This window comes from Gossypium arboreum, chromosome 10, assembly GCF_025698485.1.
Source record: "Gossypium arboreum isolate Shixiya-1 chromosome 10, ASM2569848v2, whole genome shotgun sequence".
Taxonomy (NCBI): domain Eukaryota; kingdom Viridiplantae; phylum Streptophyta; class Magnoliopsida; order Malvales; family Malvaceae; genus Gossypium; species Gossypium arboreum.
In genome coordinates, this window is record NC_069079.1 from 122,721,159 (window position 1) to 122,793,247 (window position 72,089).

General features: G+C 31.7%; 2 protein-coding genes across 2 annotated transcripts; both read left to right on the forward strand.

The window, feature by feature from the left end:
- The first annotated feature begins 2,029 nt into the window (after positions 1–2,029).
- Positions 2,030–4,238, forward strand: LOC108489390 (probable aquaporin PIP2-5). The gene is made up of 4 exons (XM_017793922.2): positions 2,030–2,468; positions 2,571–2,866; positions 3,378–3,518; positions 3,828–4,238. Exons 1-4 carry the CDS (start codon positions 2,177–2,179, stop codon positions 3,945–3,947), a joined length of 849 nt encoding a protein of 282 aa, XP_017649411.1. The 5' UTR covers positions 2,030–2,176; the 3' UTR covers positions 3,948–4,238.
- Positions 4,239–22,605: 18,367 nt separating this feature from the next.
- On the forward strand, positions 22,606–29,027 carry LOC108488299 (putative receptor-like protein kinase At3g47110). Its single transcript, XM_017792585.1, has 3 exons — positions 22,606–23,482; positions 26,234–28,090; positions 28,636–29,027. The coding sequence occupies exons 1-3, from the start codon at positions 22,606–22,608 to the stop codon at positions 29,025–29,027; spliced, it is 3,126 nt and encodes a 1,041-aa protein (XP_017648074.1).
- The last annotated feature ends 43,062 nt before the right edge of the window (positions 29,028–72,089 follow it).

The window sequence follows — 72,089 nt, forward strand, 5'->3', positions numbered from 1 at the left end:
ATTTTTTTGTCAAAGTTAGTCCTTGAAAATCTTAGATTTCAAGCCGCAATGTAGAAATAATTGCCAGTTTAGGGATTAATTTGGACAAAAATTGTTCAAGCCCCAGTATAAAAATAATTGTCTAGTTAGTCCTCAATATGAAAATAAATGTCAAGTTCAAGGCTTAACTCGAAAAAAAATACTAAATTCAAACCCCAAATAATACTTTAACCCAAAATCAAACCCTTAAATTTGGAATGATTTCTTTTATATAGATTAATAATTCTATTCTATAAATTACATGGTTGTTCCAAAAAGGAAACCATAATCATGCATATCCCATTGGTTTAAGATTGGTTTTATTGGTTTAAGATTGGTTTTCTTTTCAATTATATGTACATATATCAAAAATGATTATATAAAATAGAGATATTATCTTTTTTAATCATTTAATATTACATTAATAAATTTATATTAAATTTCAAGATTTTATTTAAATTTATTTTTTAAAAAGTATTAATATCACATTAAACTATTAAAAAATAAATAATATAACCTTTTCCATTTATATATAACCTTTTGGTAATGATAAAAGCAAAGGAATGAATTTTGGTAATAATTAAAGCAAAGGAATCAATCTCTCTCTCTCTCTCAAGAAAAAAAAAAAAGCAAATATTACTAAAGATTATGAAATTTTGTCTTTTGCCTGAAAAAGAAGTGAAGTGATATGAAAATCAAACCTTACATCTGTCTTTACAAAATGCTTACATCCTACATGCATTTCCAAGTGCCTCAATATCTACCTCTTACATTCTGACTTCACTCATCTGCTGCCAATTACTTCCCCAACCCTTATCTTCTCCAACTCTATTTATTCTTTTTTTCTTTCACTTTTTTTCTTTTATTTTATATATTTAAACAACTGTTTCCATCAATATTAGTTTTGTTATTACATACACCGATTGGTATGAAAATAGATTTAAAATTAAATATAAGTATATTTATATGTATATAATTGAAATATATTTATATATCTAAAACTTGTATTAAATTGTATCACATTTGAATGAAAAAGTTCTGCAATAAATATATAAAATTTAGATATTGATCATGTCTAAAGCTCAAATCTTATTAAGTGTATGTATTTTTTTATTTTAAATAAAATATATAAAAAATATTCTTAAAATAATATTTACCACTTTATAAAATAATGAAATGTTGATAATTTCACAACGAATTAAAATTTAATTCACAACTTAATTAAGCATTTAAAAGTATAATATAATATAAATTAAATTATAAATTTATATGAAAAGTATTTTAAAAATATCGATAAATTTGAAGTACACATTTTACTCATTTTTGTACATTTCAATATCAAAAAAAAAAAATCATTGGTACGGTACAAATAATTTTTTTTTTGAGTTAGTGGGTAAGTAGGGGTTGTTGCCCTTAAAATGAAAAACTTTAACTTTAGTCCCTTAGAAAGTTGTAATTTTACGCGTTACTATATAATAAAATTACATTTTAAACTTTAAAATAATAAAATTTTAATTTAATTCTTTAAAAATTAAAAATTATAAATTAATATAATGATTAAAAATATTTTAATTCGAAAATTTAACAATATTAAATATTTGAAAACATTATGAAAATACACGAACCATTTTATGTTGGAAATTAAAAGATTAAAATTTAAATGTAAACAGGACTAGAATTAAAATTTAATCATCATGAAGAAAAACATCAACATTCATCCACCTGTCAACACATGAAGGCCCTTCCTATTTATATAGATGTATATATAAACTAAATGTTAAGGGCTTAAGTTTAAAGTTAATAATTTATTGGGATAGGAATTAAAAAGTAAAATAGTGATAAAAGGGAAAAGGTTTAGATAGATAAAGCAATAATAACAAAATATTTTTATTATTTTATTTCAGAAGCTTAAGCCATTAGGCATGGAATTTATAAATAAAAAATAAAAAAATACTTTCCTTTAAAAAAATGATTTTCATATAAAAAAATTGAAAATAATTAAAAAATAGGGCTCATGTGTAGCAAGCACCATATATACACCCTCACTTCCTCCTCATCCTCTGCTCATTTTTTCTCAAAAAAAGCAGACTCTGTATCTTCTCTTCCTCTCTACCATTTCCTTCTTTAAGCTAATTTATTAGTTTCTTGCTAGCTAAGCATGGCAAAAGAAGGAGAGAACAGCACTTTCCATGCCAGGGATTATGTTGACCCTCCACCAGCACCATTGATTGATGCTTCAGAGCTTAAGAAATGGTCATTTTACAGAGCATTGATAGCTGAGTTCATTGCAACTATGCTCTTCCTTTACATCACAGTCTTGACTGTGATTGGTCACAAGAGCCAAGTTGCTACCTCCCCTGACGCATGTTCTGGTGTTGGCCTTCTTGGTATTGCTTGGGCCTTTGGTGGCATGATCTTCATCCTTGTTTACTGCACTGCTGGTATTTCTGGTATGTTATTCCATTCATTTTCTTGGATTTTCGAGTTCATAACATAGTATGATAACATTTCAACGGTTAATTGATTTAGTTTCTCTTGGCATGGTACGACAGGGGGTCATATTAACCCAGCAGTGACATTTGGGCTGTTTTTGGCTCGTAAGGTCTCATTGATCCGAGCCATTGCATACATGGTGGCTCAGTCATTGGGAGCCATATGTGGGGTTGGGATGGTTAAGGCATTCCAATCAGCATACTACAACAGGTATGGAGGTGGAGCCAACACTCTAGCAGATGGTTACAGCACAGGCACTGGTTTGGGTGCAGAAATTATTGGAACCTTTGTGTTGGTTTACACTGTTTTCTCTGCTACTGATCCTAAGAGGAAGGCTAGAGACTCCCATGTCCCTGTAAGTACCTTAACATTTACTCTTCTTAAAGATGGCAATTCATTTGTCGTTTCAACATAAAATCATTACTATATTTGCACTTTTATTTGACATCCAAATTAATGATATGATAAGTTTTAATTATAGCAAAAATATTGGTATTTAGATCCAAAGATAATGAAGATGTGAATCTGATTTTTCTACCCTATTAACACAAGTAGTTAAAAGAAATAGTGGGATGAGGTGGCCTATCATGGCTGTGATTACTATTAAACCAAAATTTTTACTGTGTATTTTTTTTCCATGACAAAAAGGCAATGCTTTATGTCATAAAAATCTTGGTCGTTTTCAGACCAACGTGAAAACCTTGTTAAAAAGCAAAAGTAAAAAACGTCATTCCTGTGCCTTCTTGTTCATCAACAACGTCTCTTTTTAACTAATTTCCTTATTTAGTAAATTTGAGAGATTTTTAATTGAACATAATATGCATGGGAAAATAATTAAATTAGTTTGTTAATTATGTTAAAAAAAGGTATTGGCTCCCCTCCCCATTGGATTTGCTGTATTCATGGTTCATTTGGCTACCATCCCAATCACCGGCACTGGCATCAACCCTGCTAGAAGTATTGGAGCTGCTGTTGTCTTCAACAACAAGAAAGCTTGGGATGATCATGTTAGTATACTTCTCAACAACTCCTAAATCTCTTTTAAACTGGATTGGATTGATGGTCAAATTGGTTAAATCTTTATATTTAATTATACATCCCTATATTCTTTCGTATTTTGGTGTTTGAACTTGGTAATGTAAAAATTTGATGACTTTGCAGTCATCTCATTAAATTTTGATGGACTAGTTACCAAGTTTAGGTGTCAAACTAGACTTAATTTCCTTGGTCGAGGAATAAAAGTTTTATTAACCATTTTATAATTATTCATTATCTTAATTTACCCTTGACATGCTTTATTTTGATTCTTTTTTCAGTGGATTTTCTGGGTTGGTCCCATGATTGGAGCAGCCATAGCAGCATTCTACCACCAATTCATCTTGAGGGCAGGAGCTGCTAAGGCTCTTGGTTCATTCAGAAGCCAAACCCATGTTTGATTCATTTGCCTTTCCTTGACACTTTTCTAGAAGAACCCTCCAAAAAAACACATATATATAAATTGTGAAAATAATGTGGGAATTTGCTTGTTATGATTTGTGTATGTTTTAACTGTCCCTTCAGAGCCCTCCCTTTTTTCTTCAAAATTTCCCTTCGAGGAAGTTGGAAAATTTTATAGAAATTGAAGGGTTTCATGAAAATGTAGATAAACTACTCTTTGAGAAGTGGTGGGGGTAGAAGGGGCTTTTCAAGCACTTTAATTTAGCTTCTTATTTTGTACTAGTTTCAAATCATCGCCCATTTGTTTTACTTTATCATGTCACAATTGGCACTTATTATTCAAGCACTTCTATTTAGCTCTTATTTCTCATTGACAGATTCTTTTACTATTTTTAATAATAATAAAAAATTAGTATTTATTAGTATAAAATTTTGGTGAAAAAATCTTGAACACACGGACAGTAATTTGAATAGAAAACAAAAAATAAGACTAGGTTCTAATACGTATATTAAATTATTATTTTTAAGGTTTTATTCACCTAATGTGCAAATGAATTTCAAGAAAATGAACCTCGATGAAAGTAATCAACTAAGTACTAAGTAATGTATAATAAAAAATTTAATTTATATAAAATAATTTTTAAAATTTGTTGGGTATGATTTTGAATAAAATCTCATCCCTATTTATAAGAATTTTCATATTTTTTCATAGAGACATAGTTTAATAGATAGTTTAATAAATGTCTTTTTCGAATAATAATATCTTTAAAAGGCATAATTATTTATTTAATATATCTTTGATTAAATATAAATAGTCAAATAATTGAATAGTTATAATTTTTGACAATTACACTCTTTCATTTATAGTTATTAAAATATTATAAATATCATTAAAAATGTAATAGTATTATAATTATATTTTTCTTTCTATAAATGTTATTTTAGGCCGTGCTACTAATTAAAGATGTTCATGAGTCAGGCCTGTACAACTAAAATTTTAGGCCTGTTTGTTCGGCCCAAAAAATGGGTCTAAAATTTTATTAAAGCTCGATCCGGATAAAAATGTTAAAACTCTAGCTCGATCCAATCATCACATTAATAAAATTAATATTATTATTTTTAAAAATATAATACATTAAAATTTTAAAAATAACAAAATAAATGTTTCTCAATAAATTGAAAATAAATTTAAAAAAAGTATACTTAGATAACATAAGTTAGGTACAACTTAACAAGTAAATAATTCTAAAATAATAACAAAATAACAATAAAATAAGAGCTATACAATATCTAAACAATAACAACAAAATAGTAGCAATATAATAATGAAATAATAGCAAAATGATAGAAAAAGCAATAAGAAAATAGCAACAAAACAATAAAAAAAGTAAGAAAATAGTAAAAAAGGAAATATTATTATTTTTTTTGCATATTCAAGCCGGGCCAAGCTCAGCCCCGACAAAAAAAGCCTTATTAGAGACTTGACCCGTTTTCTAATTGGGCATTACTTTTTTTGTCCAAACTCATTTTTCGAGTTTATATTTTTACCCAAATCCTCCGACTTCTTTCAAGTCACACCATCCATAAACACTTCTACTATTAACAAGGCATTAATATTTCCTAACAAAATTTCTGAGTTTTGTTTTCTCAAATAAAATTAAGAAACAAAAAAGCAGCGTGAGAATCCTCCATTCCTCATTGAAAGTATACTTCCCAAATCTGAAAATGCAGGAAAAGGTGTTGGGATTATGTATTGAAGATATAATGAATACAACAATTTGAAATCAATTCAGGATTAATCTTATTATTTATATAATAAAAACCTTATTTAGTTTAATCAAGGGATAATTTCATATCTTTAAAATGCTCAGTTTGATATTAGTACTTTGAAAATGTCTTAAATGTTTAATATGATATCTAAATTATCAATTTATGTCTTATTTGGTATTTGATACTTTGTCTTTTATAAAAGTTCAATGTAGTACTTATACTTTGAAAATGTCAAATGTGGTATATGAACTATCAATTTGTATATTATTTAGTACATGTACTTTCGTAAAATGTTCAATGTGATATTTAAACTATCAACTTGTGTATTATTTATGTTATCTAGAGTTAACACCAATGATAAATATTAAACCAACCAATAAAAAATTGACATGTGAATTTTCTAAATTATTAATTCTACATGAACAATATAATATTACGTAAAAGATAAATAAAAAAAGAGAAATAGAAAAAAGACCATGATAACCGAAATCAAGTTATTCAACCTACTATTTATGGTCAATAAATCAAGCAAGAGACAAATTTCGGAAAATGTTAGCTTGTATACATTTTGGAAATTTTAGGGGTTTTTAAAAATTGAACAACTTTTGAGTTAAAATTTGATTTTTTAAAGTTAAACTTGTTTAGATTTAGTTATTTGTTTTGTTTTATTTATCTTTTAACTTGATTTGGAAAAAAAAATCACGTGTCAGAATTTTATTGATTAGTTTAACATTTATTAAGGGTGTTAACTCCAAGTCCAAATACCATAATAATACATAAATTGACAATTCATGTACCACGTCAAATATTCAAAGTACAAGTACCATAACAAGTATTTTATGAAAGCACTAGTACAAAATAATACATAAATTAATAGTTCAAGTATCGCTTTGGACATTTTTAAAGTACAAGTCTCAGTATTAGACATTTTATGAAAGTACAAGTACCAAATAATACACAAATTAATAGTTTAGATACCACATTAAATATTTTTAAAATATAAATACCACATCAAACATTTTATAAAAATACAAGTGCGAAATATTACCCTTAATTTAATGATTTAGACTCGATTTTACTTGATGGAAAAATGATTTTCATTTTAAAGTAGAAAATAAAATCTTAAAATGGGATGAGTTCAATACATTTATCTCATTAAAAAAATTAAATTATACTACTTTTTCGGTTTAGGTATTTAATTTTTTAATAAAAATGATATTTAAACTATAATTTTGATAATTTTTATCCAATCATTTGTTGGATTAAAAAAAAATCTAAATCAATTATATTGCAACATACTACACAGAAAGAAAAAATTAAAATAAATTAAATTAAAAATAAAACCCAAAATAGAGTTAATAAAACCCAAAATAGATTAAATATATATTTTTAAAATTTCTATTTTGTTTTGTTTTTTAAAACAATCAAAACGTCACAAGCTTTGAACTTCAATGTCATCGAATAAACATAATGTGTGGCAATATGAGAAGAGGTGAAGACGATGAAGATGGAGAAAATATTTTCGATGAGAAAACGAGACTATTCTATTTATGTCATTTTCTCGCTTAAAGCTTCATCTTTTCCAATTTAACCATTACATAAACATAATGTGTGGCAATTAAGTTTTTTTTTTTTAATTTTAATCTTATCCTGAAATTTATTTCGTTTTCAATTTGGTACCCTATGCGAACGACGCCATTTCAAGGGGTCGGGATATTTTCTATTTTAGACCCTCCTAGTTTTTTGCGTGTTCAAATCAGTCCCCTTTTCTTTTATTTATTTTAAATTCGCCTCAAAAATTCCATTTTCAATCCAATTTCGTCCCTTTTTCACTTTTTTTCTCATTATTCTATTTTAATTTTGATATTATTCATAATATTATATTTTATTATTGTTATTATGCTTGTACTTTTTATTTATTAGCATTCTATCATTATCATTCTTATTTATATATGTATTATTATTAGTTTTTAGTATTATCGTTCTTATTAATGTATTCACATGTCGCATATGTATTCTTTTAATATATATACATTATACTCCATATTACGCATATATATTAATATTATATTACGTACATTTGTTCTTCTTAAACATTATATATATATTTCTTCATGTATATTATGTCTATATTTTAATATATTATGTACATTTTGTATATATTGTGTATATATTACGTATATACTTTTAATATTATCATATATTTATTTTAATATATATGTATATATTTATATAATATTTATCAATAGTTGTTTTTTATTAATATATATATATATATACTATGTGAATATTTTAACATTATATTATATATACGTTCTTATATATATATCTTTTAATATTGTATTTTTATTGTTATGCATATACCTTAATACTATATCATTTATATATTTTATTTCTCATATTATCTCACGTTTATATTTTTAAACTATATCATGAATATACTACTACTATATCTATTTATGTAGTTATTAATAGTTGTTTTTAATATTATGATTATTGCTAATATATATGTATTATGTATTTACCTCTAATACTATATATTGTATATTCTTACTATTATCATTATTATCACCACTATTATTCTTATTATCATATTATTGTCATCTTTTACCGTATTATTCTTATTTATCCTTTATATATTTTTATTGTTATTAACATACATTATTATTATCAATTTACTATTAATATCACTTTTATTATTATTACTATATCATCATTGTTATTATTATTTTCCCATTATTATTAATACTAATATTAATTTTCTTATTATTATTGTTATTAGTATCATAATGTATTATATTATTATTATTATTATTATTATTATTATTATTATTATCGCCTTTTATGTTATCCTTTTATCATTATTTTTATTATCAATATTATTAATATTATCGTTCTCGTTCTCGTTATCATTGTCATTTTTATTTTGTCATGTTTTATATTTATTCATTTATTTATTTAGATATTTGCTTATTTCATTTTCCCTACGCATTTGCTTTATATTTTACTAGCCTTGTTTTTTATTTTATCCTTTTTGCTCATACTGTTGTATTTAACATTATTGCACCTATCATTATGTTATTATACGTGTTAATACCATAATTTGCTTTTGTATTTTACTATAAATCGCATTATATTTTTTGCTTGATACGTCAAAATAATCCTTTCATAAAAGTAATATTTCGTATTTGGTAATTCGAGACAATCGTGCCCTAACTTACTGGGTTTCGATTTTTCTCATTCAACCTAAATAACAGAATATTCTTTCAAAAATCGCGATACGAGTCTTAAAAATGCTTATTCTCGGAAGTACGAGGTGTTGTGCCCTAACTTACCGGGTATGGCATTTTGTCACCTCGAAATAAGAATTTGGTTTAAAATAAAGGCAACATTCGGCATTTGAGAATTCGAGAAAACGTGCCCTAACTTACTGGGTTTCGATTTCTCTCGTTTACTCTAAATAGTCGAATACCCTTTTAAAAAGGTCAAAATACATGAATTTCAAATAAATGCAACATTCGGTATTTGAGAATTCGAGAAAACGTACCCTAACTTACTGGGTTTCGATTTCTCTCGTTTACTCTAAATAATTGAATACCCTTTTAAAAAGGTCAAAATATATGAATTTCAAATAAAGGCAAGCTCATTCTCAAAGTTCGAAATGTCGTATCCTAACTTACTGGGCGTGACATTTTATCACTTCGAGATGAGGGAGTCCTTAACATCCATTTGGACTCATTCGGTCATTTTTTAGCATTAATTCAAAAAGGAATTGTATTTCAAAGTCTTTCAAATTTTCAATCTTCGACACTAAGACACTAATTAATCAACTAGGTACCAATTTTTGGGCGTATCAAGGGTGCTAATCTTTCCTCATGCGTAACCGACTCTCAAACTCATTTTTTTGATTTTCGTAGACTAAAAATTATCGTTTTAGTAAATCTTAACTTTTATTTAAAATGATTAATTTGAGGTGACCCAATCACACCTCATCAAAAAGATTGGTGGCGACTCCCATTCTTTCGTTTTCAAATCTAAGTCGATTTCCCTTTTTTTAAAAAAAAAATGGTTACGACATACCCATTTGTTATTATTAATTAATCAAGTTCATCTAGACATATATTACAATCTATTACTTGGTTTCTTAATGTTCATAATTTCCTTTTTACCAAATTTACTCCTTTAGGCATCATTTGACATTTATCAACTTAAGGTCCTTTGTAGACATAACTATTTTAACCTTTCATCTTCCTCTATTAGCGATGTTAAACAAGTTGCTAATTATTGATCACTTGTTACACTTCATGTTCTAACACAGTCTTACTTAACTTCCCTTATTTAATATATGATTCATATTAGAAATTCAAGTTAAAGCCCCCATTAATAAGTGATACTTATTGTCTCTTATCCAGCTATTTACAAGTTTAACTGTTTTTTTCATTTATCAATTCAATTGTACAAAATCAATATCATATGTTCTGTACACTTCATACTTCATTATCAATATCATATGTTTACCTTCTTTAACGAGCAAGCACTTATTCATCAGCTTATTCTAGCTAAATTAATTACCAATTACACATATCGTTGAATACATTTTTACACCATGTTACAATTCCATTTAAGGCCTTAATTTGTTACGGTTTTTGTTTGTACCCCTCAGTAAACTACTAAGGAATATCGAGATAGATATACGGGATAACACATCCATCCAATCTAAAGATTGTTGGAAATTCCAAGTTGCACCCACTTAGAGGTGGGACTTGTATACGCACCCATGCGAAATAGATTTGGTGGGAATTTCAAGTCGCGAAGGTGGGATCTGTGTACGCACCCATCCAAAACAAATTTGGAGTGGGTTGGTTAGGAATTAATCACTTAATCAAACACAATACTATTAATTCCTACTGGCATGCCTAACTATCTTTGTTAATGGATTTTTTTTTGTTGTAATTCACACATTTTTAAGTAAGAGTAAATTATTGTCACACATATATTATAATCTGAACCTATAAGGTGTAATTCACACCCATCTTTGTTAATGTCGAATTGTCTCCGAGATTCTTATTTTAAAAATAGTTAGAGTTTGAGTTTAACCTACGATGTGAGTAGGGGATGAATTATAGGGGTAAGAACTTAAATTTATTGGTTTATATAAATTTTCTATGAAAAAGGGGGGTAAGAAATGTCCACGGTTTGTCTGTCCTTCATCAGCAATAGAAGAATTTGGTGATAAAAATAAAATAAAATTTTATTGGTGAAAAGTTTGAGGATTAAATAGATAGAATTTATAAATATAAAGGGTTAAATTTATTAAATTATTTAAGATTAGGACCATATTGATATATAATGCAAGTATTGAAGATTAAATATGTTATTATATCAATTAAAAATGTCACATCATTATTTTCATTAACAATTTAACGGAAGGTAATCAAATCGAATCAAATGATAACATTAGTGACTAAATTAAAAGTTATCATAGTTGGATGACTAAAATAAAAAATACACTAATAATTCAGTGACTAATTATAAAATTTACCCATATAAATATGAGATATTTAATAAAATACTATAGACATATTTAAATATGAGATTTATGTAACATATGTTTTATTATCAAGCCTTTCTAAAGGAAAGGGACAAGAGTAATTGTTTATGTTAAGAAGAAGCTATTTTTCTTTTGAAACAAAGTTCAACATAATTTGAATAAATAATTAAAGGAAAATGTATTTTATTACTAAAGTTTTTGCCTTGTAATTAAATGATATGTAGAACTGTTGAAGGGTCTTATTAATGTAGTTTAACTGACCCAAATTATGGTTTAATGATAAGCAATGGTTTGTTTTATTTTAATAATAATAATATTAACATTAACATAATTTTTTTATTTTATAATTTATTGTTTTCTTTAGATGTTGAAATCGCTACCAATTACGTAACTTAAATTAAGCGTGTTTAATCAGTTAACCAATCCGAACTACCATTAATCAAATTAACCGACCCTTTTAAACCCTTAACATTAATCAAACTAAATTTTTTTCAAAAAATATTTAATCGAACCGAACTTTTTCAATTAATTCGGTCATAAACGAATTAATCAAAATTTTATGTTTTTGTTTTTGGTTAAAACAAGTATAAAAATAAAAAAATTAACCGAATTAAATATATATAAAATGTATATAAAAATATAAATTTTCGGTTAATTAACTTATTTCGAACCGAATTAACTACTTACTGAAATTCTAAAATATTATTAATCGACCCTGACCAAATTAGTTTAGCTAACCGTCCAATTAACCAAATTAATTCGATTTTGCCCGAAATTTACGCATCCCTAACTTTAACCCAAATGAAATTTGAGTTTTCATTAAAAAAATTAAAAAAATAGAACCCAAAAACGACTACCATAAGCCTACCAACTTTCAACTTCAAATAAAAATTAAATATTCCGTTTGGGAATAACTTATATTAAGAGTTATTCTCAATTTTATTATATTATATTCATGCGATTTTATTAAAAAATTAAAATATGATAAAAATTATATCTTTCCTTGAAATTTCTTCAAAGTTATTTTATTATACAAATCATGTTGAATAGACGAATCTATATGTTTCATCATTTTCACTTATAACAATAACATCTATAGTTAAGAAGTACGTTATTTATTAAATTAGTTCACTAAAATAATATATAGTCAGTCACATTCCAAAAATCGAGTTAGAAGAAATTGGGTTTGTGATACTAAAATTGGTCACGCCCTGATTTTTGAGTTGAAATTGTGAAAATTTTATCAAGTGAATTAATCTGGTTTAGTGGTTGAGAGATGTGAGTAGTGTGTGCGAGGTTCCGGGTTCTCCTTGAATTTTTGCCCAAACCCCTATCTTTGAACTTGTAGCTTATATATTATTTTTGCTCAAGTAATGTTAAGAATAAGCCGGCTAGTTCAGTGGTAATGCTTTAACTTACTTAAAAGTCTCAAGTTCAAATCTTGTTGCGCACAAGTAGATTGTTTTAGCATTTACTTATTCAGTGTATAGTTTTGCATGACCTTTTAAGGTGCTGGAATTGCGTTTGTTAAGTCAGCATCGAAAAATGACCAAGTGTGTAATAAAAACCCGAAAAAACAGCAAACAAAAAAAGCTAAAAATTGGGACCATCGGGGTCACACAGCTGTGTGCCACGGTCTTGGCCAATTGGGCCGTGTGGGCCCAAAAACTAAAAATTTTTCTTAGAGCCGTATTCGATGTATGAGTCGAATGTGGGCTTCTTGTAGGGTCCGTATGATAAAAATTAGGCCATAAATCACGATTTTTGATATTCCGTTAGCATAAAATATAAATTATGTATGCATGTTAACAAGATATATGTTAAGTATGATACTGTAAGTAGTGTGGGTTTTTAACAAGTAAAAACTGTGCATTAATTATTTATGTTTAAATTTTCAGTAGTTATGATTAATATATGTTTTGAATCGTGATTAAATGACAATTGAGAAGTACTAATATGCTTACCAATTTTGAAACTAAGGTAAGTGCTCTGACTTGTATTCTATGATTGTTTGATCGGTTGTGTGATAATGGAATATGTTATATTCTAACTGTAACACCCCTTGCCCGTATTCGTCGCCAGAATAGGGTAGGAGGCATTACCGGAGTTTACCGAATTAATTTTCCATTAATACGAGTTAAATACTATTCATTTACTAAAACATGTCATGGCGTCCTTTAAATGGGCCTCCAGAGCCCAAAACATACTTCGAGACCAAACCAGAATTAAATCGAAACCATAGGGAATTTTTCGCAAAATCCCAAACTTTTTTTTTTCTGCTCAATATAACCCCTTTATAAATATCTAACCTTCCCTGCAAATTTTAAAACCGAGACCAATCCAACCAACCAATTCATTTCAATCAATTTGATACCAAATTATACTACTATTATAATTATACTATTTAACATATTCATCATTCTTTACTTTAATTTATATTTCTTAAACAAGTCTTAGTATTTATATAATCATCAAACCTTATACATGCCATATAAATCAAAAAGAAATTTACAAAAGCTACCGGAGATAATCTGGATAGTGTGATCCTCTGTGTTGATCCGATCCTCCGTATACTTCCACGTCAATCTACAAGAGACATTGATTACACTCATGCAAACTTATAGAAGCTTAGTAAGTTTATAGGCATAAAACATAAATCTTACCAAATATTTATACACTTATACAATATACACAATTATTAAGTTCACCTGTCAACCACAGCTATTGGTGAATTCCCTTGTATAAACTTACTACCACTTATCCATTTCCTTTAATTCTTTTGGGCCCATTTGTCACATATCATTCTTTAACCAAATTAGGGAATGGTTACGGAAAATTGAGTACTTCACTTTCACTTTGCCATAGTATAACTATGGTCTTGCGTATGATCACTTATCACCTTTTGAAGTCATAGTCCTGCCACGGTCTTACACTGATCATATTTATCACTTGTCACTGATCAGATAAGTGTAGCTAAAACTACCACTTATCACTTATCACTTGTAACTAATCAGATAAGTGTAGCTAAAGCTACCACTTATCACTTGTTGCTTGTCGCTTGTCACTTATCACTGATCAGATAAGTGTAGCTGAGACTACCTGTAATACCCCTACCCGTATTCATTGCCGGAATAGGGTACGAGGCATTACCGGAGTTTACGAATTAATTTTTTTTTATATTCAATATAGCCCATTTATAAATATCTAACCTTCCCTGCAATATTAAATCGAGACCAATCCACATCAACCAAATCAATTCAACATATTTTCAAGATTAATTCATGCATATTTATAAGATAACGTCATCACATATCTAAAACCAGGTTTGTTAACCATACTAATGGCTAACTTTACATTCATTTCACGTTAACATTTACTTTGTTAGCTTATACATGCCATTGATTTCCAAAATAAAGTTTCTTTATATACCGAAATCCTGTGGTTGACAGTGTGATGTGTCTCCGACCAAATCTGACCTCCGAGCTCTTAACACTACAAAACAGGGAAAAAGGAAACGGGGTAAACACTTTGTGCTTAGTAAGCTCATGTAACAAGAATTATACTGACCTAATATTTTCAATACAATATAATAAACATTCATATATCCGTTCAATGCATTATTACCCTAACATGCACAAACTTAACATTCAAGTTAGTACAATAATTTCCATGTATCAATAATATATATACCATGATTGATGAGCTCGTCAATACCATGATTTCCATTTCTTATTATTTTTCCATATTTATCCCTTTGAATTTATCGGAATTTTGATGGATTTTCAGAGGTACACATTTATTGTACAATTCCGGGTCCGTCAATTCATATTCATGTGCGCACATATCCATTTCAGAGAGCACACTCCCGCGAACCTCAACCTTACAGGGGGATTACCAGTCCAGGCTAAATCCCCTGCAATATAAACTCATAGAGTATTGTCGAATTACCACCCGAGTTAAATCCTCAGAACGACAATTACTCTAATGAGCTTGGATCTCAATTACCACCCAAGCTAAATTGAGACCCTAATTCGGATTACCCGTCCAAGCTAAATCCATTTTACACATATTCTTCGGAGGGCTATATCAGATAGGATCACCCGTCAGGGCTAGATCCTTTTACCGTCAATTCCTTTTCGAGATCCATCGAATTTTCCTTTCATTCAAACGGATTTCTTCGCATTTTATCAAATATATCAATGTTTCATAAATTTCCATATAATGAACATTCAAATCATATTCATATAAAAAACATGCATTTCAAGCATTTAAGAATATAATTCAAGTTACACGAACTTACCTTGATACTTGTTTGTAAACAATAAAAATCTACTAATCCCGAACTTTTTCCTTTCCTCGATCTAGCTTCGTATTTGAATCTTCCGGATTTGGTGCAAAAATTATGAAATATCAGCTTAGAGAACCCTCCCATGGCGTTTTTAGCTGCTGGAATTGAAGAGAAATGAAGAGAAATCTAGATATTTCCTATTTAGTCCTAGCTTTATTTAGTTAATTTTGCAATATTCCAATTTTACCCTTAATTTATCAATTTTTCTGCTGATTTCATACCCTTGCCGTCCAGCCCAAATAACTTTTGGGTCTAATTGCCTTTTAAATCCTTTCTCATTAGACTCTTAAGCTATTTAATCATTCTAGCAACTTTTACACCTATTACAATTTAGTCCTTTTCATTTAATTGACTACCCAAACATTAAAATTTCCTAACGAAATTTTACTACCACATTAATAACATTTCATAAATATTTATAAAATTATTTTTGACTCGGTTTTACGAGATAGAGGTCTCGATACCTTATTTTTACCCAATTTCTTCGATAATTATTTTTGACTCGGTTTTACGAGATAGAGGTCTCGATACCTTATTTTTTTTTCTAGCTAACCACTAAATTGGTAAAATTTTTCTATCAATATTTTCATACGATTTTCCTATCATATCAATTTTCATGCAAAAATATTGAAATAAATTTCTCTTTAAATCGGATTTGTGGTTACGAAACCACTGTTCTGATAACCTTGAATTTAGGCCATTACACTACCACTTATCACTTGTCACTGATCAGAAGTACTCAAATCCGACATTCCGCTCAATTTAATCATTTATTCGATTTTCGTGTTGTTATTTTATTCTCTATTTATCAATAAATATATTTCATCATACATTTTACATTATATAATTCATCAAATTAACATATAATCATTAAACTCAACCATATGAACTTACCTGGGTCGATTTGCAAAATTTGTGAAAGTTCAGGGACTAATCAGCTACTTTTTCTTTTCCTCGACTTGCTTCGGGTTCTCAATCTATCAGTGTAAAATCATTCACTTATCAGTATTGACTTCATCTTCAACCCGCTTATAAGTAATATTATCTATAATTTCATTATTTACTTATGTATATTCCAATGCTATCCATCAGTGCCATAGTCACTAAATTATTTTTATCTTTAGCTACAGAACTCCAAATTAGGATCCGCTAATTTTCCCTGAAACTAGACTCATATATCTTCTTATCATAAAATTTTTAGAATTTTTGGTTTAACCAAAAAGTACATTTTATTCTTTAAAGTCACCCCTGTTCTGCAATCTGACAATTCCGACCCTTTTTCACTAAAAATTAATTATCTCTTTGTAAAGAATTCGGATGATGTCTATGTTTGTTTCTATTGAAAATAGACTCATTAATTATTTTAAAAATATAAATTTAAGCCCCTAATAATTTTTCTCCAATTTTTGATGATTTTCCAAAGTCAGAACAGGGGAACCCGAAATCATTCTGACATTGTCTCACAAAATCTATTATATATCATGATCTATAATTCTGTTGCTTATACCGTTTCTTCTATGAGAAACTAGACTCAATAAGCTTTAATTTCATATTTTTTTCATATTCTAATTCGATTTCTAAAATTTATGGTGATTTTTAAAAGTTAGACTACTGCTGCTGTCCAAAACTGTTTTAGTGCAAATGTTGATTTCGATTTTTGCCCCAAATTTCACAATTCATACAATTCAGTCCTTGCTCAATTAATCCCTCAATGAAACTAATTTTTCAAAATTAATGCTTTACCTAGACATTATAAGTTATTTCACAATTATTTAAATTCATAATTTCCACATAAAACCCTAACTTCAAACTCTTTCACCATTAGGTCCCAAACATTCACTTTCTATTCAATTCTTTCAATAAAATCAGCATATAAACAATTTAAAACTCTAATTCCATGCTAAATCATCATATACCTCCAACACATATTCATAACAACTTCCAATTTCTTTCATAGAATCAAAAACTAATGAATTTAACAAGTGGACCTAGTTGTAAAAGTCATAAAAACACAAAAATTTCAAGAAAAACAAGAATTGAACTTACTTGCAGTAAAAATATGAAAAACCAGCTTAAGAAAACCCTTCTATGGTGTTTTTTCTGATGAGAATGCAGAAAAATAATGAGAATTCTAGATAATTCCACTTTAGTCCTAGTTTATTAAGTAAATTTTGTAATATTCCAATTTTGCCCTTAATTCATCAATTTTCCTGCTGATTTCATGCACCTTGCCGTCCAGCCCAAATAGACCTTGGGTCTATTTGCCTTTTAAACCCTCTTTCTTTTATCATTTAAGCTATTTAATCATTTCCCATAATTTTACATTTGTTACAATTTAATCCTTTTTATTCAATTAACTATCGAAACTTTAAAATTTCTTATCGAAACTTTAATACTAACTTATTAACACTCCATAAATATTTATAAAAATATTTATGGCTCGTTTTAAAATTTTCAAACTCTCAATATCTCATTTCTGATTCTAATTTTTAAATTTTTATTTCTAGTACACTATTTGCTATTTCAAAAATTTTCCTAACTTCACACTTAACTTTTATTAACTAAATTATTAATATTTTCTACTTATTTGTCAGATTTATTGATCTCGAATCACTATTCCGACACCACTGAAAATTTAGGCTATTACACTAACACTCATGTTTTGTGATATTATGACATGATTTTGTTTCTGTTAATTTGATCTCTTAATACGAAATAAATTTTTGAAATCGCCATATTTGATTGCATGTTAAGCATGCCATTGTTCTTATTCTATTCTGTGTGTCATATCACATGCATGGGGTTGGGATGATATTATAAGGAGGAAGTTTTGGTAGTTTAATGATCTGCCTCATCTGGTGGTTTATCCACAGTTCTGTTCTGGAAACTTGGCTGCAATATAGTGGCTCGACCATATATATTCTGATATGACAATTTTAAGTACAACTCTGGTGGCAATGTCCACAATTATTTGTTGGTTTGATTTGGTTGGACGAGTTCTGGGGAACTCTATTTGATATGTAGCAGAGATGGGTAGGAAGTTTTCTGAAAAAAGAAATATGCATTCTGGTTTTTTAAAACTTCCGCATTAGCATAATCATGCATTCTCAATTCTGTTTGCTTGTGCGTCACGAAATTCCCTGTGAAACTTTGATTTATATATTGTGTTATGTATGATCTCTGTTTAGGTTTAGTTATATACTGAGCTTTATAGCTCACCCCCTTTGTTTTATTTCTGACGTTTCAAGTAATCGGTAAATTAGAATCGAACAACGTACGGGAGCTCGGATGGTTTAATTAGTTAAATTAAAGAAATGGTGATTTTCATAATTATTTATTTTGGTCTTTTGGGAACTGCAATTTGTTTTGGACTTTGTTTTGGTTTTCATTTAATTTGTTGATGTTGATATTTGCGAACGTGATACTGTAAAACCTCACAAGTTAAATTTAAAATTCGGTTTTCAAAATTAAAACTCTGAAAGTTTTTCATTGCAAATTAAGTAACCCTTAAAGAGTTTTTCTGTAAATAAACAAACGGCTTCAACGAGTATTTTCCTTAAAACTAGAAATGATTTATCAAAATACTTATTTTCAAACACGATTTTGAACTCGGATTAAGTGTTTTCTGAAATTAAGTATTTCGAGATGTTTGTGAAAGTTTCTGCCAAATTTTATATTTTCGAAACGCGTTTTTAGTTTGATTGAAGCAAAAGCTTTCAAACAAGTTAACATAATTCCTTAATATCTGATCATGACTTCTAGGCCGGATTTGGGGTGTTACATAGTCTAAATTTTTAAGTAAAATTATAACTATTTCATATAAGCAATTAAGTTATGAAGTACGTTCTTTATTGAATTAGTTTACTATAACAACATATGGTCTAAATTTTAAGTAAAACTATAACTATTTCATATAAGCATATTTTATTAAATATCATGTATTAAATGAAAATGATCTTAATTAAAATATTATTTCAACAAAATGATTAAAATTTCATATGAAGAGATCTATTAGTCATATTTTATTAAATGAAAATAATCTTCAATGAGTAGAATTAAAGATACCAATTCAATAAATTATTAAGATCCCTAATTAAATATTCTACTATGATTTGGAACATCATAAACTTATAAATTGATCACTTGACTTTAGCAACTCATGATGAATTAGTTAATTTAATTTGATAACTTATTGATTAATTGGACTTGTTAGATTTATGAACTTTATAATTAATCATGTGAAAGAATGTAAAATAAAAGCAAATAATGCATGCACTTGTTATGTCTTTTAATTTTATTGATTTTATTCTCACTTTCTTTAGTTGATAGAAATTCACAATGTAAATTCTATAGTAAGCTTACAACGATTATCTCTCTATAATAGTATGCTCTTATAAGTGTATAATAACCACCTCTCCATAACAAGCAAAATCTAGGCAGACAAACAACGTTGTTATAAAGAGGGTTGACTTATTTTTAGAAGAACGGAATGTTTTAAGGTTAAATTTTAAAATTAGTCTCTATACTATGTATAAGTTATTGATTCAGTCATTATACTTTAATTTGGTCATTTTTAGTCTTTGTATTTTTTGAATTTTAAAATTTTAATCCTAACAAAATAGAAGCTATTAAAATTATTAAATCAAGTTTTGTTATTTTCAAAATTTTATGCGACGAATATATTATCAGAAATATAATGTCATGTCAACTTGCTATTTTCACATATTTATTTACAAAAGGTTAGTTAATGGATTTAATGATTGCGGTTTGCATCAAAGTTGAAGTTTCAAAACTTGACAAGTATAAGGACTAGAAACGATAAAGTTGAAAAACATAAACCAAATCTATAATTTTACGCATAATATATGACTAATAGTAGAATTTAACTAAATGGATTTAACTACAATCATTTTATTCATGATTGAAATTTTAACATTTGAAAAGGACATGAACTAAAATTGACTAGCTCAAAAATATAAAATTAAAATTCATCATATTAAAATATAAAAGCTAAATTTACAACTTATATTACAAAAACTAGTAGTAAAATTTGACCAAAATTATATTGAGTTTTTTAGAATAAATTCTCATGATTTTATAAATCTGGCTATCGATAACATACATAAATTGAAAATACATAAATACTCTTAAAATGTTAATAATAATATTAAACTTCTACTTTATTTACTTTTATTATAATTTTTAACTAAACTAATATTTATTAATATAGAAATATAGATTTAGTACATATTCCAGTTTTGAGGTTTTTTAATTTAAATAATGAAAAATTACTTATATATATATATATATATATGAGATAGTTAATTGTTGGAATAGGTTAATTTTTGTTGGGAGGAATATCTCAATACTCATGGATATTGTGTCATTATCTACTTATAAATGAATATGATTACTATTTAATACATATTCAATTTCCGTAGATAAATATAGTTGTATTTATTACAAATGCTTATTGTTCGTGTAACACAATTATTAATGTTCTACCTATTAGGTTTTGTGCTTACGAGTATGGTTAATTTCGCCATTGTTTACTTGTAATGTTTAAAAAATAAATTACATGATTATTTAATGTTTTTTATATTTGTCTTCAATAATTTTTGTTTGAAAAATAATGTGTACAAGTAAATAGTGACTCATTTATTATTTAGTATTTCACCCACATCGTACTATAATATAGTAATAATAGTAACAACTATAATAACTAAATCATGGCACACCCATCATATGAGTTAAAAAATTTATGTAATGAACCCTCGGGCCCCTCTGGAAGGAGACCTTCTTCACCTTCCACCTAAACTGTGCAGGAAAAGCTTAAAGCCAATCCAAGGGAATGGTGAAGCTTCATAGCGTCTTTCTGTCCAAGTGCGGGTAGTCCGCATCTTCACAGACATGTCTATTTCACTGAGCCTCTTTCCGAGACGGTGCACAGATTGTTATGCCTTTCGTGCGGGTTGGAACTTACCCGACAAGGAATTTTGCTCACTTAGGACCATTATAGTTACAGCCGCCATTTATCGGGGCTTTAGTCGCCGGCTCTCCTGTCATCAGGTCACCAACTTCCTTGACCTTCCGGCACTGGCAGGCGTTAGCCCCCATACATAGTCTTACGACTTTGCAAAGACCTGTGTTTTTGGTAAATAGTCGCCCGAGCCTAGTCACTGCGACCCCCTTTGTGAGGAGGCACCCCTTCTCCCGAAGTTATGGGGCTTGTGTTGGCTTGATGGTCAAGGTGTTCACCGCTCTGGGTAAAACCTAAATTCGAGTTGTGCTAGTTGAATTATTGTTAAGATTTTACCCTCTTTTTGTAATTCAAAAAAAAAAAAAGAGTTATGTAACAGACCTTTTTCAATTAATGAAAGCTTTGATGTTTTGAAATAAAATCTCATAGTTCATAAAAATAATTTTAGTTTTTATATAAAATAGGTTAAAATATGTCACATGTCCTTGAATTTTTAAAAATTTAGAATTTAGTTCATCTACTTTTACTTTTAAATATTTAGTCTCTCTACTTTTTATATTTTAAAATTAAAATTTAAGTCTAACTCATAACACATACTAATTTTTTATTAAATTTATTGGTGTGACATTTTAAAATAATAAAATTTCTCATTTGGTAACTATATAATTAAAAATGATTGTAATAAATTTAAATTTAGCAAAAAAAAATTAATAGTATAAACAATTACATCTAAAATTTTAAAATCTAAAAATGGGAGTGTAACAACCTAAACTCCACTTAAATATTATGGCCGCGTCTGATCAACTCGTTAAAAAACATATTTGTGCAAGGACTTTTTTATTTTCGATTAATGAGTAAACGGCTGGACTGTTTAATTTCTTTTGTTGCTCATATCAGTTCTCCCTTCCCATCATTGCCAAAAGTTTTACTCCTCACCCATAGTTATATCTTTCTCCCAGAATCTTATTCATTTGAAAAAAAAAAAAGAGAAAAAAAATTGCATTAGTTATGGAGAAATTTCTCTTGAAAAACCAATGTATTATTAATCAGATTAAGTTCGTGGTTTCCATTGCTGTACTCACAGTCACCTTCCTATCAACGTCCATCAGACTTGCTTCCGCCATTGAAGGGAATGAAACCGACAGGTTAGCTTTGCTTGCTTTGAAACAACATCTTGTTGGTGCCAATTCTCCTGGTCCTCTGCTTTCATGGAACGCTTCACTCCATTTTTGCTACTGGTATGGTATACGATGTGATCGGAATCGCCAGAGGGTCATCGGATTGCAACTCGTCAGACTCAAAGTAGCCGCTGCCGGCACCATATCTCCCTCAATCGGAAACCTAAGTGCCCTTAGATTGGTCAACTTATCCGATAACAGTTTGCAAGGAACTATCCCCAGGGAATTTGGGTATTTAAAGCAGCTTCGTTTGCTTGATCTAAGTAACAATGATCTACATGGAAACATCCCTATAGAGCTCAACAACTGCTCAAGCATTCAGAATATAAACTTAATCCTCAATAGAATTACAGGGAAAATTCCTTTCGGCAGTGGAGATTATCATATGAAGAATCTCACCATTCTCACCCTTGCTGCTAATTATTTAAGCGGGGGAATTCCGTCATCTTTGGCGAATCTTTCATCGTTGGATTTTCTGGGCCTCTCACGTAATCAATTGGAGGGAAATATACCCAATGATTTGAGCAGATTATCCAACTTGAAAGTGCTTGTTTTCAGTAGGAATAACCTGTCTGGAACTATTCCTTCTTCGATTTACAATCTTTCATCTTTGACCTATATTGACATGGGTTCAAATCAATTATCAGGGGAGATTGCACCTGAGATAGGCTTTTTGTTTCCAAAACTTGGGATACTTTATATTGGAGGTAATCAATGTATGGCCCAAATTTTGCCCGGGCCCAATAAACCAAACAAATAAATACTAAACCTAAACTTAATACCTAACCCTAGCCCAATTAGCCCAATACCCAAAACAAAAAACAAAAAAAAAAGAAAAGAAAAAGAAACCCTAAATCACCTAATCCCACTACTTTAGTTGCAGATAAGTGCAAATAGCACTTCTCCACCACTCCATACCTGCAAAAGAAGACAAAAAAAGGGCAACAAAGAAAAACAATAGAAAATGAAATTCTTTTATTTTTTTTCTTTGGATTTTGGGCTATAAGAGAGCCCTATGTTCATTGTAACAAGAGAGAGAGGAGATTGGAGAGAGGAATCTATTGTATTTTGAAGAAAAGAGATTTTTTTTTTGAGATTCAAGAAGAGATTTTTTTTTTTTGAGATTCAAGAGGGGATTTTTCTTTTTTTTGAGATTCAAGAACAAAAAATCAGTATATCAATAGCAATCAAAAAGGTTCAAAGGGTTTCATTATATTCACTCCAATCGTAGTAAGAAATAATGGATAGAATCAAAGCTGCGCGTTTTGGGTCAAAGGGCTATTGTCCGTTTTAGTCCTTTCCGGTTATTTACGTGCGAATTAATCCCCTCTTCTTTTATTTATTACGGATTTGCCCCAAAATATTACTCTCAGATTCGATTATGTCCTTCTCATTATTTTTTTATTGTTTCTGTTTACCTTATTTACATTATTATGTTTGCATTTATCTCTTATTTCATTCTAATGCTAGTATTATTAGCACTTCTATTGTTTTTACTATTAATTAATGTATGTTTATTATATATGTACGTATGTACATTTCTATATATAAGTATTATTTTTATTACGTCATTTTAATATTACTATTATATCATATTTACTTTCTCGCATTTTAATATTATTATTATTATTATTATTATATATTAGTGTATATTTTATGTACATATATGTATGTATATACTTTTATATATAATATTGTTTTTTAAATTTAATATTTTTATTTGCTCTTTGTATTTCTATATTATTATTATTATTATTATTATTATTATTATAATAATATGGTAGTGTGTATTTGCATTATATGTATATATATATTGATATATAGTATTATTTTTGTTTACTTTACTTTAATATTATTATTACCTTCATTCCATTATTATTATTACTATTATTATATTTTACTATAATTATTTTTCATACGTATATATGCTACTGTTTATATTATTATTACTATAACTACTATATTTTTTTTACTACTCTATTATGTATTACTAATATATTATTACTATTATTGTTACTTATTATCATCACTTGTTATTCTCATCACTATTATTATAATTTATCATTGTTACTTATTATTTTACTATTATTATCTAATATATCATCATTATCATTATTTTCATTATAACTTAATAGATTATTATTATTATTATTATTATTATTATTATTATTAGCACTACTTTTATTACTATTATTTAATATATTATTTTTACTATTATCGTCATATTGTTACTATTACTATTATATTATTAGGTTATTATATCTTTTACTATTATTATTGTTGTATTTTTCTATTATTGTTATTATATTTTCCTTTATTTTGTATTTACTTATACGTTATTATTTTATATTAACTAATTTGATAACTGTATATTTTTTAGCATATTTATTTTATTTATATATCATTACTTTTATTATTATTTCATCATCTATTCTATTTATAGTTTTTTTTAAAATAATTTCAAACATTTAGCTTATTCATTATTTCTCTTTCTTATTATTTATTCGACCCATTTATCTTACCTTCGTATTTATCGTTAGTATTCATATTTGTGTTTATGTTTATCCTGTTATAGTTATCAATTTTAATTTGTTATGCATTCTTTATTATCTCGTTTCATTACTTAATTTAAGTTTTATCCAACCCGATAGTGATTCTTTCATCAAGTAAATATTTCAGATTTGGTAATCCGAGACAATCGTGCCCTAACTTATCGGATTTCGATTTTTTTCTCTCACGCTTAACCTAAATAACGGCATATTCTTTTAAATCATAATACGAGTGTTAAATAAAATACTTACTCTCTGATATTTGAGGTGTTGTGTCCTAACTCACTAGATATGACATCTTATTACCTCAAGATAAGATTTTTTTTTGCAAATGAGGCGATGCTTGATGTTTGGAAATTTCGAGAAAGTAGTGCCCTAACTTATTGGGTTGCCACTTTTCTCGTTGAATTCGAATAATTAAGCACCCTTTTAAGTTTTTTAAAGGTTTTCTAAATGCAAGTCAGTATCTTGGAATTTCAAAGCAATATGTCCTAACTTATTGGATATAACGTTTTGCTGTTTCGAGATAGGAATTTCAAAAAAGGGTTAACTTAATGTCAATATTTTGACGCGAGTGAATCCCAATTTTCAGAGTTAAAATATTTTAAAGGAGACTACATCTTAAATTTTTTTTTCTTTTTTAAATTTTCGTCATTAAAGACATTGGATAATCAATTAGGTACCAATTTTTTGGGCGTTACGAGGGTGCTAATCCTTCCTCATACGTAACCGACTCCCGAACCCGTTCTTTTATTTCGTGGACCAAAACTAATTATTTTAGAATAAAATGTTTTAAAGGTGATTTAATCACACCTAAACAGATTGGTGGCGACTCCCGTTTTCGTTTTTTAAAAACAGTTCCCATTTTTCAAAACTCGATTTGAAAATGGTTTGACAATCAATTCACAGGGAAAATTCCAAGATCGTTGGCTAATATCTCGATCTTGGATCAGCTTGATATAAACTCAAATGGTTTCTGTGGACCGGTTCCTGAGAATCTGGGAAAGCTTCAGAATCTTACACTCTTAGCCATTGATTATAATCATCTTGGAAGTGGGAAAGATGGGGATTTGGATTTCGTTTCTTCTTTAACCAACTGCAGTGGACTGAAGGTTTTGGACTGCAGTGGACTGAAGGTTTTGGCAATCCATAATAATAGATTCGGTGGGGTTTTACCAGATTCTATAACGAATTTATCGACCCAGATTGAAGTGCTTTTTATGGGAGAGAATCAGATTTCTGGAAACATTCAAGGAAGTGGGAATCTTGTTAAACTCACTCAGATTGATTTAGGGGGCAACTTATTAACCGGAAAGATTCCTAGTTCCATTGGAAGGCTTCAAAACCTTGTAACATTTAACCTCTCTATGAATCACTTATCTGGCCCAATTCCATCTTCCATTGGCAATCTTTCTCAACTGTCTCTTCTTGATTTGAATGGTAACAATTTTGAAGGAAGGGTTCCATTGACACTCAAGAATTGCAAAGATATGTCTAAGCTTTATATTTCAGGAAATGAACTCCATGGTGATCTATCAAATCAGCTGATTGGTTCTTTTGAAAAGTTGATTACTTTGAATTTGTCCCACAACTCTTTCACTGGTGTATTTCCATCTGATATCGTCAACTCCAAGGATCTTGTGGAATTATACGTTAATAACAACAATTTCATTGGTGGAATTCCAAGCCAAATTGGTGAGATTTCTGGATTGAGATTTCTACATATGCAGGGAAACCACTTTAATGGTAGCATCCCTCTATCTTTTGGCTTGTTGAGAGCAACTGAAAGCTTGGATCTCTCTGCAAACAATTTGTCAAACACAATACCAAGTGAACTGCAAAAGCTTCCATTTTTGGTGAGTTTAAACCTTTCTTTCAGCCGACTAGAGGGTGAAGTTCCACAGGAAGGGGTTTTCAAAAATACCAGTCAGTTCTCAATTATTGGGAACCAAAATCTTTGTGGGGGAATCCCTGAAATACAGCTTCCAAGATGCTCTGAAAATCAAGAAGCAAAGAACAAAGGAAGTGCTTTGTCAACCCAAGCCCTTCTTATTATGATTCTTAGCATCTTGATTGTCTCGATTTTGGTTGCAGTTATCGTTGTCTTTGGCTGGAGAAAACGCTCAAGAAGGGAACTAATCAATCGCCCTGCGACGCCATTGTTGTCTGTTGGCTGCTCGCGAGTCTCTTATCAGGAACTTCTTGAAGCCACCAATGGCTTCTCAGCGCCCAACTTACTCGGTGAAGGCGCTTTTGGCACTGTTTATAAAGGAATCCTCTATCAACACAAAAACCCCATTGTTGTCAAAGTATTGAACCTTCAAAACGTTGAGGCCAGCAAGAGTTTCGAAGTGGAATGCGAAGCTTTGAGGAAAATCCGACATCGGAATCTTGTCAAGGTGATAACTTCTTGCTCAAGCGTTGACTTCAAAGGCAATCATTTCAAGGCTATAGTTTTGGAATTCATGGCCAACGGAAGCTTAGATAAGTGGCTGAAATGTGACTCTCCACGTCATTTGAACTTTGGCCAGATGTTGGACGTTGCTATAGATGTGGGGAATGCGTTGGATCACCTTCATCACCATTGTGAATCAATGATCATTCATCGTGATTTAAAACCGGCTAATATTCTGCTCAATAATGACATGGTTGCACATGTTAGTGATTTCGGAATAGCAAAGATTCTTTCCGATGCCACAGGCAAACTGGGTTTCGTGCAAGCAACTTCCTCACTCGTACAGGGAACAATTGGTTATGTCGCTCCAGGTAACATTTCATATCTTCATATAGTATTTTGATTGAGGGAAGTCACCTCTTTCAAGAGAAATTTTTCAAGTGTCATTCGTCAGGTAGTCAACTAAATCAAAGAGCTTAGCTCACAGAACTGAGATTACCTTCATTGGTTAATCTACAAGATTTATTGGAGAAACGTTAATATAGGATGTATAATAATTATAAATTTATTGGAGAAGCGTTAGTATAGAGTGTATAACAATTATAGAGCTCACCTGGATATGCTGAGACTCGAACTACCAACCTGAGACATTCATGCCACTTACTTGCAACCATGGTACATAACTCTAGTGGTACCATGGTTGCGGGTAAGTAACCTATATATCTTAATTATGGTAGTTTGAGTCCCTACATATCCAAATGAGCTCCATAATTATTGCATAATTATTGCATGCCGTATACTAACACTACTCCCTTGAATCTTGTAGATTTACCAATCGAAACACTCCCAAGGAGTTGACCCCTTAACAAATTTATTAATCATATACGTTCTTTCTTAATGTACTTAAATGTTGCAGAATATGGCATGGGCGGTCCAACATCTCGCGAAGGCGATATTTACAGCTATGGAATTCTTCTGTTGGAGATGATTACCGGAAAGACGCCAACGGATGACTTATTTAACAATGGCTCAGGTCTCCATAATTTCTGTAAGATGGCATTAATGTCATTACAACAGTTGAAGGAAATTGTAGATTTTCGATTGCTCAAACAAATTAATAATCCCAACAAGAGTCAGAACATGAAGGTTGATGGCGATGACATTATATGGAAATGTTTCGTTGCTTTCATTAACGTTGGTGTTGCATGCTCGGTTGAAGTTCCGTTTGAGCGAATGAAGATTGAAGATGCCATTAAAGAACTGCATGCAATTAAGAGAGTGTACCAATATCACCGTATAGTTAAATAGAGTTCACAGCTAGAACAAATGATGGACTTTTCAAGAAAAAAATATTGCTCGTAAATTGTAATGGATACTTATAAGTTTGTACATCTTTCAATTTGCGCGAAGACATTAGGAGCCATATTTAGTAAAAGTTACTTGCAAACCAAACATAAGAGACGTTGGTGATTTCTTATACTAGTATTAGCTCACCTGCTGCATGTGGGTCGTATATAATTTAATTATTTTAAAAGAATTAGAAAATATAATAATTTTTTTTTATATTTCTCTTGAACAAACATAAGTACATTAGAAAAAATGATAAAATATATCATCCAAAAGGTTATTAAAATATAGAAATACGCATAGAATTGAAACTTATTATTTTTCTACTTCGATCTTTCTTTTTTTTTTTTTTTGATAAGCTTCTTAAAGGTAGATCAACATCATCTTCTATATCTTCTTTTTGTTTTGACATTATTTGATACATACTCATCGTCTTCTATGAGAATAATTGTTTCATTGTTTGTCTCCTTTTGTCCATCTTTTATGAGAAAAGCTTTTTCATCATTTGACTCCTGTTATTCATTTTTCATCTTTATGGTAGATGTTGGATTATCTTCTTTAAATATTTTTGTTTGTTATGTTACTGAACGCTTTTGAGTTAGCTTAAAATCTTGTTTCAAGTCTAGATGGAAGAAGAATACATATTTTTCTTGTCCACGCATGAAATCATGTTTTTGTTGTAGTCTAGTTCTCCGTCTTTTTATTTTCCTTTCTTCCTTGAGAAAAAAGACAAAAAAAATAACACTAAGAGCTGCAACCACGAGAAACACTAATAAATAAAGGAATAATTCAAACAAACTCAAAAATAAATACAAAACAAGTAAAGGGTCTTAAGGATAAACCTAGCTTTCACCAATTATCTTCTTAGGAAAGCATGTGACAATCACACACATCAACTCATCACACACACACATTTCCTCAGTAATGGTGCCAACAACTTGGCCATGCCACGGCGTACCAATGCTGACCAAAGATTTAGCATAAAATATCAAAATTAAAGTGACTTGTCTGTAAGTGTGACATGCCAGTTGTAATATTTGTAAGTGTTGTGTTAAAATGGAACACTTAAAGAGCATTCCAAGGATCGAACCCAAGAGAGATTAGGCGATAAGGTGACTAACTCTAATAACACATGCAATTAAGAAATCCAACTAGCTAATCACTGAACATTATATTATGAAAAATCGTTATCAAATGTTAATTACACTGAACTAAACCTAGGTGGACTAAATTGAATAACAGAAAAAAGTGTACAAATATCAATTCACTAAGCTAAAGTAGTCAATTGATATCCATGTTTCTAGTTCATTCTTGGATTAGGGGTATAAATTGCCCAAACTGCTAATTAGTCAAAATTTATCTTTCGGTCAATATTTTACCCAGTTAGACGATTTAGTCCTGATTATATCTCGACCTCACTAAGCTAAATTGGGATAATTAAATTGGTTCGCTATAGGTTCTCCTCTCGGTCTCACCTCTCTAAATGTTCACTTAGAGGTGTCAATTCTAGATTTTGAAGTCTATTCGATTTAATCCAATTTTTACGATTTAGTTCCTAACCCAAAAACTAACCATGCAACATTTCAATCAACCAACCACCATAAGATTTAGTGCATATTTATCATCAACATACAAACATCAGCCAAGTTCATGCTTAGATGATTCATCAAAGAAAACATAAAAAAAAGGAAAAAGTTGAGAAGTTCTTAATAACTCTTGAAGGAGTCTTTGTTGAAGATTATAGTAGCAAGAAAGGTGATGTGAACCACAACCAAAGATGGTTTTTACACTTTTGAAAGCTAATAAGGAGAAAATCTATTGGATACTTTAAAGAGAAATCAAAATAAAATCTATTGGATACTATAAAGAGAAATCAAAATAATAAGAGAAAGTTTTGTATTTAATTGTAAGGAAGTTAAAATTATAGGAAAAATGAAGAAACTAATAACTACTAACTAACTAAGCCGAGAAAAAAAAACCTAAAAGACTAAAAACGGTGAAGGGAATAAAAGAGAAGACCCAAATAGATGATAAACGATGCTCTTTTTTTTTTGTTTAGCATAAGGATGCCTTTAATACAACTGATTTTACAACCCTGACATTTAACAAAAATGCCCTTGGAAGGAATAAGTTGAATTGAGTTGATTTTAGACACAAAATTGCCCATGTAGTATCTTTCATCCCGTTAGATTTTAATGCCGCGACACCCAAGCTTTGGTGTTGCAACATCCTCAGAAATAGGCATAATCTTGGCTTGGGGGTTCTTGATGTCGCAACACATACTAGTTGGTATTGCGACACCCTCGACAATGTCACTGGGTTCTATAAGTTTGGAGTCGTGACCTTGATTACTCCAACATAACACACCTAGTGTCGCGACATCCTTGGCTAACTACTCAAAGTTGGTTTTTGTTGAGGTTTTTCTCCCTTGGGGTGATGAAGGGTAAATGTCACGACACATATGCATCAGTGTCACGACACCCACAATAGTTGATGCTATTTTCAAGGTTTGGCCAATTTGGGCTTAAAAAAGAATAAAACAAAAGAAAATTATCATTAACACCAATAACTAACAATCAACAAAAAAATTGAAAAAACTTGTAAATTTGTTCAAAATCATCAAGTTTTCGAGAGAGCCTAATTTAACATATCAAATTACGATAGATCATTAAACCTTAGTTTATTAGTGAGTCAATATTTTCTTATTCAATCACTACATAGCACAAATCTTAACAATTCCAACACAGGAACAAGTATAGAGGAAGAAAGAGTGCCAATTTGTCATTATTATGGTGTTGCAGGTCACATAAGATTTTAATGTTATAAGCTCTTCAATGATTTGAAATAGAAACAAAATTCAAATGGTGTATGTGGTGTTCCAACAAGACAAGCCGATCCCAAAAATCAAGTTAGAAGAAATTGTGTTAGTAAAACTTAGAGTGATTACATTCTGATTTTTAAGTTAAGATTGTAAAATTATGTTAAGTGAGTTAATTTGGTTTAGTGGTTAAGTGTTGTGTTAATGTGTGTGAGGCTAAGAGTTCAAAACCTTTCTCCTTGAAATTTTCTTTTATTTTTGTCTTAAACCCTATCCTTGATCATTTGACATAAATAATATTTTCACTCAATTGTGGATAAGAATGAGCTTGCTGGTTTAGTGGTGAGGTGTCAGCTTACCCAAAGGTCTTGTGTTTGAAATCCTGTGTCTGCAAAGTGGAAATTATATTTTTGTTTCCAATTCTGGACGTCTATGTAGATGAGTTTAGATCAAATTCAAACTCTTGAAATCTGATTAGTGGTTGTGTGGTAGGATTTTGTTTGTTTTTATTTAATTAATAATAATATTAACTAGTTATTCCCAAAAAAATTTCCATGTTTCCCTCACTCTGACTTCACGTTTATTTTGGTTGCTATCTCTCTTTCCAATTTTCTTTTCTCTACTTTTTAGTTTTTTGGTCCATTTCTCTTATTTATATTTTGTTTCTTTATTTCCATTCCTGTTCTTTGCGTCTTACTTGCTACTCAATTATTAGGTCTTTTTTTTCTTCGCTTTTGCTACTTGGGTTTGGGAAATCTGCTGCTCTGGGTTTAATCTTTTGCATTGTTAATTTTTCGAATAGTTGTGTGTAAGTGTTTTCTATTGGATTTACATAAGAGGCTTTTGAAGCTTGAATTTTTTTTTTATTGTGAGTGGCATGGGTTAATTTTGTGATTTTTTGTTGTTAAGTGACAATCAAGAGACTCAAAACTTTCCTCTTACGTTTTAGGTGTGTTCAGGACTGCGGTGATTGTTTGGGTATGTGATCAAACATCCAAAAAGGGATTAATATTCAGTTTAGTAATGCGGGTGTTAGCTTTTTGATCAAATAAATTACTTGGAATAGTTAGTAAATCATTGCTAATTTAGTCATTTAAATGTGGTTTATAGGTTCTGGAAGTCTCGTGTTTGAATCCGTATCAAAAAAATTATCCAGGTGTGTGACTCAAACTCGTAGAAACAATGACCGACAAAAAGCCGAAAAACTCACTGTCGACATCACACGACCTTGTGGTCCACTCAGTTTGGGCTATTTAGGTCATGTGAGCCACACAGGCTGGCCAGTTGAGCCATGTGGGCCATACGAGTTGGTGGGCCCATTTTTTTAAAAATTTTACCTTGGCCCGTTTGACTTTGAAATTTGTATTTAGACTTTCTGTAGGGCTTATATGACTTAATTAAGGCTTGTAAACAAGGTATCTATTAATATGATTCTGTGTATGATGTGTTTAAGATATGTGAAATACATTTGCATGATCTGATACTGATAATTCTAATGGTATGTCTTGATTTGCTATGTCTGTCTATGTGTGTATGATGTGTGATTGTGTTAATTCGTATTTCTGAATCAGCTATATGACCATGCATGTGACATTGTGGCTTTTCTATTTGTAATTCTGATATATCTATCTGCAAAGCATGCAATCACATGTTTATTAGTTTCTATTAAGATTATGAATGAATGTTCAACATGATTATCATTCTATTTCAGTTTATGCATGCCATGTCACATTGCATAGAGTTGGATATTATGATACGAAGAAAATTATGGAAGTTTGATGATCTGTATTTTCTGGTGGTTTATCCACATTTCTGTCTGGTAGCTTGTCTGTATTTATGGTGGCTCGACCATACATGCATCTGATCTGGCAGCTTGGCTGTAATATAGTGGCTTGACCACATATATCTGATCGACAGTTTAACTGCAACTCTAGTGGCAATGTCCACAAATATCTATTAGTGTGATTTGGTTGGACGAGTTCTAAGGAAATCTTTTTTGGTGTGTAGCAGTGTTGGGTAGGAAGTTTTCTGACAAATCTACATTATGTTTTTTCTAAAAAATACTACATTGACATAATCATACATTCTCTGTTTTGTTAATGTGATTGTTATGAAATTCTCTGTGAGACTCTGATTTGTATATTATGTTTTATATGATCTCTATTTAAGTTTAGTTATACACTAAGCTTTATAGCTCACCCATTTGTTTTATCTTTAGCTTTTTAGGTAAACTGTGAGTTTAGGACGGATGATGTGCAGGAGTTCGAATTGTTTTTCGGCTAATAAAATAAGATAGTTTACATTTGTAGTTCTTTTAGACTGTAAATTTGTTTAGACTTTGTTTTTGGTTTTTATTCTGTTAGTTTTTTTTTTGAGTTTTTTTCTCACATGAAGTGGCTAAATCACATGAGTTAACAATTTAAAACTTGATTTTCAAAATTAAAACTCTGAAAGCTTTCTTCTGTAAAATTAAGTAAATTTTTAAAAGTTTTTTTGGAAATAAACAAATAGTTTTAACGAATGTTTACCTTAAAGCTAAAAAAGATTTGCCAAATTTTATGCTTTCGAAATGTACACTAAGTTTGATTTAACCAAAAGTTCTTTAACAAAATAATGTACTTTCTCCATATTTAACCACAACATCTAGGCCGGATTTGGGATGTTACACAAACCACAAGCAAAAGATTTCATAATAAAATGTGGTTGAGAAACAAATTTCTAGTCAATTATGAAAATCAACAACAAATTGATTCTCAAGTTAAATGTGAAGTTGATATCCATATTAATCATGAATAAGATATTTCAACCATCATGAATACTTTGTCAAGGTTTTGTGAAAAAATTTCATGTTGTTCCATGTGTTACAACTCCTATTGTAACACCTCTAACTCGGCCTAGACGTTATGGCTGAATCTAGGTGTGTTACGAAGAAGGGTTATAAATTATTTCTTTTAAGTTAAAACATATCTTTTTATTAGTTTACCAATTGGAGTCTTAATATCCGAAAAAACTTGAGTTTATAATCTTATTTGAAACCATTTTAAGTTATCAAGAATTTGCAACAAAAATTTGAAAATTGTTTTATTCGAAACCAAGCACGTGTTTCCAAAAACTATTTGTCAAAACCATTTGTTTGCGTAAAGTGTTTTTGTCAACGTTGCAGAAAAGAAAGCAAAACAAAATCCAAATCCAAAAGTTAAAACCATACAGTTTAGAAAGTCCCAAAAATTACAAACTCTCAAGAAAAACTAGATTTTAAAATAAAAACAATATTACTAAATAAAAACAGTTCTCTATCAAGTGGTCACCGCTGAGCCTTCATCGCACCGACCCACTTAAGTTTGTGGATTACCTGAACAAAATAGAAAAATAGATGTGAGTTTTCATAAACTCAGTGTATAACCCAACAGAAATAGTCATGCAACATACACAGAATTTCATATACAGTCGAATACAGATTCAGACCTAAGTCCATAATAGTAACAAATATCATAATCAGATAACAGATCAGATGTCCATAATCCTACCCCCATCCTCTACACACCATTTCTGTCCATTCCATCACACAATGTGGGTTAAAAACACCCACCCACCCCTACACGACACATAAATAATAATATGCAATCAAGCTGCCAGAATATAGGCGAGAGATCACCGTACAAATCACTTTATCCATATATACAAATCCCACCCCAAACACAGATACAGAATACAGATGCAAAAATAACAGAATAAACATGCTTAATATGCTCGTATACAATCAAGCATACATATCAGTTTCCTACTCAAATCATACTATCAAAGTACTAGATCAGATGAAATAGGGTTTGGTTAGCCCTTACCGACCCTACAGTAGGTTCACAGTCAATCAATACAACCTGTGCGACCCTAGGGAAAATTTCAAAATTTTAGGCCCACATGTCTGTGTGGGCCCATACGCCTAGAATGGCCTTATCTATGTGGCCCACACGGCCTGGCCTAAAACCTACACATCCAACTTGACCTAGCTCATGTGGCCCACACGGCCACACCCACATCGTCACATGTCCGTGTCAAGCATATGACCACACTTTCGTTAGTCATATGGCCGTGTCTTGCACACAGCCAGCTACACGGCCTGCCACACACTTGTGTGGCATTGACAGACCTAATTTTTTTACTTTCATCAAACTTTGATTTTTTGTGTTTAAGGTACACACCCAGTTCAGATTTGACACGAAACCACTCTTGAGACCACCAGAACCTAAAAACAACATTCCAACAACTAATTAACAAACAATTTGCGAAATCCACAACAAAAAATCAAATTGCACAAATGAACTTACCGTCGATAAGAACCACTACTATCACGGTTTAGGCTGTTGAAGCGCTAACAACAGGTTTCTCGTCAACTTCTGCTCAAAACATTCTCAAAAAATTACTTTCCTCCTACTTTACCTCATTATTGAAATTCCAACGAAAAGAATAATGTTAATCAGTTTACAGAAACCGAAACCTATAGTCAAACAAAACCCCACTTACCAGAATCACATGATGAACATTGAATTTCAAAATACATTGATAACATAGCAAATTATAAACAGAATTGCAGGAAAAAGAAGAGAAAGAGAAATGTGGCAGAGAAAAGAGAAAACTAATGTTAGACTTTTGGGAAGAGAGAAAAATTTGAAAAAAATGGAAAAAAATAAAAAAGATAATCAATTTGATTTTGATTAACATCTCAACTCCCCACTAACAACCACATCCCATAATATTATCCCCACTAACCACATCCAACTACTTTAGACTCCCAACTCCACTGAACCTCTAACAGACAACTAGAACAAAAATTCACACTCACGCTCGTGCAGAGATTCGAATACAGGACCTCCAACACACTAACTCCTTACCACTCGAATCAACAAGCTCATTCTGTTATGAGTTTACAAACAATATTACAAAATCCTACCCAACAAGGATAATGTTAGGATAAAAAATAACAGAATTTGCAAATGTGGAACTTGAACCTAAGACATCATACACAGACCCAGGATACTTAGCCACTGAAGCAGATACACATGTATTCCAAAATTCACAAAAGCAGACTTAAATTATTCAGGGCATTACAACTCTACCTCTTAAAAGAAATTTCAGCCTCGAAATTTACCTGATCCGAACAGATGAGGATACTGCTGATGCATCAAGTCCTTAAGTTCCTACGTGGCTTCCTCAGTACCATGATTCTCCCATAGAACCTTTACCAACATAATGGACTTCCTCCTTAGGACCTTAATATCTCGATCCAAAATCTGAACCAATTCCTCCTCAAAAGTCAAGTCCAGTCTAACCTCGATCTCCTCAACAGAGATAACGTGAGATAGATCAGACCGATACCACCTCAACATCGAGACGTGAAATACATTATGGATATTGTCTAACTCTGGAGGTAGCTCCAACTGATAAGCAATAGGTCCCATGCACTTTAGAATCTAATACGGCCCAATAAACCTAGTGCTCAACTTGCCCTTACGACCTAACCGCGGAACTTTCTTCCACAGAGTTGTGTAATTGATTTTTGAGGTAGTTGGGAGGATTTTCTGTCATTAGCTGAGTTCGCCTACAACAATAGTTTCTATTCTATCATTCAGATGGCACCTTACAAGGCTCTGTATGGTCATAAGTGTCGTACTCTGTTATGTTGGACTGAGTAGGGTGAACGACAGATTTTGGGTCTTGAGTTGGTTTTTGAGACTTAAGATAATGTATTCAAGATTGTCTGAAAGCGACTTATGATAGATAGAAGTCCTATATGGATCTCAAAAGGAGGAATATCGAGTATGCTGTGGGTGACATTGTATTTTTTAATATATCTCTGTGGAAGAAATTTCTACGGTTCAATCGTAAGAACAAGTTGAGCCCTAGGTTCATTGGGTGGTATCGAAGTTTGAAGTGCGTGGGACTTATCAATTAGAGCTACCTCTAGAGTTAGACTGTATCCATGATGTGTTTCACGTCTCAATTGAGGTGGTATCAGTCTGATCTATCTCACGTTGTATTTGTTGAGGAGATTGAGGTTAGACCGGGTTTGAATTTTGAGGCGGAATCGATTTAGATTTTGGGTCAAGATATTAAGGTTCTGAGAAAACGGGCCGAAAACGGAGAAAATGGACCCACATGGGAAATCAACACGACCTGGACTTCCTCACATGGGTAAGCCACACGGCCGTGTCCATTTCGCAGGATCGAAGTACGACTTACACGGGTAGACTACACGCCCGTGCCTATTTAACAGCCTTGACCATGGGCTGGAGCAATTGCACACGGGCGTATCCCTGTCGAGCCCAAGTATAGCCCTATTTAGAAAAGGCTACTTTTGAGGGCTCTTAGGCATTCTAAAGCCTATTTAAACACCTAAGGAGGTGCTTAGAACATACACACAAAGGAGGAGGCAATGAATTACTCAAGGGAAGCCGGTTGATCCATCTCAGAAGCCGGATTCATCATCAAGACTGAAGATCTCCCTTCAATTTCCAATCAGGATTTTTGGGTTTTCTTTATGTTTTGTATTCATTATTCTTCTGAGATGTTTTATTTTAAAATTATGAACTAAACCCCCTAAATGCCTAAGCGGAATGAAACTTAAGATGGATCTTGTTATTATTATCTGAATTGTATGATAAATATTTGACTTGTTATTAATTATGTGTTCTTAATTCTTGTTTTAATATTCCAGGATATTGATTCAAGTTAATACTCTTATTCAGAGGAGGAATAGACCCTGTCTAAGAGTAAATTTGTCATAATTAAGCGGATTCGATTGCACGCTTAGAGATAGGGTGACAAAATTTACCGGATTAGGGTGAAACCTAATAAGGGGATCCATAGATCGAGTTAATGCAACACTAGGGCGTTAAGTAGAAAGAGATTTCAATTAATCAACCTAGGGTTAGATGTTATTAGTCTCACGAGAGATAATAATATAACTTAGGGATTTCTACGGATCAAGTCAAATGAATAAATCGTCTGATTCAGAGTCAAATAACAAGTGAAGTCTAGGTGGATTTTTCCTTGGGTATTGTCTTAATCAATCGAATTTTCCCAAAAGATTTTCCCCAATTTCTTTTTGTGCACTCTTAGTTTAGTTAATTAGTTTAGATAAAAAAATCTCTTAATTTTTAGGCTAGATAATAAAAAGAAAGTAATTAGTAGTACTCTTGGTTCCTTTGGGTTCGACAATCCGATCTTGCTAAAGCTATACTACTATTCGATAGGTACACTTGCCTTCATTGTGATAATAGTTAGTTTCAAGAATGATTGATTATAAATTTTTAAAACCTGTCATGAATATCACGTATCAACTGTATGGTTTGAAATTTTGGATTTAAATTTTGTTTTGCTTTCTTTTCTACAACATTGACAAAAACACTTTATGCAAACAAATGGTTTTAACAAATGGTTTTTTGGGAACACGAGCTTGGTTTCGAATAAAACGATTTTCAAATCTCCACTACAAATTCTTGATAACTTAAAATGGCTTCAAATAAGATTATAAACTCAAGTTTTTTCTGATATTAAGACTTCGATTGGTAAACTAATAAAGCGTTACGTTTTAACTTAAAAGATATAATTTAAAACCCTTCTTCGTAACACAGCCAAATTCGGCCATAATGTCTAGGCCAGTTTAGGGGTGTTACACCTATTCATAGGATTGTTGATAATGTAACGCCCCATCCCATCCCCCATCCATGAAAATGATACAAATTGGTAAGACAAGAATGAAGTAAAGGGAGTAATAGTTTAGTGACAAGTTGTAGACCTTGTTGGAATAATTGGTAGCATAACTTGTACAACAAGTAAAGACATACCAAAGGGGGAGTGCATTACTATTACTAAGAGGAAATAAATCTCATTATTTTTATGTTTACTATGTAACTTATCTAATTGCATACTGAGACCTTAATATGATATTGCTTGGAACTAACAGAATGTTTATTGCTCTCTTTACTAGACTAGTTTAATGCATGATAGTTTGATTAAAGCATTACGATAGGAGTATTTATATATTGTAGTAGATAAGGTACTTAAAAGAATTGATGCTACCACAATAACAACCAAATCTGAATAAGGAAATATAGGGAATGTTTTGGTTGTTGAAAATATCATTACTCTAAAGAAAGCCTTCACCTAGTGTATTGCTCCATTTGATTTCTTTTGATAAGGGTGAAAATAGTAGAATAGATGTTCAATGTCTTAAGAGAATATAAATATTATAGTATAATTATGATGGTTAGGGAAATTTTTTGTGGTTCAAAGCTAATTTTTTGTTATTTGAAACTTTGGCATGTAGGAGGTATTATATTATCTTTTAGCCTAAGATAATTGGTTGATTATGCTTCAAGTTAGTTGTTGAGATTTCTTGTTTTTCTTACATGTTCTCTTCGAGGGTAAACTATGGACATTTTAAAATAAGGTTTGTCCTATTTTGGTCATTCTAATTTTTTTCTCAATTTAGTGACTGGGACATGTGAACTATAAGTCCCTTAGTCAAATGCGCAAGGCAGGTTTGGTTGAAGAAAAAATCAGTGTTAAAAAGAAAAATGGTATCTATAAAGTCTGTCAACTTGGGAAGCAAGTGAGGTTACCATTCCTAGTGAACAAAGCTTGGCGAGCTCAAGAAAAGCAACAATTAGTGTATTTTGATGTATGTGCACCCATGAAAACACCTTCATTGAATGGGTGTAAATATTTTGTCTTGTTCATTGAAGACTTTAGTAGATATTTCTAGGTTTATTTTTGAAAGTAAAAAAATGATGTAGCTAAAGTGTTTTGGAAATTTAAAGTATAGGTTGCAAACCAGACCAATTGCAAGCTAAAGAAGGTCAGGTCTGATAATGAAATCGAGTACACTTTAGATAAATTCCGAAACTACTGTGAAGCTGTAACACCCCTAACCCATATCTGTCACCAGAATAGGGTTACGAGGCATTCCCGAACTTATTCACTAGCATTTATATAAAACCGAGTCATAATTTTTCATTCCAAATCAAAAAATTTTCAAATTGCACCATAAGGTTCCTCATATGGACCTACGGGGTCCATTACATGGTTTAGAAGTGATTTGGAACTAAACCAGTAACTTTAGAAAACTTTGAAAAATTTTCCTTGAAGTTAGGGCACACGCCTGTGTGGCCAGCCTGTGTGGCTCCCATGGCCGTGTGGCCAACCCTTGGGCAGTTTTGACTTGTAATTTCTTAAGTATTAGATAGGCACAGGGCCTGGGCACACGCCAATATGACTAGGCCGTGTGGTAAACTGATTTTTCACCATTTTTAAGCCATTTTCACATGATTTTGACACACACCGTGCTTAAAACCCATGTCCTTCACACGACCAAGACACATGGCCATTTCTTTTGCCCATGTACTATCCTGACTTCACTTTTAAGGATGCAGGGGACACACGGCCTATCAACATGCCCGTGTGCAAGCCGTGTGTCTCACACAGTTGATCACACGCTCGTGTGACAAGCCGTGTGGACTTAAAATAAACCTTATAGTTCAAGTTTACCAACCCTGCAAACCTTGAATAATAAGTAATTTAAATATAATCTTTAAACCAGTCCAAAACATGATTAAACATATCTAATACACATTTATTATACTAGTATAACAATCCAACATTAGTATATTATCAATCATTAAAAAAAGCAACTTCAAATTTATACTTAAGAACCATCCAAATTAGTTCAAAATGAACTATGTTATATCATTCACTTTACATCTATGAGCTAGCTATTAACATTCCTCACTAACTTCTCTTATATTCAAAATAACATCAAAGACAACCTAGGTACATGCCATTCCTCAAGATAAGATACATCACCAAGTATTTGAGTTCGAGAGTTGGCTTAGATGCTGAGATGTTAGTCACTTTGTACCTAACCTGCACACAGAAGCAAACCGTACGCTGAGTATACACTCAGTGGTATTTCTATAAACCAATACTTAACATGCATTTAAAACATAACCATAAATTCTAACAATAAGAACTTTATAAATTATCCTTCAATTATCCTTATATCACAGTAACACTTATCAATAAAATCATATTCAATAACAAAATACAGTAACAACAGTATCTTTCAGTGTTCAGTACAGTAGTTTACCCCTATTAATATAACTCAGACCTGAACGGATACGCAGATCCAACCCACACACCAGGATAGTATACAGTGTTTCATCGGCTAAAGCCGGAATACACCGTAACAGTAACGGTACACAAAGTACCTCATCGGAACGAATCTGGAATAGTAACAGTAGTAGACACTTATAATGCCTCATCGACACAAAGTCAGAATATCCCTGAACACTTCCAATCCTATGGCATGCCAACTATATCCGACTAGCCCGACACTGTTAATAAGGTTTTCATTTCACTTTCCATTTTTCATATAACAGTTATTGCATTTCAATATAATAATACTTACCTTTAATTCACTTACCATACATAATAATGTAATACATACAATACTTAATTTAAAAGCTCAGTTTATAGAAATACAAACCGTAATTCTCGAGTTTATTCGTTATCTTCGCTCACTTTCTCTTTTCCCTTCTTTGATGACGTTTCCTGTGTTACGTTAGCTACGGAAAAATTAACATTTAAAATCATCAATACATATCATTTAATAACACACTCTTCTATTTTTCATATAACTTTTACAAAAATTTCAATTTAGTCCTTCCACCATAACCATTCTTTTTCTTCAAATAAATCTCATATTTCCATTTAATACCTGCTTTAAACAAGTTTCAGCTCTTCATATTCAATATAAAACATCAATTCTACAATTTAGAGAATTTAGTCCCTACTATAACAAAACTTATATCTCTTTTTATAATTCAATCCTTCTCCCACTTCTAACTTGAATTTCAATCAATTTATATCATAATTCATCTATTTATTCAACTTAATTAACATCTAAAAATTCACTAACTTCCTAAATTTCAACATAATTTAAGTAGAGCTTGGTTCTAGGATTCCAAAAACATCAAAATTGCAAGAAAATGAACTAAATTGACTTACCAATTAAGCTTCAAACTTTAAAACCCTAATTTCCCCTTTTCTTTTTCTTCCCCTTTCTTTCTTTCCTATTTCGTTTTGTTCTCTGTTATTTTTCTCTATTTTGTTTCTTTGTTTTCTTTTATTTACTTAATATATTATAATATTAATATAAATATAATATAATATTATTTACTTATTATTTAAGTAAATATTTAATAATTATCAATATATGTCTTATACATACTCCACATGTATTTTACTATTACCACACAGTTGACACTCATGGTTTAATTACTAATTTAGTCTTTTGACTTTTCTTTATTTTACAATCAAACTTTTGCACTATATTCAATATAGTCCTTTCACTAAATTAGCTTTAATTCAAGCTAATTTACTTAACCAAAATCTAATTAACCATACTACCAACTTCGTAAATATTTCTAATAAATATTTACGAATTCATTTTGCAAAAATTATGACCCGAAAACTTAAATTTTTGATACCCGTAAATTTTGGGTCGTTACAGAAGCAGCTAGGATCCATCATCAGCTCAATAGTATTTACATTCAGTAGCAACATGGAGTATGCGAGAGGAAGAACAAAATAGTGATGGACATGGCGGGGTGTCTATTATTTGCAAACGAGTTGGAAAAAGAGTTTTGGGTCGAAGCTGTAACACCCCCTAACCCTAAATCATCGCTGAAACAAGGTTACGAGGCATTATCGGACAATTTACGATTAATTTTCAAATAATTATCGAACATATTATAATATAATCATAAGTTCATATAAAACTTTTTCTATTTGATTTTTTTAAGGAAAAATTCAATATAACCCCTTTATAAATATTTAACCTTCCCTGCAATTTCAAATCGCAACCAATTCAAAACCAATATCACAATCCATACAATTTCATGTTTAAATACATCTACACATAACTTAACATCAACTTAGTAATTTACTAAGTAAACATTCGCATATAGGGAAAGGATTGTATGAAACAGTCACACCACATCATCTGTATCCCTTTCCAATAGTTTTATGCCACATCAGTACTCTTATCCTGAATTTCAGGATTTTATCCTGAAAAAAATCAAATCCAAATTAAAATACTAAAATTCAGGATAAAATCCTGAAATTTAGGATAAGAATACTGATGTGGCATAAAACTATTGGAAGGGGATACAGATGACGTCACTGTTTCATACAATCTTTTCTCTTCGCATATATTGTTTAATTAAATAAACTTCATTCATTCTATTTCAACTTGTTACCAACTAAATCAAATATGTTATGACAATTCTATTTCCATTTCATTAAACCAAGTATCAAAAGATCATGTTAATATTAATTATACCAAATATATCATATAAATTTTCATACCATTTCATTGTTTAAACACCAAAATATCAAATATCATTCTTTACAACAAAAATCATATAGCATTTTAAAGTATTAAAATAACACCTATGTACATAGAATACATCACCGAGTTTGCGCTAGAGTCGGTATCGCCTGGATGCTAAACTGAGACTCTGAATACCTATTAACCTGTGCACGGAAAAAACCGTACGCTGAGTATTTCATACTCAGTTGTATTACCATAATTCAAATTATAAACATAACAATCATATAAATTAATTCATATAACTTTAATATTTACTAAACCAATTTAAACATAAATTTGTCATTCTCAATATATTCATACAATTTAATTTAGCTATTCGTCAATTAAAATCATATACATTCATGTTAAGCCATTATCTAATTCATGAACCATTGGTTTATGCTTTCCATTCTCATACTCACATTCAAATCACATTTTCAATTCATGTTTCATTTTCACATTTCTTTCAATAGCTCAACCAATTCCTTTTATTCAACTTAACTTTTCTTTTAATTACCCTTTTTAACAGACTTGGACTTTAGCGGATACACGGATCCAACCAAACACACCAGTTGGCACCCAGTGCCTCATCGGATAGTTCAAAGCAAAGTTGACACCCAGTGTCTCATCAGCCTAGCTGAAGTAAAGTGGTACCCACTACCTCATCGAATCTATTCGAAGTAAATTAGTGACACCTAGTGTCTCATCGACTCGAGGTCGAAAAATCCCTTAACTCTTCCAATCCTATGGCATGCCAACTATATCCGACTCAGCCCGACTAGTTAATAGGGTAGTCAATATTACTTTTCAATTTCAATTTCATTCTCAATTTAATTACAACTCAATTCAATATACTTTTCCATTTCAATCCATATACAATTCAATTTCAATACATATTCATCATTCAACTCAATTTCCATTCAATTCAACAATAACACTTACCTTATAATTTACTTACCATATACATAAATTAATTTAACATGTAATGAATAAATAAATAATCTGAATTATAGTAATACAAACCCAGATTTCGCGATTACTCCTCGATAACTTTCTCCTTGCCTTTTTGTGCCAATACCTAGGGTTATTTGTTAGCTACGAAAATAATAATAATTTACACTATTAATTACAGCATTAATTAATAATAATAACTGAATTTCTATCCAATTTATACCCTAATTCCAATTTAATCTTAATTAACTCATTTACTTTTCTAACTCAATTCATACTTTATTTCTATTCAATTTCCTTCCATATTCTACTTAACTATCTAATGTTCATAATAAAACCCTAATTTAAAACTTCTTTCAATTTATTCCATACAACACAAAACTTATAGCCTAATTTACAATTTAATTCTTTAATCAATTCTAACTTAAAATTCATTCAATTAAATCCCTAATTCATTATTTTGTTCAACATGAACTACGTTCAAAAACCTAAGAATTTTCAAAACTACAACTTAATTTCAACAAAACTTTGTTCTAAAGCTTCTAAAGCATCAAAATTAAGAGAAAATGAGTTAATTAACTTACCTTTTAAAGCTTCAAACCTTAAAACCCTAATTTTTCCTTTTTCTTTTCTTTTTCTTTCTTTCCTTCCCCTGTTCGAATGTTTTTTGTTTTCTTTTCTGTTTCTTTTGCTTTGTTTCTTTTTATTTTACTTTTGTTTATTATTTTATTATATTAACTTAATAAATATTATTATTTCTTAAATGATAAGTAAATAAATAAATATATTACAATTGTATGTGTATGATTTATTACACTTGTATTTTACTATCACCTTACATTTGTCAATTTATTAATTTATTCATTAATATAATAATATAATATCAATTAATTAAATAATAATAAATATAATAAATATCTATTTAATACACAAATACATATATTACAAATGTACACTTATAAATATTTTTACATTTGTGTATATTATCATGACCATCCATTTGTCTTTCTTTTATTTATTTATCATACAAAAATCTTATAATATAATTAATATAAATTATAATTTATTTTAATATCAAGTATAAATACTACAATTTTACACATATTTTTGTACACTTGTACAATATCAATACCATGCAATTGTCATACTTTCAATTTATTTACTAATAAAAATCTCCTAATATAATTATTTAATTAGTAATTATCCTTTACTTAATTTTCAAGTAAATAAATAAATATAATACAAATGTATATATTCATATTATTACAAATGTCACTATCTAATTTGTTCATCACACAAAAAAATCTCACAATTTAATTATTTTATCTAATAAATATTTTTACTTAAATAAAAAGTAATTAAGTATTTAATTTACAATTGTACAAATATGATTATTACACATGTATATTTTATTACCATACAATTGTCTTTATTTTATTTATTTCCTTTAATATAATATCTTAATTTTAATTAATATAATTTATAATGTTTTAATTAAATAATATTTTTATAATATAAATCAAGAAAAATCTAAGATTTTTCCGTGTATTACCACTTCATCTTAAGCCATTGCTTATTTACCTATTTAGTCCCTCTTATTTTCTTTTACTTTATAATTAAACTTTTACACCTTATTCTATTTAGTCCTTTTTCCTAATTATTCTTAATTAAGTTAAATTCACCTAATTTAAACCTAATTAAACACATCACTAGACTCATACATATTTCTAGTAACTATTTTTGAACTCGATTTACTAAGACGGAGGTCGATATTGCACTTTTTCGATACCCGTAAATTTTGGGTCATTACAGAAGTAGTAAACACATCAGTCTATTTACTGAATAGGCACCATCTAATGCCGTAAAAGAGATGAATCCATTTGAAACATGGTTTTAAAATTAACCCTCTACTTCTCACCTAAAAGTTTTTGTCTACGTCTATTTTGTTCATATTCCACAGGTGAAAAGAAGTAAGTTAGAAAGGAGGTCGTAGCTTGGTATCTTTATTGGGTATAGCAACAATAGGAAGGGCTATAGAGCTTATGATCCTTCCTCCAAGAAAATTTTGGCGAACAGAGATGTCATATTCGATGAAGTTAGAACATGGAATTGGGATGCTACTGAGGCTAAATAAAGGATAGATGAATTGGGTTCGCAAAATCATTATGATGATGGCGAGGTGGGGTCACAGTCTGGCGATGACAATGACACTCCAGTAAAATGCATGCGATTGATAGACGAGGTCTATCAACAAGCTGACGTAGCACTTCTTGAACCTGCGAGACTTTAAGAAGCTAAAACCATTGAAGGCTGTAAAGAATCCGTGTGAGAGGAGTTGAATATGATTCAAAAGAACCAATCTTAGGAGCTTGTTGACAAAAATGGTTATTGGCGTTAAGTGGGTATTCAAAACTAAACTAAATGCTGATGGTTAGTTCAATAACCTGAAGGTGAGGTTTGTTGTGAAAGGGTTTAATCAGTAGTGTGGAATTGATTAGTAGGAGACTTTTACACCAATAGCAAGGTTGGACATGATCAGACTATTATTGGCCTTGGCAGCACAGATAGGTTGCAAAATTCATCAACTGGATGTCAAATTAGCCTTCTTCAATGGCTACTTGCAGGAATAAGTCTATGCGGAGCAACCTCCTAGGTTCGCTGTTAAAAGAAAAGAAGAGAAGATATATAGGCTAAAGAACCTTATACGGTTTGAAATAGGCTCCACGAGCTTGGTATGCAATGATAGATTAGCACTTCGCGAGTTTTGGATTTGAAAAGGGCACTAGCAAACCTACCTTGCATGTAAAAAAGGTTGGCGAAGTCACTTCATTGATCGTTTCTTTATATGTTGACAACCTGTTTGTAATTGGGAGTAGCAAAGTCATAGTAAAGGATTTCAAACAACAAATGGAGAACATGATCGAAATGTTAGACCTCAGAGAAATGAGATACTTCTTTGGGATGGAAATATGACAAGGACAAGAACAGATTTTCAAGAGTCAACAGAGCTACACGCTAGAGATTTTAAAGAGGTTCTGCATGGAAAAATGTAAACCAATCAACATGCCAATTGCAATGTAAAGCCCCAATTTTCTTAAGCTTGGATTGTTAAATTATATCAAATAATTTAATTTGGTTTAATGGTTGAGTGTTGTGATTATGTGCGTAAGGTTCTAGGTTCAAGTTCTATTTTTTGAATTTTGTTAATTTTGACTTAATCCCTTTCCCTGATCATTTGACTTAAATCTTATTTTAGCACAAGTTATGTTAGAATTAGCTTGCTAATTTAGTGGTAAGGCTTTAACTTAAGCCTAGGTTTTGAGCTCAAGCCTTGTTGTGCGCATAAATAGGATCCCTTTTGTTTCTTGATATCTATTAGAAATTTATTTCCTTTTGAATTCTAAAAATTTGGTGGGTTGGATTATTATTAGAATATTTTACTTTTATTTCTAAAGTTATCAAAAATCCCTGAAATCACTCTTTCTGTTCTCACGTCCTTCTCTTTCTTTTCCTTTTTCTTGAGTTTTCTTTTCTTTTCTTTCTTTTCGTTGATTTTACTTGCTGCCATCTCATTTTTATTTTGTGATCATGTACGGTATTCGTTCTTTAATCGTAGTTCAAGCGTGGTGTAAGTTTCGTCGAACTATTTTTTTGTCATTTTGCTTTTAAATTGTTTCTTGAACAAGGTAAGAGTTGTGTTAATGTTTAATCCTCATTTTTAGTTGTGTTAAACATTCTTGTGGTTTTGGTTAGGCAAAGGATGCGAGAATCAGAACCCTCTAGCAGGGTAGCTGCTATTTTGTGGTGTTGTTTCTATGAAATAAGTGTTCAAACAACATTTTAGGGTTTGATTTTTAGTATAAATATATTAATCTAGTGAAATATTAGGTAATTTGTGTTTGTTAATCGATGCGTTTTAAATGTTGTATGTAGGATTCGAAGTGTGCTATTGTGTGATTTGTCAGAAAAACCTGACTGGAACTCGGAAAAACCCAAAAACAATGGCTATTTTCAAAACTGGCCAACTTCACACGGTCGTGTACACCACACGAGCATGTGGAGCACATAGGCGTGTGTGATTACACAGCTTGAACAGGTCCACACGGGTTGGCTTATTGGGCTATGTGGGCCAAACATGTGTGTTGGCCCTTTTTGGCCAATTTGAAGGGTCGGTTAAGGAACTCTAAATTGACTCTGTGGGAATCTTGTAGGCTTATAAAAGCATAAAATTTGGTATGTTACACATGAAAATGCTTAGAAAGCATGTTAAGTAGGTTTCATTTTTTATAGACTATGTGATATGTTATGCTTTGTAAAAAATATGTGCTTAAGTATGCATGCTATACAAATTATATGATATGTACGTATGTAATATGATGATGCATGTACATTGGGGTGGGTTGATATGATGGAGGAAGTGTATTTCTGACAGTTTTACTGTAATTTTGACAGTTAAATGGAAATTTATGTCTGGCAACTCAGTTGCACTTATATGAGTGACATATCCCCACATACCGATGTGATTTGATGGATGAACTGCTGTAGCCCTAATTGGTGTGATTGGTTGAACGGAGATGGTGTGTGGTGGATGGGGGTAGGATTTGTTTTAATATGCTATATGTTCTGAAAATATGAAAATTGTAATATGATAATTGCATATGTGAATATTATAAGTGAAAATTTTGTATGTGGGCCAAGTCACACACTAGGCTTCTAGCTCACTCGTTTGTTTTGTTTCATTTCAGGTAATCCTCAGATTTAGGATTGGGAGGGGATTCCAGAGCTCGGTTCAAACATTTTGGTTTTATGTATGTTTTGGGCTTAATTATGGACATTTGGACTTTTAATTTTGTTTTGGGACTTTAATTTTGATTTTGGTATTTACTTTGCAAACGTATTATTCATAATCGGAATTTTTTTATCAGAATGACATAACTGATGAGAGATAATGTTTTTATAAGATAAAAATCTAAAAGGTTTTTCGTTGCAAAGTTTTTGGAGATTTGATACAATGTTATACTATACAAGTGGTTAAGCGATTGGGTTTGTTTTAGTAAAATCAATAAAACACGGTTTTCGTCAAGGTGCTCACATAATTTTTAGAATACTTATGTTTTTGATAATTTAATCTATTTTGTTTACCCTTGAATTAAAACGAGTTTTTTTTACAAAAATTAAGCGACAATGTTTTTATGTAAGTTTCACAATCCGACTGTAATGTTTAGGCTGTGTTTGGGGTGTTATATGCATTTGGAGAAAAATTCAGTGGTAGCAAAAATTTTCAAAAAGTTGATGAGAATAACTATTACAGCCTTGTGGGTTGTTTTTTATACTTAACAACAACATGACTAGATATTATGTTCGCAGTCGGCTTGTTGTCAAGGTTTATGCACTGCTGCAATACCTCTCATCTCAAAGCGGTGAAGAGGGTGTTGAGATACGTTAAAGGAACTATTGATTTTGGTGTTTGAGTCACCAAGGCGATCCTGTTGAAGTTAATTGGTTACTCTGATAGTGATTGGGCTGGCTCGGTGGATGATATGCGAAGTACATCCAAATATTTCTTTTCACTTGGAGTTCGAAGAAGCAATCGACAGTTGTTCAATCCACAACTAAAGCAGAGCATTTAGCTGCAGCAGTAGCAGTCAACCAAGCAATTTGGCTGAGAAAACTATTGTTTGACTTGAAACTTGTGCAAGTTGAAGCAACACTTTTTTTTTTGCGACAACCAGTCCGCCATAATGATTGCAAATAACCCAGTCTTCCATGTGAAGACAAAGCATTTTGAGATCCAATGCTACTTTGTGAGAGAAGTCGAACATAGCAAAGAAGTGACTCTGATTCATTGCAATGCTGAAACTCAACTTGTAGACATTTTAACTAAACCACTTGGGAAGATAAGGTTTGAAGAACTGAAAGATAAAACTGGTGTTCGCAGCATGAAGGCCAAGGAAAAGTGTTGTAATATGATCATTCGTGCAATATGCACGATAGGTGAACTCCCCAGACTTGGCATACTCTCTAAATTTGTCGAACTCTTCATGAATAATGAACTAATCAAGATTGGAGAATAGAATATGACAGATAGACCAAATGGCGTACACATCTATAAATCACTTGGAGGATAGTTTTTGGGAGAATTCACAATAATTTGCGAACTCATTATTTTGGCAAATTAGTAGCATCTAGGTTTGAAAAGTTTGCCTACAAGTTATGTCTTATAAGATTGAACATTTATTAGCATAATATATTTGATATTTATTAATATAAAATCTTTGTTATTTCTTTTTATATTTAGGAGTTTTTCTTCTTATAGATACCCTTAGTACATTTTTCAAATATAGAGTGAATGAAATAAATAAAACTTTAGCAGACAATTTTTGTTTCTAAAATTCTCGTTCTTTCTTCTCTGCAATTCTTTCCTTAATATCAAAATTCCAACAGTGCTCTATCGGCCATATCAACTTTGGTTGTGCAAATAGTGTGAAGATTCCATGAAGTCATTAAAAATGAAGATCAACTTATGTGAAGATAAGAGATGGCTCCTTATCGACACTACATTAATCTAGAAGTCATTATTTGCAGCTATATATGGGGGCTAGTTCATGGGATGTGTACGGGATTAAATTTGCCCGGCCCGTCAAAAAACTCAATAGTGACAACAACCCAAATACAAAACCAAGTCTTGTAGGCCCAAAACTAAAACCTAACACAAAAATACAGTCCAAAACATAAAACAACACAAAAACCCTAATAGCCTAAGGTGCCTTGCCTCCATGTGCGCCCTCGGCACGCACGACTCCCAAGATTCGGCCCCGTTGCACCAAAACGGCCATCTACAGTCCTGATGACCCTTGGTGTGCCTGCAAAAGAAAGCAAAAAAGAAAACAAAGAAGGACAACAAGAACGAAAGCAGAGAAGTAGAGATAAAAATGCATAAACTTTAATAATAACAACAAATACACAGTGTTGTAAAGGCTACAAAAGCTAGAATCGACGATGTAAAAGGGACCCCTTTTTTTGTTACACAATTAATCAAAAATTCGAAGCAAAAAGGTGATTTTTCTTTTTCGACTTAACATTTTTGCAACTCTTTCTTGTTTTTATTTTCTTTCGCTTTTATTCTTTGGGGACTGTTTATAAAGAAAAAGAAAGGGATAATAGAGAGTGACTCAACTGAGCTTTGAATCGTCGGTATACATCAGAGTTTCTCCTTCGTTAAAACCGAATCCGACAAAGGGGGTGATACTTTCTTTTTGATTCTTTGCGTTGTAGGTGTTGGATCCTCGAACATAGATCTAAACGGTGTTAAAGAACGATTAGACCACCCTCTGTCGACCACAGTTTGCTGTGGCTGTATGGCGGCTAGAGTTTGGCTTCTTTAAGGTTCAGATAAATAGGGGGATGGGGCTATGTTTTAGAAACGGAAGCAAAAAATGAAAATAAACAACAGAGATTGGTTTAAATACTGAAACAAAACGGTGCCGTTTTTGCATCAAAGAAATCAGTGTTGAAACGGCACCTTATTGGACCCGTGACCCGTGACCCGATTCGTCTCCCTTGAGAATCCGCGTGTTTGCGGTGAATGGGATAATTGCGTGATAACCCTTTTGGTCTTGCTGCGCCTCGCAATGTGGCCCTACTTGCTTCTTTTTTTTTTTTAATTTAGTTGCATATTTTTGCGTTCAGTTCAGATCAGTCCTTTGAAACGATGCGTTTAGAAGGGTGGGAATATTTTCCCAATCTGCCCCTCATTGTCTTAGCGCATTTCAAATTGGTCTGCTATTTTGGTTTTATGTCTGAATTTCTCCTTTGATTTTACCTAGATCCCGATTTAGTCCTTTTGTTCTAATTAATTAATTAATTAATTTATTTATTTACTTGTTCATATGTTCATTATTCTTTTATCTTATTTGTTTGCTCCTTCGTTTACCTGTTCATATATATATATATATATATATATGTATATGTATATTATACATTCATATTTTATTATAATCCTTGTGTCCATTTGTTTATTGTCTTTTCGTTACTCTATAAATTTTTGTTTTGTTTTCATTTAATTATTTTATTTATAATTTTGTTATTGTTGCCACTTCAGCATCTATCATTATTACTTCATTGTTATTTATTCCTTTATCCATTTATTATCTTTTATATATGCATATATATATATTTTAAAAGGAAACTGAATTATTTATACTACCTATTGTTATTATTATTACTATTATTACAACTATTTATATTTATTTATTTACTTATGTTTTATTACAAATTATACTTTAAATTTCATTTATCTTTTAATTTGGTTCTTTACTTCTAATATTTTTAAATCATTTCCTTATATTTATTTATTCATTACCTTATTATTATTCTCCTCACTATTATTTATTTATTCCTCTTTACTTATTCATATTCATATGTATTATTATTGTAATTTGTTTGTTAATATTACTATGACTATTATAGTACATTAGTATTATCATATCATTTATTTATCACATATTCTTGACTTGTATAGTTGTTTTATATTATTGCATTATTATTCCCCATGAACTGTGTTTAGATATAATTGGTTATCTTTGTATTATGCTTCAAAATAACTCGTGTCGTTTTAAACTTACGTTTGATAAAATTTTTAAGAAACAAAGAAATTTTCAAAGTAAGACAATATTCTGTATTTAGAAATTCGAGAGATCGTGCCCTAATGTACTGGGTTTCGATTTTCCTCGTTTGATCCAAATGACCGAATAACCTTTTAAAATTAAAATATGTGAGTTTTGAAAATCAAAGGACCAACTTATTCTCGAGGGTCTGAAATGTTGCATTCTAACGTACTGGTTATGGCATTTTATTACTTCGGGACAAGAAGGTTTTTGGAATCCATTTTGATTTACTCAAGCAAATTCTTGGCATAGATCAACATAAAAAAGGGATCGTATTCTAAATTCTTTTCGAATTTTTAATTTTCAACATTAAGACATTAATTAATCAATTAGGTACCAATTTTGGGTGTTACAAGGGTGCTAATCCTTCCTCGTACGTAACCGACTCCCGAACCCATTTTTCTCAGATTTCGTAGACCAAAATCGTTGTTTTAGTAAATCAAAATGTTTTATTAAAATGACCAAATTTCTAGGTGATCCAATCACACCCAAACAAAAGGATTGGTGGCGACTCCCAATTTTCGTTTTTTCATTTTTAAAACTAAAGTTGATACTTGTTTTCAAAAAAATGGTTTCGACAGGATGCAAAGACTATACTAAGAGCACCCTGTTTAAAGTGAAGAACTTTGTTGAGCACATTTTGTAATTCACCTTTTGAGTGATTTTGTTATTTACGTATGCATTTAATAATGATTTTCTTCTTATTTGGGAGTTCGTTTGATCCATAAACGAATCACCAATAATACGTTATATTATTTAGTTGATGAGATGAGGCAGAAACTTTCAGGATGGAAAGCGAAGACATAGTCGTTGGCTGTTCGTATCACTCTTGCAATGCAGTCGAACTATATTCGTAAAGGGGTTTGTTTTTAAGTAGAAAAAAAATAGGCAACTTCATATGGGATCTTTCAATGAGAATAGATGTATGCATCTAATCAAATGGGATGAGATCTGTCGAAATCAAGCTAATGATGGTCTAGGCATCAAAAGTTTGGATAAGCAAATAAGGCATTTTTGATGAAGATTTCTTTTAATCGTCTTCCAAAAAAATCATCTATGCTCGGATACTTCGCACAAAATACAAATGGGTCGGAAATCTCCCTTTGGTTGCTACTAGGTTTTAGAGAGGTTTTTGTGAGGTATGGGAGGAGGTAAGGCAGAATATCATATGGAATGTTGGGGAGGGGATGCAAGTAGATTTCTGGAGGGATCAATGGGTGCCAGGCTGCGGTCCCCTATTAAATTACGTCCAGGTCCCTGTACTTTTTCATGAGATGCATGGCACCGTACGTTGCATGGTTAGGAATAGTGGGGAATGGGATTAGGGATTATTCACACATTTAATCCGTTATAACATTGTGCCTCGCATTGCAGCTATAAAGCCTCCATCGAGTATGGACCAAGATCTGGGGGTTCTTGATGGTCTTGAAGTGGCTTGGTCGATGGGATGCAGGCAACTAGTGTTGGAGGTGGATAACTTATCTGTCGTTAAAGTTCTCAATGCAGAACTAGGGAAGGTGCAACTACTAGTCTTGGAAGAGCTATTCTAAACGTTCTCAGATGTGTGTACAAGCCCAATTTTGGGCACAAAACCCCAAAACCCACTAAGCCTAAAACCCAACAAAACCTACCCAAACCCCAAACGGGCCCAATGCCTAACATCAGCCCGAAATCAAAACAAAAATTAAAAAAAAAACCTAGCCTAAATCACCTATCCCACCGCCCCCAGTCACATCGCCAATGCAAGTGGCCTCTGCTCCACCACCGTTTGCCTGCAGCAATAAAAGAAGAAGAGACAGATTAGTCAAAAACAACAAGTTGTAAAGAAATGGCTATAAAAGGCCAAGTTCAAACCATTGTAACACTCTCGGCAACTCTTAATATATACAAATCAAGCATCCAATCCCCTAAAAACAGTAACTCTAGTGACATCAAAGAAAAAACAGAATCGAATCAAACACTAAAATCCCAAAAGTCAAAATCGAAGGCTAAGGTGACCCTTTTTTCTTTTTTTTTTCTCTTCAATTTCTATTTCATGGCCGAATATACTCTATATTTATATATACATAAATACACCACATAAAAAAAAAAAACAAAACAAACACACACCTTAAATATATATATTAAAAAAGAAAAAAAAGAGGAGAAAAATTATCCCAAAGGCGATTTCCGGCCACCGTGTACGGTGGCCGGCGCGACGGAGCCACGGTGGCGTGACGGTCGGCCATCCGTGGCCTTCTTGGCCGGTTTCTGGGTTTAGCCCAGAAGGAGAGAAGAGATTTTTTTTTTTAAAGAGGCTAGAAGAATGATTTTTTTGCTAAGATTTTGGTATTTATAAAGGGACCATACGACGTCGTTTTGGGCCTTGGTTTCAGGCGCCAAAACGGCGTCATTTCGACAATGACCCGAGCACCCGACCCGCCTATGCCCAGGGTTCGCGTGTTTTTGGACTGAGGGGTTATTTGCGCCCTCAGTCCTTCCGCTTTTGAGGCTTAGTTCAATAGGGTCTCGCGCTGTTTCCTTTTTCTTTAATTTTACCCCTATAATTTTACTTCTATTTCATTTTAGTCCCGTATAAAACGTTGTGTTTTGGGGGGAAGGGGATATTTTCCTCTTTGGTCCCTCTTGGTTGCTCGCGTGTCCAAATTAATCCCCTTTTCCTTCATTTATTTTAAAGTCGCCTCAAGATTCCATTTTTTAATTCGATTTCGTCCTTTCTTTTTACTTTTCCTCATTATGCTAATTTAATTGTAATATTATTTATTGTATTTTATTATGGTTGTATTTTTATTAATGGCTCACCATTACCGATTTATTTAATACTTATAAATATATGTTATAAAAGTATTATTAATAGTTTTAATACTATAATTCTTATTAATATATTTGTATGTCACCTAGGTATTCTTTTAATATATATCTCATATGCTCCATGTTATGTACATATGTGTTAATATTATACTATGTCTATATTTTTATACATCTGTACATATATATTATGTATATTTCTCCTTTTAATACTATATATATATATATTTATATATTACGTATAATATCCAAATATATATTCTCGCATATATCTGTTAATTTCACCATATATTTATTTTTAACATATATGTATGTATGTATTTTTATGTAATACCTTTAATAATTGTTTTCTAACATTATTATTATTTAATATGTGTATCATATACATATCCTTTTAATATTGTGTTCTTCTATATGTTACGTATATATTTTTAATAATCAGATTATACATTACTATATCTATATAGTATTATTTTTATTATTATTATTCCTAATATACATATACGTCTTTTAATATCATATTATATATATACTTTTATATCATATTATTGTTATATCTATTTTCACCCTATTATATTTTATACATGTATATATACCCTTTATATAGTAATATTATTTTATATATATATCATATATTATGGTACATAATATTTTCATTTACTTATTATTTTATTCAAATATCATTATTTATATCATTATTATTCCTACATTTTCACCTATCACCTTTTAAATATACTTATTTTATTCTTTCCTCACTCACATCATATGTTATTTATTTATACCGTACATATATACAATTTCATGCATCATTTCTAAACTATACCTCAGATATACTACTATTATATATCTACTTATATAGTTGTTAATAGTTGTTTTCAACATTATGATTATTTCTAATATACGTGTTATGTATTTACCTTTAATACTATATATTATATATTCTCATTATTATCATTACTTTTATTATTATTATTAATTTTATTATTTGACGTATTATTGTTATCACTTTTTTTCTTTCTTACTATCATTGCATTATTATTACCTTTTTACTTATTTTCTCATTACTTAGTTATTTACGTTTCTTATTCACTCATATTTTCGTTATTATTACATATAAGCAGCATAATTTGCTTTCGTATTTTACTATAAATCACATCATATTTTTTCGATACTTTAAAATAATCCTTTCATAAAAGTGATATTCCGTATTTTGTAATTCGAGACAATCGTGCCCTAACTTACTGGGTTTTGATTTTTCTCATTTAACCTAAATACGAAATACTCTTTTTAATCACAATACGAGTATTAAAAATGCTTATTTTCGGAGATACGAGGTGTGGTGCCCTAACTTACTGGGTATGACATCATTGATACCCCGAAATAAGATATTTTGCAAATAAAGGTAATGTTTGGTGTTCGAAAATACGAGAAAGCGTGCCCTAACTTACTGGGTTTCGATTTTCCTCGTTCACCCTAACTAACCGAATATCCTTTTTGAAGAAGTTAAAATATAAAGCAAGCTCGATCTCAAAATATGAGATGTCGTGCCCTAACTTACTGGGCATGGTATTTTATTACTTCGGGATAAGCAAGTCTTCAATATCCGTTTTAATTTATTCAATCATTTTTTCAGCATTAATACAAAGAGAGATCGTATTTTAAATTCTTTCAGGTATTCAAATTCTCGACACTAAGACACTAATTAATCAACTAGGTACCAATTTTGGGCGTATCGAGGGTGCTAATCCTTCCTCGTATGTGAATCGACTCTAACTCATTTTCGATTTTAGAGACCAAAACTATCGTTTTAGTAAATCTTAGCTTTTATTAAAATGATTAATTTAAGGTGATCCGATCACACCTCATCAAAAAAAGATTGGTGGCGACTCTTCTATTTGTTTTTCATTTTCAAAAATCTAAGTTGATTCCCATTTTACCGAAAACGGTTACGACAGCTTGGCGACTCCACTGGGGACCCAAATAAGAGAGTCAAGCCACAAGTTGATTAACTTTTTTCTTTTTGTCGAAAATTGAAAATTTGATTTTGATATACGATCCTTTCATTGCGTTTCACCCGTTTTTCTTGCAGTTTTCATCATTTTATTCCTATTTTCTTTAATCACTTCGAGTTTTTATGCATATATCCTCGGACATTGCATTGCATGACCGTTGTGGTCACACCCTTTTAAGTGGGAGTGAGAAACTACTCCTTCGTGAGGTTTTCACCTCCGTGCAGGATAGTGGATCGCTTTCATGATACTTCCGTACCTATGCCTTCGTGAGATTTTCATCTCTATGCAGCCATAGGGAAATGTATTCCCCTGAACTGAACTCGGTCCATATGAACCTATAATAGGTGAGGATCGAGGAATCTACTGGTTCAGGTACCTTTACTCTAAAACCAAACCACATATAGAGAGACCTAGGAGCCCACCCTAAGTAAAGCCATTCTAAACCCCTAGTGGTCACCCAAATTGCTTTATTTGTTATTTATTTATCCTGTCCTAACGCGTTTTGTTTTTTTTTTGTTTATAATTACATTGCATTACATCATCATAGAAAGGAGGTGTTGATTAATATTCGATTGCTAAATAGAATAGCTTGTCATAAGGAAAATGATTCCTTGATAAAGTGGAATATAATACGGCCGTCCGAATATGGTCTGAATAAACAACAAGAGATGACTGATAGTCCGTGTGGAATACACAACTTTACTTCACTGCCCAAGGATTCAAGCCGACAAAGTTTATTCGAGAGCCGTCACGTCTTAAAGGAGCTGACGAGTATCGCGGAGAGCAACGAGTTGCAACCTGGATCAAGCAGAAAGGAAATAATAGAGACACCCTTTGAAAAATCTGTAAGATTCAACCATGACAGCCAGATACGAAAAGGATCGAGGTCTTCGCTTGGAATATAAGGGCAAGGCTGCATATGTAATTTGTTTTATGTAAAGGAATTTGTTTTCTAGAAAAGTTGTTCTAATGGAATTGAATTCAGAATCAATGCTTTCCTTTGTTTTGTATTCATGCATTTGTATTGCATTGCATTATTTGCATTAGACTTTCCCTAAAAGAACCCTAATTAGGTAAAATTATTTCAGTTAACCTGGGAACCGATAAAAGTCAAGCGACTAGACATCTTTACGGTACAAGGAAAAGGATAAAAGATATGGATCAAAGATTGGAAAGACTGGAACAACTTCAAAAGAGATGCAAGACCGCCATAATCGCAAATGCAAGAGCAATGGCGAAGATCCAGCAAGACATGAGGGACCAAATGTTAGAGTCCCAAAAGGATATGATGAATCAGTTGTCCCAGTTACTGACTAAGGGGCTAGGAAAAGGAAAAAACTCCATGATCAATGCTGGGGAAGACAATGATGAGCCTCTATGCCCTCCGAGTTTCACCCCGTTAAACGATCAGACATGTCTGCAAGATGTACCTATTGCTATCAGATCACAACAACATCAGGTCGGTACCTCGGCACTCATGAACTACCCGATGGGCTCAGATTTCAATCCAAGGAACAGTCCAACCAATCATGAAGTTCCTGATCTAGACGAAATGGAAGGAATAGAAAAAGCAAAGGTTGAACTGGCAAGACAACTCGAAGATCGATACAAGTGGTTGGAAGAAAAACTTAGAGTGATGGAGAATGCTGATTACCATCGTGGGGTTGATGCCAAGGATCTGAGTTTGGTCTCAGATTTAGTACTCTCGTCGAAATTTAAGACTCCTGAGTTTGAAAAGTACAATGGGACTAGTTGTCCTGAAGTTCACATCACAATGTTCTGTCGAAGGATGACAGGATATGTTAATAACGACCAATTATTAATTTATTGCTTCCAAGACAGCTTGATCGGGTCAGCAACTAAATGGTACAATAAATTAAGTCGTGCTAAAATCAATTCATGGAAAGACTTAGCACAGGCTTTCATGAAGCAGTATGGCCACGTGACAGACATGGCGCCCGACAGAATCACACTACAGAATATGGAAAAGAAGCAAAATGAGAGCTTCAGGCAATACGCCCAAAGATGGAGAGAGGTAGCGACACAAGTCCAGCCGCCTCTTTTGGAAAAGGAGACCACGATGCTTTTCATCAATACTCTGAAAGCCCCATTCATTACCCATATGTTGGGAAGCGCTACCCTGAGCTTCTCAGACATAGTAATGTCTGGCGAGATGATTGAAAATGCAATCAAGAGCGGGAAGATATATGTAGGAGAAAGCGCAAAGAGGTCAACCCCAAATAGAAATGAAAATGAAGTGAATAATATGAGCAAAGGGTACCCCAAATTAGTCAACATAGGCCAGCCGAGGCAGGAATCCAACTCGAGGCCAAATACAGAAAGGCTCCGGTTTACACCCATCCCAATGTCATATAAAGAGTTGTATCAAAATCTCTTTGATGTGCATGTTGTGTCTCCGTCTTACTCAGAACTTGTGCAACCTCCGTTCCCGAAATGGTATAATGAGAATGCTCAATGCGAGTACCACGCAGGAATAACAGGGCACTCAATCGAAAACTGTACTACATTTAAAATATTGGTCGAAAGGTTCATTGAAATAGGAGTTGTAAAGTTTGACGATTCCTCATAACCATATCGCTCTGACAATGCAGTAAATACGATTTGCAAGTGGGGGCAAGAGAGTTGCAATGCCTTGAACAAGTCAAAAGCCTGGAAGAAATATCGGGGAATCTGAATGACATATCCAAAGAGGGAACTGGAGAATAATAGTTTCCAAACCCTTGCGTACTTGGGGATGTTTTGAACAATGGGACTGTAGAAAAAATCCCTGTATTTTTAAAGCTAATCTAGAGTAATATTCGGAACACGCTTGTTGCTTTAAGCCTAGAAGCAATAAAAAATCCTTTTGTGAAATAGGCTTGTGTCCTAAGTCTTTATTTTAATAAAATGCATCTTTTTGAGTAAATATTCTTTTATTTCATTTCATACTATACAAATAATTGTTCATAGATTCTTTTGTTCTTTGGACTTTCTTTCAAATATTCATGTATACTTCATCCATGATCATAGAATCATTTATTTTTTGGAATCTACCTTCAACGGGTCCCCAGATATCCATGATGTGAGTAACGCTGTCATTGACTCCGAGTCTCCCTTTGAGCAAAATATGGGCCTAAAGGGATCTCAACACTTTGAAGATGACAGAGATGTAGACTACTCTCTGATTTGTTAAGGATGGTAGAGTAAGATGAAAACAGATCCTCTCTTACAACAAGACAGTGGACAGTAGGCCTAGGACAAGAGAAAGAGGCAAACATCGGAGTCTGCATCACCACAAAGGCAAAGCGAGATGTCATTGAGTCACTTCCAAGAATTTAAAGATTTTTGCACGATCGTATTACGCCTGGCTACAAGACATGAGGATGTTGTAGGGTTTTGAATGACATATGCTGGCCAGGCTAATCATGAGATTTGGGTTCTGCTGGTCCACCATAGAAAGGGATTGCATCAGTATGCCGTAAATGCCAAATTTATGGAGAGAAAATTCATATGCCTCTTCATTCTTTCGACTTTCTCTATATGCGGCATGGAGGTTATTGGGCCGATCTCGTCGAAGGCTTCCAGCAGGCATCAATTACTTCGCCAAGAGGGTGAAAGTCGCTTCATATGCCAATCATCAAATCCTAAAAAAGAAGAAGAAGAAGAAGAAGAAGAAGAAGAAGAAGAAGAAGATCGTGGAAAGATGACTGAGACTTGTAAAGATCGGCATAAGAAGTCATCATGTACCCTCTATGCTTATCGAACGTCGGCTAAGACCTTAGCTGGGGCAACACATTGCTCGTTGGTTTATAGGATAGAATCGGTTTTGAAGATGAGATTCCTTTTCTCCGAGTCTCGTCAGAGCTGAAGTTAGATAAGGCAGAATGGATTCAATCCTGATAGGATCAATTGAATTTGAAAAGAGAGGGTCGAAAGCTATCTGTCGAAGTCCAATGCATCGAAAATGGCTGATGCGAGCTTACGATGAAGAAGTTTATCCTAGAAAATTCCTTCTGTACAAAAGGACTTCAGAGGAAAGTGGATGTCAAACTAGGAGGGACTTTATGTAGTAAAAGGCCCATTCTAGAGGAGCGTTGATGGCAAAGATTTGCCCAATCCAGTGAATTCAAATCCAGTAAAGGAATATTCTACCTAAAAGGAAAGAAGCCAAGATGAAAACCCACAAAAGCGTGCCTTAAAAAAAAAAAGAAGAGGAGAGGCCATGGCGAAAACTCGCAAAGGGCGCCTTGAGACCAAAGGGGATTTGAGTTGAAAACCCGAAAGGGGCGGCTCAAATTTAGATCAAAGTGGGACATACATTAGTCTTGATATACCTGAATTAACAATGAAGAAGTATGCTACGTCTTGGGGCATTGACAAAGTACTCCGGATCCCCTAAACACATATTGAACTCGGAAAGGTCCTCAAGAAGTTGGTACAGAGAAGCTCAAGCTGCGATATCTGGGGCATCTAGCTTCCATTTTGCCCATTTTGAATTTGTTATCTTTGATTCTTTTCAAGATATGTCCGAATAAATTTTCTTTTTATTGCATTGCTATCTTTGATTAACTTATTCATTTTGAGTTAATTTCATTCTTATTGCATTTGCAATCTTTGATTAATTCATTCATTCTGAGCTATGCTCCCAATCAATTTCCTTCTTGTCCATCGTTTTGATATTTTTCAAGCATTTTGAATTGAAATAATGATTAATGGACCAATAATACTTTCACAAAAGAAGTTCTGCATATTGCTTTGGGAGCTTCTCAATAGTACAGGAGCCTGAAATAGGACCATTATTCAAAACTCACCAAGCCTAAGAGTTGGAAATATTTGAGCCCAAATTGAAATTATCTCATTGGGTTTTCTGTCAAAGATATTGGTTGAGCAGAAAAATTACATTGGTGTTATAATCCTGGCAAAGAACGAGCAATGGGATTATTCTCGGGAAAAGGAAAATGATACTTTGCATTTATGCAAATATCAGGCATATACATTTGTTCATTACACCTAAGGAATGATATAATAGATCAAATTGATTGAAGATGACGCGATCACACCTCATCAAAAAAGATTAATTTAGTAAATCTTAACTTTTATTAAAATGATTAATTTAAGGTGATCCGATCACACCTCATCAAAAAAGATTGGTGGCGGCTCCTCTATTCGTTTTTCATTTTCAAAAATCTAAGTCGATTCCCGTTTTACCGAAAACGGTTACGACAATGTGCATGGAGAGTGGAGGTAGCACATATTTACCGAAAAGCTAACATGGTGGGAGATCTACTGGCGAAGCTAGCAGCTGAGCATGGAGTGGGAGTCCAGATTTTTTCAGAAGCACAGAATGAAACACTGCATCTTCTGCATGAGGACAAGAATGGCAGATCTATAAGCAGGAGTGTTCGTTTGTGATTTTTGGTTGTTCGTTTTTTATCGCATTTAAAAAAAAAAATCTTCTATGAATAAGGTCTCATAAAAAATAATAATGATTTTTGGTAGTACATATTTCGTCGTACGTGAATTTTATCCCCTTTTTTCTTTTATTTGCGTTTGATATTAATTTAAACTTATTTTCTGGCTGTTTATTCGAATATGTATTTGTGCTGCGATCTCTTAAAATATTTACTATATTTACAGTTTTAGTTGACAGGATAAATGGATTAATCCCAAAGCAAGTAGAACCATAATTAAACAATAAAGCATCACAAAAGAGAGAATACCTTAATCAACGCGATTTGATTATTATTGTGGAGAATTACAATTACATCAACAATTAGACCATTAAAACACTTAAAACTCAAAACCCAACAAAAGCATACAATTTTCTCTAATATCTTACCTGATAAACACTTTTACTATGTATGTAATTCAGGATCAGAATTACAAACTACATATGATGCATGTAAAGTTCTTGCTTTTATTTAGCAGTGCAGGTTAAGGATGGTTTTTAAGGAGCTTTGCAGTAACCAGGAGGAATGGTTCCCGGAGGAACATCACAGCCAAAAGGAGCAGCTTGAGAAGGAGGATCTGGAACAGCTCCAGCAGGCCAAATTTGCATAAAAATCAGGAGTAAAACTACAGTGACGACTTTGCCAATGAGGAACAAATCTTTCATTCTTAAGGATTGTTTAGGGAATTAGTGACAATATATACTTCGCTACTAGAGCTGATATAAATCTACCAAGGTTGGGATTTTTGTAGGGTACTGATATTGTAAAAACTCGCACCATGGCTATGGTTATATAGAAGATGAAGCGGAGTTGATGGCGAATTTACCATGATTTCTTCTTCTTTTTTTTCTTTTTCATTTTATTTAGACCATGTTTACAATTTAGACCGACTATTGCTATGGTTCTACTTTCTGGAAATCATAGACTTTGTCAATACCTTATTATAAGAGTAAAATAAAATTTAAAAATTTTTAGAACATAAATTATTTAAAAACTAAGCATATTTTTTAACCATTAATTTTTAACTAAAAATCTCTTTTGAGTTTACTTCCACTTTGTTTTCGTGACTTAAGAAATTTTTACGAGAATTCTCACTTTGCGATAGTAAAGCTGATTAAGGCAGATTTAAACACAATGAATCAACTAAGACTACATGGTTTTCTAGACGAAAGTTCTAATCCCATGACATCAGAATATAAATAAAAGAGATATAATTTATAGAATAATTGGTGAAACTTTAAGTTTCTATGAACTAATTTATTTATCATGTAAGTGCAGTCTCATTCATCATATTATACTTATAATTTGTTCTTCAACGTGATTGTGAAGTAACGGGTCATGTATGTATATGGATTTTCATGAATGCGCTAGAGATTTTGTTATAAATTTCACAGAAGCAGTGGCGAATTTAGGGGTTAACAAGCCCCTTAAATTTTGTAAAAACATTATTAAGTTCCTTTTAAGTTCTAAATTTTTTATTTATTTTGATATTAAAAGTAGTGTTTAAAAAGACCAATTTTATGTTTGGTCCCAAAATTTTTTAATTTAATTTCTTTTATAGAATTTATAGTTTTTATAATAAATTTAGTAACATTTTTAGTTTAATTGGATAAACTAATCAAAGTAGTATCTAAGTATTAATTTGGCAAAAGTAAAATTTAATAATTACAACATCTATGTATAAATTATATCTAAATATTAATTAGGTAAAAATACAAAGTTAAATAATTATAATATCTAATGCAAATTGAACATTTAATGCATTTTATTTTTCGAACCTACTTTAAACTTATATATTTTATAAAAATATCCCGACTTCCTTTATCAACAATTCTAACTTCGTCCCTACATTGAATCAGCCTTACTTCACACTATATAAAAAATACGTTATTTTAAGAAAAATTAACTATGAAATCGCATTCATGATTAAATATTCTGATATATATTTAATAATTTTTGTTATATTATATTCAATTATTTATAAAATCGAGATAGAAAACATAAAATATAATATCCGTACACAAATTATTATATCTTCCCTAAAATTTCTTCATTTGAAAAATCCAAGTCTAAGTAAAAATGATATTATAAACCGCTGGTTTTGAAATTTCATATAAAATATGTTTCATTATCTAGACCTCTACGAGAGGAAAGGGGCAAGATCATTTGTTTATAGTAAGTTCAAGCTTATTTGAACAAATATTAAAGGGAAACCTAGTAATTTTACGGTAATTTTATTTTATTACTAAGTCCTTATATCATATTCAATAGGCCTATTCAAACATCCACTATACAATAAAAAATTTATAATTTGGATAGTATATATCATCTGTATATATAAATTTTAACTCTAAATTAACTTTTAAAATGATTAATTAAAATATTTTCTTTTATTTTTTTTTGAAAAACTTCACACTAGGCTTTGTATTGAAAAATAAATAAACATACATAGTATAAACCCAAATAGAAACAGAATACCCAATAAACAGCTAAAAAAAGGGCCCAAATCTAAAGTGGCCCAAAAACTAAGTAGAAAAAATAATCAATTTGCCTAATTAATGCTCAGTCAGAAAATACTAAAAATCGTCTTGTCACCTGAATATCATTTCAAATTTTTTCTTTTGACGGTTCAGTTTTTTGGGAAAGTTTGTTCTTTCAAAAAACCGATTCTTCTGCTTTTCTTTACTTTCCTCTCATTTCTCTTCTTCCCCTTCCATTCTCAATCCGGTTCTCGTCTCTAGTCAATCCTTCGTTGATTTTCAGCATACCCTGGGACCCTCATTTCCAGGTACATCTCTTCCTTTCTTTTTAGAGTTTTTGTTGCCAATATATGCGCAAGGGCGTTTGCAGATCTTAGTATATGTTTGAATATGAAACTTCTAGATCTATTTAATTTCTGTTGAATATCGTATATATATGCTCCAATATGTGAACGACCTTGACTTTTTGTTACACATTTCTTGATTATTCTGAGGGAGCCTCCTTTTATTATAACCTTCGGCCATTCCTATTCCACTCCTACTTGGACCGCTTTCCTACATGTGATTGCTTCAGCTGCAAATGCGAAAGTTACCCCATGATGGATCTCTAAGCAGAAAGTAAGACAACCCCTTCTTCGTTTCTGACAACAATCCCTGAGGCAGATTGGTGGTGATTCGCATCATACGCACCATCAAAATTAATTTTTACGAATTCACTAGGTGCATAACTCCATCTTCTTATCTCCTTCCCCTTTATTGGATTTCTCATTTCTAAACCATTTAGTTCAGCCATATAGTTGTTGATGAAATCTGGTATTTCCTGACCTGTACTATTTTTCTGCTCATGTATTCTTCTGTTTCTCTCTCCCCAGATAGCCCAAAATTCATAACAGAAGAAGCCGCTCTGGTATGAAGTAAGCTGATCAAAGATCCAGGGAATCCATTGTAAAAAAATCTATGTTAGGATCTAGAATAAAATTTTGAATTTTTAATAGTGTCCAAACTTCTATTGTGACAGGACATTCGCGAAAAATATGGTCGATTGTTTCAGCCATTTCTCCACATCGAGGGCAGCTTGTACTACTAACAAGTTTTCGGTGCTGCATATTAACCCTGTCGGCGAATAGTTCCATGAAATTCTCCATACTGTAACCTTGATTTTATTTGGAAGATTTAGGAGCCAAAGTTTTTTGTAAAAATTCCTGTAATCAATTTGTAAAGCGTAAGCTCTAGGAATTTCATCAAAAGTTTGTAATAGTTTATAGGCACTGCAGACCGAAAACTCGCCTGAATACGCTCCTCTTCAGACAAGTAGATCATTGTGAGGTGTGCATGCTAAAGGTATCCGGAGGATTTTTCCAGCATCTTCCTCTGAAAAGGTATTCTTTATAAGTTCTCTTTTCCATGTTCTCTCATTACTGTCGATCAACTCACTAACCTTGACATCACACATACAATTAACAACTGAAGATAATTTAACATTAACAACATCTGGAATCCAAGCATTAGCATTGGTAGAAATATTTGTACCTGTACCAACCCTCCAACATATTCTTTTTTTTCAAAATACCCTTCATTGCCCATATGCTTTTCGATATATAAGAACTGGTTTTCCCCAATCGAGAATTTAAAAAATGTTCATTTGGGAAATATTTTGTTTTAAAAGCTCACATAACCAAAGAATCCTGATTAGTAATAATCCTCCACCCTTGCTTAGCTAGTAATGAAATATTGAATTGCGTCAGATTTCTAAAGCCCATTCTCCCTCCTCTTTTGATTGACATATAAATTTCCATTAACACTAGTGTATCCATTTCCTTCCCTATCCTTTTTGCCACCAGAATTTAGCGAAAATATTTTCTAACTCCCCACATAATGATTTTGGTAGGAGGAAACATATCATAGCATAAGTTGGAATTGCTTGAAGAACAGATTTTATAAAGACCTCATTTTCCCCTTGTGACAGTAACCTTGTACTCCAGCTTTCAATTCTCGACTTAACTTTATCTTTGAGATTCTAAAAAGCTTTCTTCTTTTGTTTGCCTACAACATTAGGGAGTCCTAGATATTTTTCTAAATTTGTGGAGCATCTCATACCTAGTAAACTCGAGATTTCTTCTTTGTCTTTTCTGCTGTATTTGAGCTATAGAAATTTGTCGATTTGCTAAAATTCACGCATCGACCTGATTGTTCATATTCTTTCAAAATGTCTTTTAAAATTCTTGCCCCTCTATTTTTCGCTTCACCAAACAGTATACAGTCATTTGCAAACAGCAAGTGCGATATTTCTGGTCTTTTTCTACTAACCCTCACTCCCTTCATCAATCCCTCAGCTATTGCTATTCTTATCAAAGATGAGATTCCCTTACTGCATATTAAAAAAAGAAAAGGGCTAAGCGGGTCACCCTGACGAAGCCCTCTAGTGGGCTTAAAAACATTTCCTCTTCTCCCATTGATATTCACTGTATAAGAGACTGTAGAGATACATTTCATGATTAATGTCGCCCACTCCATTGTAAATCCCATTTGAAGCATAACTTCCTTTAGAAAAGCCCACTTAACTCTATCATAAGCCTTGCTCATATCTAGTTTTACTACCATAAGCCCTTTTTTCCCAGTCAGTTTTGACGTAGCATATGTAATAGTTCATATACTATAAGCACATTGTTAGTAATTAACCTTCCGGGAACGAAAGCATTTTGAGCCTTGTCAATACATTTTCCAATGACTTCCTAAAGATGATTTGTAAATGTTTTTACCATAATTTTGTATAAAACTATGCATAAGCTGATAGGTCTAAAATTAACAAGACTTGTGGGGTTTGTTACTTTTGGGATAAGTACAATATCTATAAGGTTTAGAGAGTCAAAATCCTTTCCATCATTCAGAAGTCCCAAGCAAAAAATTTTCAAGAGCTTTACCTACAATGTGCCAAAATCTTTGAAAAAATAAAGCAGGAAATCTATCATAACCTGGTGCTTTAGTGGGCCCTATTCCTTCCAAAGCTGAAAATACCTCTTCTGCCGTAAATGGTACTAGTAAATCTGTATAGATATCAGATGAAATATTAGAATTAATGCCCTTCAGAAGGTGGGATAAATTCCCAATTCCCTTTGACGAAAATAAATTCTAAAAGTAATTTGAAACGGCCTCATTAATCGCTGATTCATCATAAATTTCCTTCCCTTCATCAGATTCCAGCCTAGTAATAGTGTTAATTTGTCTACGAGCTAAGGCATATTTGTGAAAAATGGCAGAATTTTTATCTCCTAATTGAAGCCAATTGGCTCGTGCCCTCTGTTCCCAGTACATTTCGTCTTTAGCAATCTCCATATTAAGTTGAATTCTAGTATCAATCAGCTTTGCCATTGTGTCATCATCCCTATCGCTTGCCAGTAGATCTTCAAGTTCCTTTGTGAACTTAGTCTTTAACCCATCCCAACCTTGCTTTATTGAGCTTGCCCACCTTATTAAGCTTATCTGCAGCCTTCTAAACTTTTCAATAATAGATCCATTTGATGACTCCCATGATTTTATAATCTCTCGTTTAATAGATGCCTCCATGGTCCACCATGCCTTTAATTTGAATCTTGGAATCCCATTATAGTTCTTCTCATTATTAGTACTGATAAGTAGGGGATAGTGATCTGAAATCGAGTGTGTTAAATGATGAATAATTCCTTTTGGGAAAAGATGCATCCACTTTCATTCGCCACTCCCCTATCCAGTCGCTCTTTAATATTTATTTTCGGTAGATTCATCTCTCCCGTGTAAACCAAGCCCCTGAATACCCCATGTTCATTAATTGACATTCTTCTAAAACCTCACTTAAAGCTTTCATTCTTTTCTCCTCCTTCGATTAACCTCCATTTTTTTTCAAAAGAATACATTATTTCATTAAAATCACCACATACCAACCATGGGTGGTTTTGATCCTGACCCAACTTCCTTAACAAATTCCACAAGACACTCTTATTATTAACATAAAGTGAATCGTAAAACCCTGTAAAGCTCCACTCTTCATTGAAATTGTCTTCTTTTATCATCACATCAATATGGCTTTTTGAGAAATTGTTTGGACAAACCGTAATACCTGTTTTCCATGCCATACAAATTTCATCTCTAAAACCTTCAACTCCTACATCAATCCCATTTTCAAAACCATATCTCCTCCTAATTTTTTCCATGCGCTTTTCATCTATTTTGGTCTCCATAAAGAAGACTATTTGGGGTTTATGTTGCTTCAGCAAATACTGAAGCCTTCTCACTGCCCGTGAACTCCCCAATCCATGAACGTTCTAGGAAATGGTTTTCATTGTGCCCGGTCGGCTTGCCATTTGGTAGTTGCCGATCTATTTTGGTTGGTAATACACCCTTGCTTGAGAATTTTTACCAACAAAATTATGCCTCATTCGATATGAAAGTCTTGGCCGTCGTACTTCATTCTTTTTGCTTCCTCTTTACAGGATTTTCCTTTGCCATTGTCTTTAATTTCTATATCCTTTGATTTTCTTTTTCTCAATATACTCTCTCATTTACAAATATCCACCTCTTTACTACCTCAATTCTCTTCCAACTCGATTTCTTGGCTGGTTTCAAAATTCCTGCGTAATTATTATTTTCCCCATTTGCTTTTTCTTCCACAACTATCTCTTCCTCCTGTATCATCATCCCTTTCTCTGTTTCTGTAAATTGTAAACTATCTTAAATTCTTTGGGCCATGTCACTTTTATCCTTCTCTTGAAAATTTAACTCAGGAATCTTCTCTATTTCACCTGTATATGAACATTGAGGCCGCATCTTCTTTGAAAAGACATTAAAATTTAAACTCTCCCTTTCAATAAAATTTACTTCTGCTTTTAATGCTAAAGAATAAAGAGGATCATCTCTGATTTTATTTTTTTTACAGGTGTAAAACTGAAGCATTCGATGAGCCCATGCCCCACATTCCATAGTCAAACCAGAATGTTGGTAATTTTTCATATTTAAAAGGGATCCAGGACTTACTTTGATTTTCAGTTGAGATGAAAATACCCCTGCGCAAGGGTTTTTGCACATCTAACTAAACTCTAAGCTGACAGAATTCACCATTAATTGTAGATCTCAGAACGCCTCCAAAAGTAACCCCAATAGCATGCATTAAATCTTTTTTTATCAAATTCTGGTAAACATGGTCCAATTTTAATCCAAAACGGGGATGAATTAAGCCTAATATGACTTATTTCAATCGGTTTATTCAACTGATCAAAGAGCATTAAATTTTTCCGAAACAACCATGACTGCCCCTCCATAACTATCTCCAAATCTTCTTCACTTTCAAACACTATCAAGAATAGATTCTGCCCTGCCAGTTGGATTTTGAATTTTTTCCTCACTTTCCATATACTTTTCATCTGTGCCCTAAAACT

Coding starts and splice junctions, on each gene's coding strand:
- LOC108489390 (XM_017793922.2), top strand. CDS start 2,177: ATGGCAAAAGAAGGAGAGAACAGCACTTTCCATGCCAGGGATTATGTT. Junction 2,469..2,570: donor CTGCACTGCTGGTATTTCTG/GTATGTTATTCC, acceptor ATGGTACGACAG/GGGGTCATATTAACCCAGCA. Junction 3,519..3,827: donor AGAAAGCTTGGGATGATCAT/GTTAGTATACTT, acceptor TTCTTTTTTCAG/TGGATTTTCTGGGTTGGTCC.
- LOC108488299 (XM_017792585.1), top strand. CDS start 22,606: ATGGAGAAATTTCTCTTGAAAAACCAATGTATTATTAATCAGATTAAG. Junction 23,483..26,233: donor TGGGATACTTTATATTGGAG/GTAATCAATGTA, acceptor ATCAATTCACAG/GGAAAATTCCAAGATCGTTG. Junction 28,091..28,635: donor AATTGGTTATGTCGCTCCAG/GTAACATTTCAT, acceptor TAAATGTTGCAG/AATATGGCATGGGCGGTCCA.